Source organism: Cherax quadricarinatus, chromosome 5 (assembly GCF_038502225.1).
Source record: "Cherax quadricarinatus isolate ZL_2023a chromosome 5, ASM3850222v1, whole genome shotgun sequence".
NCBI classification, from domain to species: domain Eukaryota; kingdom Metazoa; phylum Arthropoda; class Malacostraca; order Decapoda; family Parastacidae; genus Cherax; species Cherax quadricarinatus.
Window position 1 is genome coordinate 30,688,529 of NC_091296.1, and position 63,079 is coordinate 30,751,607.

General features: G+C 39.5%; 1 protein-coding gene across 2 annotated transcripts; it reads left to right on the forward strand.

Moving 5' to 3' along the window:
* Positions 1 to 5,615: 5,615 nt before the first annotated feature.
* LOC138854990 (MATH and LRR domain-containing protein PFE0570w-like) lies at positions 5,616 to 60,601 on the forward strand. 2 transcript variants are annotated; one of them, XM_070101483.1, is made up of 2 exons: positions 5,616 to 5,748; positions 46,740 to 60,601. In XM_070101483.1, the coding sequence occupies exon 2, from the start codon at positions 46,902 to 46,904 to the stop codon at positions 51,558 to 51,560; it is 4,659 nt and encodes a 1,552-aa protein (XP_069957584.1). In that variant the 5' UTR covers positions 5,616 to 5,748; positions 46,740 to 46,901; the 3' UTR covers positions 51,561 to 60,601. The 2 variants fall into 2 exon arrangements, with proteins under 2 accessions (XP_069957584.1, XP_069957576.1); XM_070101475.1 differs by having other exon boundaries at positions 5,627 to 5,748; positions 46,737 to 60,601.
* Positions 60,602 to 63,079: the final 2,478 nt, after the last annotated feature.

The following is a 63,079-nucleotide window of genomic DNA, read 5'->3' on the forward strand; positions in this document are numbered from 1 at the left end:
GGTTTTGCCTGCATTTCCCACCAATCTAACATATCTATCTCCCTGTCCCTAGCCTCCCAAAAAGGCAACCACCAATCACTGAAAAAAGGCCCCTCCCCCTCCTCCTTAAGAAGCCTTACATTTAATTTCCAGTACCCAGAATAAATACGCACCACTCCATCCCACATCAAATCTGCTATTACCGCCCTGTGATCCGAAAACCCCACATCGAAGGTTTGCACCCTCACAACATCTATACCCTGCTTAATATAAATTCTGTCCAATCGCGCTTCATATCCCCTACGGACGAACGTATGCTCCACTAGGTATCCCCCCCTCCCCACCACATCAACAACCCCAATATCTCGCAATACATCCCTCAGCACACTCAGCACACAACCTGCCCCTCTCGGTTCGACATCACCACTCCTAATCACACAATTCCAATCACCTCCTATTACTGTTATAGCAGGCAAACCTCTCAAGTGATACAGCAATACCTCTCTGACAAAATCTACTTTTACCCTGGTATTGCTAGTTGCTGGCATGTAAACTCCTACGAAACTAGCTCGACTCTCACCCCAGACACCATCCACCCTCACGACCCTCCCACCCCCCCTCTTCCCAACCGATGACATGCAAGGGGCTGGTCTCCTTTACCGCCACTGCTACCCCACCTTTCAATTGCAAACCACTGGTAACATACATCCGATATCCTTTCACCCGCAACACACAACCAGCCCTGTGATTATGCTCTTGCAAAAAGCATATATCGACATCAAACCGCCTTAAAAACCACTCCAACCAAACTTTCTTGACCTCAGTCTTAAGTCCATTAACATTAAGCGTGACACATCTGAAAATTACAGAAGGGGCGGCTTTCCCCTATGCCTATGGGATTTACTCACTGCACTTTTCATATTACGTGTTCCTTTGCCACTCGAGTTTTCCTGTGCAGTCACCTCCCCCCTCCCTTTCCCACTTTGCAACTCAGGCACACCTCTACCACTATGTGGCATCGGCTCCACAACCGCTGCCCATGACTTCTTCCCCGGCCTCAGCCCCGGGGTAATGACCTCGTCTATCTCTGATGCCGCAGTTCGTTTCCTAGAACTCCCACTTACACACATATCACCCTCAGACGAATCCTCCTGGTGTACCTCCACGGCCACCACACGCTCCAGCCCTTTCTTACTCAAGTCTTCCTCCACAATTTGTTGTCCCTCCAACGCTCCAGCTTCACATAAACTGAGGACACCTTTTGCACAGGGTTCCTCCCCATCCAAAAAATCCTTGATCACATCTGCCAATAAACCATCCTGGGTTGAAGCTTCCTGGACGAAAGACTCCTCAGATGTCACCTTCGACTCCCCTGACGCCCCTGGGAGAGTGACACACGTCTCCGCCGCCACCACCTCCCAGTCGACCTCTTCGCTCCAGAGGTCAGGCCTCCGGCCTCCCGAGGCATCAGAGCCAGGCACCAAATCACACGACTGTTGAATCACAATTGGAGTTTCCAGAATTCGAGAAGCCCGCCTCCTAGGACACTGGGCTGCCATGTGCTCATAAGAGCTACACAGACGACATGTTTTCCATAGCCCAGCATAGTACACATAAACCTGTGTTCTACAACCGATCGTAACATAGGATGGTATAGGCCTTGTTGAAGACATTTTAAGGGTGTAAGAACCTTTCGGCATTCCTTTATACGGACCATCCCTCATCCCCATAGTTGCAGAATGCACTGTCCCATAACTGTGAAAAAAAATCTGTAGGCCATAAGCCGTAGCCTCGAAGGGTACATTCCGTACCTTCACCCATGTGAAGTACTTAGAGACGTCATGTAACACAACATCCATCGCTGAATTCACACTCATACGTTGTTCCTGGTAATGCTCGACAATTCTTGTGTAGAAGCCGGCTCGTAGAAATTTCACAAAGATTCTTGTTAAACCATTAAGAGCGACGCCATACAATTCCTCGTTGGGAATACCATATGTATCCCTGATGATGTTAGGGAGAAGGACGTTCATCGTATCTCCACTTAACGTACCTTGAACCAGCTCTATGCAGATAGTATTTACTCTCCGTACCGTATATTCCGCCATTTTGATATCCCAAAATGAGCAGCGCACGTCCTCACTACTCAATGGTTGTTGATGAACTGAGGTAGCTCGCCTGAAAACAGCAGAGGGGTGCAGAGCACAACCGCACTCCACCGTGGTCAGGCAGCGAATCAACTTAGTTTAATTCTTTATTTTAAAATATTACAAATTATGAGGTAAGTTGGTATTATGGCTAAGTGACTAAATACTAGTTTGTGAGTTTAGCAATGTGAATGCTTTTGTTTTGGCACAGTACATAGTTTCAGTATTGGAGTATCATAGGATTCATTATTTTAAGATTGAGATTAATATTTCTGTTTATGGTCAAATTAGTGAGTGAGTGTAAGTGTGAACCACCAGGTGGTATTCGTGTAGTTAGTTGACGGGGTTTATCAGGGAGATAAGATGTTTCCTAATGGTAGTTTTGAAGGTGTTGAATGTGTCTGCAGTTCTAGAGTTTTCAGCTAGGGTGTTCCAGATTTTAGGGCCTTTGACATACATTGAATTTTTGTAAAGGTTTAGTCGGACATGGGGAATGTCGTAGAGATGTTTGTGTCTGGTGTTATGCCTGTGGGTTCTGTCACAACTATCAAGAAAGCGTTTTAGGTCAAGGTTGATATTGGAGTTTAAGGTCCTGTAGATGTAGTAAGTGTGGATGTACTGAACAGGGAGTAAGTTTAGATCTATGAAGAGTGGGGGGGGTGTGTTGCCAGGGATGGGATTTAGTGATTATTCTTACTGCAGCTTTTTGTTGGGTTATTATTGGCTTTAGGTGTGTTGCTGCAGTTGATCCCCAAGCACAAATAGCATAGGTGAGGTATGGATAAATAAGTGAGTGGTATAGTGTGAGAAGGGCATTTTGCAGCACGTAGTATCGTACCTTGGAGAGGATCCCAACCGTTTTGGATACTTTTTTGGTTATGTGTTGGATATGGGTGCTGAAATTCAGGTTGTTGTCAAGGTATAGGCCTAGGAATTTGCCCTCATTATGTCTGGTAATTAGAGCATTGTCGATCTTAATGTTAATTTGTGCATCTCCTGCTCTGCTACCAAACATAATATAGTAGGTTTTGTCAGTGTTAAGCGTAAGTTTATTGGCTGTCATCCAAGTCGATATTTTGATCAGCTCCTCGTTAACAATGGTGTTGAGGGTGGCAAGATTAGGGTGAGAGATGACGTAAGTCGTGTCGTCAGCAAAGAGAATGGGTTTCAGGTGTTGGGATACGTTTGGAAGATCATTGATGTATATGAGGAAGAGCAGGGGACCAAGGACACTTCCCTGCGCAACTCCAGTATCATGTGGCCATGTTGTTGATGCTGTGTCTTTAATGGTAACATACTGATACCTCTTAGTAAGGTAAGATTTGAAATAAACAAGCGCATGGCCTCTTATACCCTAATGGTCAAGTTTGTGGAGTAGGATGTCGTGGTCTACCGTGTCAAAAGCTTTTCTTAGGTCAATAAAAATTCCTAGTGGATATTCCTTATTTTCCAATGCTGTGTAAAGCAGATCTAGCATTTTTATGATTGCATCATTAGTGATTTTATTTTTCCTAAATCCAAATTGGCAGGGGTTGAGTATGTTTTGTGCTGTTATAAATGAATATAGTCTCCTGTGCACGAGTTTCTCAAAAATTTTGGATAGCAATGGTAAGTTTGATATTGGCCTATAGTTGTTTAAGTCTGTAGGGTCACCACCTTTATGTATTGGTGTAACCCTTGCCATCTTGAGTAGTTTCGGGAAGGTGCTAGTTTCTAGTGACTTGTTAAAAAGTAATGAAATAGCATGCGAAAGGATATGGGCCGCTCGCTTGTACAGTAATGGTGGGACATTAGACAGATTCCCTGAGTTGTTTTTAAGTGACTTTATAATCTCGGTGACTTCTGAGGGCTCAGTTGGTGCAAGATAGAAGGAATTTGGGAAATTCCCATCTAGGTAGTCCCCGGCATGGGCATTAGTATGTGGGATTTTATTGGCGAGATTAGATCCTATGGTTGAGAAGAAGTCGTTTATCTTGTTAGCTGTGTCAGTGGGATGTAGTGGTGTTTCATTAGGTTTAGTTAGGACAATATTCTTGTTTTTTTTCAGTTTGTGGGTCCCTAGAATCTGAGAGAGTGTTTTCCAGGTCTTTTTTATATCTCCTCTAATGTCTGTGAATCTACTGGAGTAGTATAGTTGTTTGGCTTTCTTTATTACTTTGGTGAGAACTGATGAATAGTGTTTAAGAATATCTTTGTGTATTAAGCCCTGTCTATATTGCTTTTCATATTGGTGTTTCTTGTCAATGGATTTCAGAATGGTGCTGGTTAGCCATGGGCAACCAAGCCGTTTGTTTGTGATCTGTTTCGTTTTTATAGGACAATGTTTGTTGTATAGTCTAAGTAATTTGTTAAGAAAAATGTCTGTCCAATCATCAATACCATTGGCCTTGGAGAATTCTGTAGGCCAGTCAACAATCTCTAGGTCAGCTGTGAACTTCCTTATTGAGGCCTCGTCATGGAGTCTAAATGAGACTTTGTTGTATTCAAGTGGTGGTTTATTAATGTTTGTCAGGAGGAAGGTAGGGTAGTGGTCTGTAGTGCTATCTGTGATTATCCCTGATTTAAGGGGGGCTAGTATATTGGTCCATATGTGGTCTATTATGGTTGCACTTGTCTCAGTGAGCCTGGTTGGTTTAGTTATTGTTGGTATGAGAAGTGTGTTGTTCATATTGTTAAAGCGTGTTGCAATGATTGGTGATAGTACTTGTGACGCTTTTTTGTATTTAAAGAGTGGTAAGGTATTTAAATCTCCTGTCTTGTTTTTTAGTGTGTTGATAATAAGGGAGACTTCAGTTGGGTTAGTCGGAGCTAGGAACAGTGTGTTCGGGTAGTTCCCGGTGAGGTAGTCATTGGGTGGGGTATCTGAGCTTGGGATTTTATTGGCAAGGTTTTTTCCTATAGTGGAGAAGAAATTATTGAGTCTGTTTGCTGTTTCAGTTGGTGGGAGTTGGGGTTCATCTGGTTTTGTTAATTCAATTTCTCTATTTCGTGATATCTTTTTTGTTCCTAGAATTTCCGATGGGGTTTTCCAGGTCTTTTTTATATCACCTCGTAAGTTGGATAATCTGTTCTCATAATACAGTTTTTTAGCCCTTCTTGTCAGGCTGGTTAGGGTTGACGAGTAACGTTTTGTTTGGTCTCTGGTTATGTGACCCATTCTGTACTTTTTTCGTATAGGTGCTTTGTATTTATGGATTTGAGGATGCTGGGTGTTAGCCAGAGACTGTTCAGTCTCTTAGCTGTCAACTGTTTAGTTTTTTGGGGGCAGTGCTTGTTATAGAGGTATTGGGTCTTTTTTTAGAAAATTATTAATACATTCGTCAATATCTGTATAGATTTCTAGCTCAGAGGGCACTCTTGTTTCCTTTCCGATTCCAGCTCAGCTTTGGGCACTATATTCCCCCAAGAGATTTTTGAGAGAGATTTTGCCACTGAAGTGGCTAGTTTATTGTGCACCCCATATCCATCATGCGGACGGTAGCGCAAGAGCATATGGGTACACAAAAGGCCTAGGAACTAGGCCCCAGCTGGGCTTAATACGGTGCAAGATGTGCTGGCCCTATACACCCACAACAACAACTCTCAGGAGCTATGTTATGTTGATCTACTGATGCTTCCTCAGGTAACAAGAATTTAGCTATACAGCAAACCTAAAGCAACGCCACACTAAGTTGTAGTTTTTGGCTCATTTATAACTTCTGTATACTATGATGTAAATGTGGAAAAAGACATCTATGTGCAGTTGAGGACATTGATTCAAGGCAATGTTTCGCCACGAGTGGCTTTTTCAATCTTAATAGAGAGAGAGCTAAGAAACAAGTATTTATAGTGGCGGGAGTCAGATGGAAGGTCGTGCGGGTAGTAGTGGCAGTAGTTGTGAGAAATTACCTGTATGAACTTCATTATGTTCATACAAGCAATTTGGGTAGGATGCAACTAAGGTAAATATTACTTCCCAATTTCTGTTGCACCTCTGAGGTAGGTGGGAATGTTAGACACTCTAGGTCAAAAAGAGAGTGTCTTCCTCGACACCTATAACCTCAAGCTGCTCTCACATCAGCTGGAACCTAAAATTAACCATTACATATGAGAAACCAGTAGTTCTAGTAAAAATTGTTTTGTTGTGGACTGTATAAATTGGGTCTGACTTGCTGAAAGAGATGGGGGGGGGGGGTCCGACAGTTAATGTCAAGCATATAACCACTTAAACTTGAACATATGAAATTCCTGGTATTAATTTACCAAATTTTCTCTGGAGCTCAATTACTATATACAAACTACACTGGTCAGTTAGCTCTACATAAAAAGATGATTTACTTATCTGTGGGTGGTGACTGCCTCCCTTATTTTCCTCTGTACATACAAATTCTTGATGTCCTGCCATTTTTTGTCTCTATTTTTTCTCATCAGGACTATATTTACAATTTCAGCTCCAAATTCTTTTAGGCCTGCACCATTAAGCCTCGGAAAATGCCGAACTTCTGGCACAAATTACAAAGTGCCCTCACCAACTGAATTCAATATGGTGTCTTTCCTACCCCCTTGTGCAATCACAGAACGTTTCTTCTCCCCTCAAAGGTCAAATGAGCATCATTTTAATCCACAATTACAATTGTATAAATTTACACCTGCTGACTTCTGGAATATTCAAAATTTTCCACTCTGCAGCCAGGCAGAGTCCATTGATAAATTATTTAAATTGCTCCTTCCTCTAGGAAGTGATTCCAGCTAGCTCTAGCTTGAGTGGCTGTTCTCCTAGTAGGCCTTATTACAATTTCTTCCTCTTGAATTTCTTGGTGCTATCTTAAATTTCACTAGTGTCACTTTCCCTTAGATTTTCATTTGCTTTTGATTGAACCCCATATAATTCATGGGAATTAATTTATTAATGGTATGCAAACTTTCTGGATCACAGCACAACATTTTGACATTCCTGACAACACCTTGTGCATATGGGTATAATGTTAATACCTTGCCCAGAGGCCACAGTGTTCGATGTTGCTCAGTATCTATTAATAAAATGTCACCTGGTTGAATGTTCTGTTGATTTACTGCTTCTGACGCACCATGAAAGTGTTCACGTAGTGTAAGAAGACACTGTTTATGCCACACATTGGACCAGTGATTAATTACTTTATTTAACATTTTAAATTTATTACCTTGCACTTCTACGTTATTATCATCTTCATCAGTTTCCTCGGGATTAATCTACAGATAGGTGCAGCTTCCAATTTTCATCCATATATTAAGTGAGAAGGTGTTAATACGTCTACAATAGGAGTATCACTATTGTGCTTCCACTAACACAGTACGGAATTCCTTGCACCTTCCGTAGACATCTTTTTACTGTACCTATCATTCATAAAACCCACCTTGCCACAGCACTCTGGGAGTAATAAACTTCCAGACACACCCTCGCTGGGTTAACAGAGATTGTACAGCATTATTCTCCTTTAATTCCATCAAATATTGGGCACCCGCTACAAAATTAGAGGCATTATCTGAAATCATCAATCTTGGACAGGATCTCCTAGCTGCAAATTTCCAAAACAGCTGTATAAATTGTTCTGCAGACAAGTCCTGAGCCACTTCTAAATGAACTGCCCTAGTAGCAGTGTAAGTAAATAAACATATATACAAGCAAGGAGCTGAGTCTCAACCCTTGCAACCATAATTAGGTGAGTACACTTTCAAGGTAACACAAACAAACAAAATTTATTTTTTTGCAAGATTACATTGAGATTATGAAATTACAATAATGAGTTGCAGTGCAAGGAGAGCCATTATCATGCCTAGGCATTATGGGCAGACTTTATTTAATTCAATTCAATTCAAAGTTTATTCTCTATAAGGATTACAATGCTGAGTTTACAGAATTTGGTTTACAGAATTTGGTTTACATGTAGTAAAATAATAATTACAGAGTGTACCACTAGAACACCTAGCATGGCTAGGCATTTCAGGCAGACTTAAATTAATTCTTAAATTTAAAATATTACAAATTATGAGGTAAGTTGGTATTATGGCTAAGTGACTAAATACTAGTTTGTGAGTTTATCAATGTGAATGCTTTTGTTTTGGCACAATACATAGTTTCAGTATTGGAGTATCACAGGCCAACTTATGACTAGTTAGGATTCATTATTTTAAGATTGAGATTGATATTTCTGTTTATGGTCAAATGGGTGAGTGAGTGTAAGTGTGAACCACCAGGTGGTATTCGTGTAATTAGTTGACGGGGTATATCAGGGAGATAAGATGTTTTCTAATGGTAGTTTTGAAGGTGATGAATGTGTCTGCAGTTCTAGAGTTTTCAGCTAGGGTGTTCCAGATTTTAGGGCCTTTGACATACATTGAATTTTTGTAAAGGTTTAGTCAGACACGGGGAATGTCATAGAGATGTTTGTGTCTGGTGTTATGCCTGTGGGTTCTGTCACAGCTATCAAGAAAGCGTTTTAGGTCATGGTTTATATTGGAATTTAAGGTCCTGTAGATGTAGATTGCACAGTAGTAAGTGTGGATGTACTGAACAGGGAGTAAGTTTAGATCTATGAAGAGTGGGGGTGTGTGTTGCCAGGGATGGTATTTAGTGATTATTCTTACTGTGGCTTTTTGTTGGGTTATTATTGGCTTTAGGTGTGTTGCTGCAGTTGATCCCCAAGCACAAATAGCATAGGTGAGGTATGGATAAATCAGCGAGTGGTATAGTGTGAGAAGGGCATTTTGCGGCACGTAGTATCGTATCTTGGAGAGGATCTCCACCGTTTTGGATACTATTTTTGGTTATGTGTTGGATATGGATGCTGAAATTCAGGTTGTTGTCGAGGTATAGGCCAAGGAATTTGCCCTCATTATGTCTGGCAATTAGAGTGTTGTCGATCTTGATGTTAATTTGCGCAACTCCTGCTCTGCTACCAAACATAATATAGTAGGTTTTGTCAGTGTTAAGAGTAAGATTATTGGCTGTCATCCAAGTCGATATTTTGATCAGCTCCTCGTTAACAATGGTATTGAGGGTGGCAAGATTAGGGTGAGAGATGACATAAGTCGTTTCGTCAGCAAAGAGAATGGGGTTCAGGTGTTGGGATACGTTTGGAAGATCATTGATGTATATGAGGAAGAGCAGGGGACCAAGGACACTTCCCTGCAGAACTCCAGTATCAAGTGGCCATGTTGTTGATGCTGTGTCTTTAATGGTGACATACTGATACCTATTAGTAAGGTAAGATTTGAAATATGCAAGTGCATGGCCTCTTATACCATAATGGTCAAGTTTGTGGAGTAGGATGCTGTGGTCTACTGTGTCAAAAGCTTTTCTTAGGTCAATAAAAATTCCTAGTGGATATTCCTTATTTTCCAATGCTGTGTAGAGCAGAACTAGCATTTTTATGATTGCATTATTAGTGCTTTTATTTTTCCTGAAATTGATCATAGTTTGTTTAAGTTGTACATCTTTTTTTTTATTTATAGTTGACAGTAATTTTACTCTAATTACAATAGTTTCAATAATAAATATTGAAATTATATTATGGAAATATAACATTGTGAGTTGTTGAAAGTAATTTTTAGTATGAGAATGCTACAATTGGGTGTAAGGCAGTATTGTTTTGTTTAGATATTTATTCTATAATGTAGTATTAATAATGTATGAACTTTGGGTGTCTAGATTTGAAGTTTTAAGATTTAAGTAATTGGGAGATTTTTGGTTAAATATTGAATATTGAGTATGTAGTTTAGGGTGAGTAGGTGGCTTTTGAGAAGAACCTTAACCCGTAAACGGTCCAAACGTATGTATACGTTTTTTCAACATTTGAAAGTATGCAAAAAAAAGTAGATTTTTTTTTTTTTTTTTTTACATTTGAAAACGTGTAAAAAAAACTTTTATCTGCTTTTTTTTTTGTTATACTATTTGAAAATATGTAAAAAAAAACGTAGATCTACTTTTGGAGCACTACGCATATGAATGTAGATCTGCTTGGACCGTTTACAGGTTTAATTGGTGTTCAGACCTGGTTACTTTAGTATTTATGTACTGGTAATGAATTCCAAATTTTGGGGCCCTTTATGTGCATAGAGTTTTTACACAGTGAGATATGGACATGGAGTACATCAAAAAGAGATCTGTGTCTTGTGGTCGTGTGTTCTGTGAAGATTAGTGAGAAGTTTGAGTGGAGGTTTTATGTTTGAGTGAAGTGTTCTACCTATGTAGTAGGCACATTAATAACTATGGATGCAGTTTTAGACTTTTGAATATTGGTGGAGTATGCTGTCGGGAGTGGGAATTTGTTATCAATCTGACTGCAGCCTTTTGCTGGGTTATTAGTGGTCTTAGGTGATTTAACCCTTTGACTGTTTCAGGCCCCTCTCTGAAACTGTCATTCTATGTCGCTCAATTTTTGAAAAAAAAAATTATTTTTTCTTATGAAATGATAGAGAACCTTTTCCCGATGGTAATGACACCAAAAGTTCGAAATTTGGTCGAAAACTCATGGAATTATGCTCTCGCGAAGTTAGCGGTCTCGACGACATATGCGTATCGGCGATTTCGCCGACTTTGAGCCCTATTTTCAGCCAATTCCATTGTTCCAGTTGACCAAACTCATAGCTATTTCTTTAGAACTCCATTTTATCTATCAGCTGAGTACAAGAAACCTCCCATTTACTAATTTGGACTACCCAATATGGTGGTCAGAAATTGGCAATTTGGCCAATTTCACGCAAACTAAAAAAGATGCCAATTTCAAAATAGGGTCCAGAATAAACAAGGTAGACATTCGTGGCACTAAAATAACATATGCTCTGTTCATTAGTCACATCTCTAGGCCCCTCTTATATTATTATTGCTTTCTATTTTGATTTTTTATTCATACAAAAAAATACAAAATTTACTGTTATGCAGACTACTGCATTATTGTAAAAATGGTATAAATAATATCAGTGCACTAGTGAAAGAATATTAGACTCCCCAGTTGACGTGAATTGGACGTGTGGTGTGATTTATTTACTCCTGAACATTGGTAAAAATCAAACATTTCCGCTACTTTGAGCTCAGTTTCAAGGTCGTTTTCATCGTCAAAGTAATGAAAATCATCTCTATTTCTGTAATATGTTTTCCATTTTATCACCTAAGACCATGGAAACACGAATACAACAATAAATACTATACGAAAATACACCTCAAAGTCGGCGTTTTATTCCAAAAAAACGATGAGTTTTTTTTTCTCATTACGCAATGTGTGTTGCAGGATTTTTTTTATGTGGTGCACACTGACCACACAGACCCATTCTCTCACATGTGGGCCTACCAGCTTTCTTTCGCTTGATTTGAAGCCGCTAGAATTATTGAGTATATATACGTCAGAAACATTGGCTCGTAAGACATATTTATACGTCGAAAACAGTCAAAGGGTTAATGTTGTTGATCCCCATGCACAAATTCCATATGTGAGATAAGGGTAGATGAGTGAATGATACAGTGTAAGGAGAGCTGATTGTGGAACATATGTAGTATGATAATATGCCTACTGTCTTTGAGATTTTCTTAGAAATTTGTTGTGTGTGTGTGTGTGTCTGGAATTTGAGGCTACTGCCAAGGTGGATTCCTAGGAATTTTCCCTTTGTGAGTCTGGTGATGGGTGATCCGTTTAGCATTACGTTAAGTGGAATATTTGCAGCTCTGTTTCCAAACTGAACGAAATAGCTCTTGTCAGTATTGAGGGTAAGCTTATTTGTCATCATCCATGTAGTTATTTTCTTCAATTCGGCATTAACAGTGTTAGCTAGTATGACTAGGTTTGGGTGAGAGAAGACGTATGTTGTGTTATCTGCAAATAATATGGGTTTGAGTGGCTGTGATGCATTCGGTAGGTCAATGATGTTAATGAGAAAGAGTGGACCAAGGACACATCCTTGTGGGACACTGACTGGGATTGGTTGAGTGGAGGAGTTTATTCCATTTGTGTACACATATTGGCTTCTGTTACTAAGGTATGACTTTAGGTAGTTGAGGGAATGCTCTCTTATACCATGGTGTGTTAATTTAATGTGCAGCAAATCATGGTCAGTGTATCAAAAGCTTTTTGTAAATCAATGAAGATTCCCAGCGGGACATCTTTCTTGTTGAGAGCAGTGTTCTAGCATGTGTATAATAGCATCATTTGTGCTTTTATTAGTCCTGAATCCACACTGACAGGGATTTAGTATATTGCATGAGACTAGGTAGGAATAGATCTGTCTATAAATTAATTTTTCAAAGATTTTAGAGAGTAGAGGTAGGTTAGATATTGGTCTATAGTTATTCAAGTCGGTTTGATCACCTCCTTTGTGGATTGGAGTGACCCTCGCTATTTTGAGAATTGCTGGGAAGGTGGAGGATTCAATGGATTTGTTAAAGAGTGTTGCAATAATTGGTAACAGTACTTGTGATGCATTTTTGTACATGAAAGGTGGTAAGTTATTTATATCCCCTGCCTTGTTTTTAACCCTTTCAGGGTCCATGCCATAGATCTACAGCTTTACGTTGAGGGTCCAAACTGTAGATATATGCCAAAATTCTAGCGGCATCAAATTTAGCGCAAGAAGGCTGGTAGGCCTACATCTGAGAGAATGGATCTAGGTGGTCAGTGTGCGCTCTATAGAAAAAATATGGATGCCTGCATGGCATTGTGGGAACGCCGCCAAAGTAGCTTTGTTCATCATGCCTGGCGGCAAGGAAGTTCTCACTCCCCACTCACTCTCCGGGCGAATTCTGACTCTCCTCTTCACAACTTACAGTTCTAAGACTGATGGAAGTGGATCTGAAGAGGAATTCTATGGTTTTGAACCATATGGTACCATTGTAAAATATGGTACAATGGTGCCATGTCATACAATGGTATCATATGGTACAATGGTACCATATGGTACAATGTACTATATAGTACATTGTACCATATGGTTCATTATACCATATGGTACATTGTACCATATGGTACAGGGTACAAGGACCCTAATGGAAATAAGTCTGACTTTTTTGGGTTATCCTAGGTTCTCCAAACATATGCTGCTATGTATGATAATCTATGTAACTTTATTTGTGTATACCTAAATAAACTTACGATGCCACATGCGCTTGAGTAAGTCTATTCAGGTGTACACAACTACAGTTACATAGATTATCATACATAGCAGCATATGTATAAAATCCTAGGATAACCCAGGAAAGTCATGGTGACTTATTTCCATAGGGATGACTGTACCTGTACCATATGGTGTTCTGTACTGTACGGTGCCTTGTACTATATGGTACCCTGCACCGTATAATACAATGTACCATATGGTACCCTGTAACATATGATACCGTGTATCATATGGCCAGTAGGTGTTGGTGCCACGAGGCACCAGCCAAGACTGAGTGAGTAGAGACCTAAACCAGCTTGTAACTCGGCAGTTTCCAAGACAAAGCGCTTTGTCATCCACCTCAAGGAACATGTCGAATGGCTGTACATTTGTAAATATATAATAGAACATTACTAATATACAACATTTTTGCATATTTTTGTTGTAAACAATTATTGTAAACGAAATAATGATGAAAATATTAGTGTGTTTATTGTGATGAATACAACAGTACCATATGGATATACCAGGATATACCCAAGCATTTGAGGAGGAAAGGTGATCATTTCATAATACAACTTCCTGCAACTAAGAAGAAATTTGCTCAGAAGAGATGCATTGTCTGTGCACAAACAAAACGACGGCAACAAAGACACAAAGACACTCGGTTTATGTGCGAGGAATGTAAGGTACCTCTGTGCATGGTGCCTTGTTTCAAGGAGTTCCACAAGCTCCAGCAGTTCTAAAAACATGTCCAGTGATTGTAAATATGTAAATATGTGATAGAACATTAGTATTATACAAGATTTGTGCATGTTTATTGTAATAAACAAAAGTGGTACCTGGAGTTTACCTGGAGAGAGTTCCAGGGGTCAACGCCCCCACGGCCCGGTCTGTGACCAGGCCTCCTGGTGGATCAGAGCCTGATCAACCAGGCTGTTACTGCTGTCTGCACGCAAACCAACGTACGAGCCACAGCCCGGCTGGTCAGGAACCGACTTTAGGTGCTTGTCCAGTACCAGCTTGAAGACTGCCAGGGGTCTGTTGGTAATCCCCCTTATGTATACTGGGAGGCAGTTGAACAGTCTCGGGCCCCTGACACTTATTGTATGGTCTCTTAATGTGCTAGTGACATCTCTGCTTTTCATTGGGGGGATGTTGCATCGTCTGCCAAGTCTTTTGCTTTCGTACTGAGTGATTTTCGTGTGCAAGTTTGGTACTAGTCCCTCTAGGATTTTCCAGGTGTATATTTATTTATTTATTTATTTATTTATTATAAATTTGTGCACACATACAGAGGTACAAAAAAATACAGATAAGAGCAGTATGCCAAAGCCACTTATACTATGCATAGCATTACGGGCTGGCTTAAAATTAACTTAAGATTAATTAAGCAATGATGAAGTCAGTGATAAAACATTAATGTAAACAGATTACTATAAAGCACAAGTGAGTATTACAAAGACAGGTCATATGAAGGATTCTGTTAGGTAGTGTATTTAAAAAATAATAAAGTTAGATTGGGTTTTAGGTTTAACATTTATGTGATATAATTGTGAGAAACATTTAAGATATACAATTTATAAGGTTCAGTTATTCAGTATTTATTTGGTTTTGGGTGAGTAAGTGATCTTTGAGTAGAGACTTGAATTTATAAACAGGAAGTGTTTCTTTTATATTTACAGGTAATGAATTCCAGATTTTAGGGCCTTTTATGTGCATTGAGTTTTTGCATAGTGTGAGATGAACACGAGGAACATCAAAGAGTGATCTGTGCCTTGTGTTATGGTCATGTGTTCTGTTGAGGTTGGCAAGGAGATGTTTGAGGGGAGGGTTAATATCAGAGTTAAGTGTTCTATGTATGTAATAGGTGCAGTAATAAGTATGGATGTTTTGTATGGTGAGTAGGTTTAGTGTATTGAATATTGGTGGAGTGTGCTGCCTGTAGTGAGAATTTGTTATCATTCTAACTGCAGCCTTTTGTTGGGTAATTAGTGGTCTGAGATGGTTAACTGTTGTTGAGCCCCATGCACAAATTCCATAGGTGAGATAGGGGTAAATAAGAGAGTGATATAGGGCCAGGAGGGCTGACTGTGGAACATAGTACCGTATCTTCGATAGTATGCCTACAGTCTTGGAAATTTTCTTAGAAATTTGTTGTATATGTGTATGAAATTTGAGTCTATTATCAAGGTGGATTCCTAAGAATTTTCCCTCTGTTAGCTTTGTGATAGGTGATCCGTTTATCATTATGTTAAGAGGGACATCTGTAGCTCTGTTACCAAACTGAATGAAGTAGGTTTTGTCAATGTTTAGTGTAAGTTTGTTAGTCCTCATCCAGGTAGATATTTTCTGTAATTCGGTATTTACAGTATTGGCTAGTGTGACTGGGCTCGGGTGAGAGAAGACGTATGTAGTGTCATCTGCAAATAGTGTGGGTTTGAGTAATTGCGAAGCATTTGGAAGGTCATTTATGTATAGGAGAAAGAGAAGAGGGCCAAGGACACTTCCCTGTGGGACACCAACTGTAATTGGTTGCGCAGAAGAGTTTGCCCCATTTGCGTACACATATTGGCTTCTGTTGCTGAGGTATGACTTGAGGTAATTGAGGGAGTGCCCTCTTATACCATAGTGTGACAATTTTACGTGGAGCAAGTCATGGTCAACTGTATCAAAAGCTTTACGTAAGTCAATGAAGATCCCCAGTGGGACTTCTTTTTTCTCTATTGCAGTGTATATATGTTCTAGCATGTGTATAATAGCATCATTAGTATTTTTATTAGGCCTGAATCCAAATTGGCAGGGGTTGAGTATGTTCTGGGAGATAAGGTAGGAGTAGATTCGTTTATGAATTAGTTTTTCAAAGATTTTTGAGAGAGGGTGTAAGTTGGATATTGGCCTATAGTTAGTGGATCCTTGACCAATGATATTAATCCGTTCCTGAGAACTCATCGTTAGTCAAAATTATCGTTAGTCGAGTTAATTTTCCCCATAAGAAATAATGGAAATCAAATTAATCCGTTCCTGACACCCCAAAGTAATGAAAAAAAAATTTTTACCACATGAAATATTAATTTTAATACACACAAACTGAAGAAGACATGTACAGTTACACGACACTTACCTTTATTGAAGATCTGGTGATGATTGATGGGATGGGAGGAGGGGAGAGTGTGGATGGTGTTAGTGTTTAGAAGGGAAATCCCCTTCCATTAGGACTTGAGGTGTCAAGTCCTTTTCTGGGGTACTTCCCTTCTTTTAATGCCACTTGGACCAGCTTGAGAGTCACTGGACCTCTGTCGCACAACATATCTGTCCATAGAGCTCTGTACCTCCCGTTCCTTTATGGTCTGTCTAAAATTGGCCACAACATTGTCATTGTAATAGTCACCAGCACGGCTTGCAATAGCTTTGTTAGGGTGATTTTCATCCATAAAGGTTTGCAGTTCAACCCACTTTGCACACATTTCCTTAATCTTTGAAGTAGGCACAATGGATTCCACAACTGGCATAGGCATCTCAGGGTTAGCCCCAAACCCTTCAAAATCTTTCTTAATTTCCATACTAATTCTCATCCTTTTTATCACAGGGATGGCACTAGAAGCTTTCTTGGGGCCCATGATGACTTATTTTGCAGGTGCAATCACTAAAAACGCTTTGATAATATGAAATGTTCCGATTGTATGTTTGGATGCGACCGCGGTGGCTGGCTTGTAAACACTGAGCAGGCCACACGTGGATGCGTCTCGAACAGAACGAATGGCGTTGGTCGAGTTTTTTAGCGCTAGTCAAGGCAAAAATTTTGCATTAAAATGTATCACTAGTCGGATTTAACGTTATATGATGCCATCGTTGGTCGAGGGTCCACTGTACATTATATACAGCTTCCTGCAACTAAGAAGAAATTTGCTCAGAAGAGATGCATTGTCTGCGCACAAACAAAACGACGGCAACAAAGACGCAAAGACACTCGGTTTATGTGAGAGGAATGTAAGGTACCTCTGTGCATGGTGCCTTGTTTCAAGGAGTTCCACAAGCTCTTGCAGTTCTGAAAACATGTCCAGTGATTGTAAATATGTAAATATATCATAGAACATTAGTATTATACAAGATTTGTGCATGTTTATTGTAATAAACAATAGTGGTAAACAATAATATGATAATAACTTTAGTGTAGTTATTGTGTTCAATACAGTGAGTTTATATATATACATTATATACAGTATTGGTCTCTCAGGCCCCAAATGTTAGTAGGAAAAGAAAAAAATTAGAAAAGAAAAAAAACTATAAAAAATGTAAAATAAAGTAATGCGCATATGTGGAAATCGTCGATGTTGCCGTCACCCGGTCATTTTGGGTCAACTTCTCGGTACTGTATCTCGGTAAATACTGATCAGAAATTTGTTTTTTTTTGTTTTATTACCTTCACAAAAATATACTCTTTAATTCTGTAAGAAAAAATAATTTTTTTTTTTTTTTTTCAAAATTTCTTGGACACTGGGGCACCCTTTACAATTTTGGCCTTGGACCCTGAAAGGGTTAAGGATGCTAGGTGTTAGCCAGGGACTGTTCAGTCTCTTAGCTGTGATCTGTTTAGTTTTTTACGGCAATGCTTGTTATAGAGGTAGTGTTTTTTTTTTTTTTTAAGAAAATTATTAATACATTCATTCGTGTATATGTTTCAAGCTCATTATGCCAGTCAGTATTATTCATAGCTGTTATAAAGTTATTAACAGCTGTCTCGTTATGTAGTCTGGAGGTAACTTTTGTAGTGTCTTGGGGCAATTTACCTAGGTTGGTTATGAGAAAGGTAGGGTAGTAGTCTGTGGTGTTGTCTCTGATTATGCCTGATTTTAACCCTTTCAGGGTCCGTCCCGTAGATCTACGGCTTCACGTTGAGTGTCCAAACCATAGATCTACGCCAAAATTCTAAAGCCGTCAAATTTAGCGCGAAAGCGCTCATAGGCCTACATGTGAGAGAACGGGTCTGCGTGGTGGGTGTGTGTCATAAACAAAAAAATCTAGGTGCCCGCATAGCATTGTGGGAACTCCGGCTCAGTTACCCTTGTTCACCATGCCTCGTCGCAAGTCAGCTCTCACTCCCTGGAAAAATTGGGACTCTCCTCTTCCTATCTGATAGTTCTGACACTGATGGAAGTGGAAATGAAGACGAATTCTATGGCTTTGATCAGTTAGTGACCGAAAGGAATGACCAGGATATTGATAATAGTGCAGAAAACCCTGATGATCCTCAACCTTCTACCTCTGGTGTCGTCACTCGTGACTCACAGTCGGTTGTGCCTCAACGCAAGGGAAAATTAATATTTTCGCGTGGCCAGGCCTCGGACTTCGGTAATGATGATGATAGTGACATGGATTGTGATTTTATTACGCTTGACGATCATTCGAGTAGTGATAGTGAGGAATCATATTCACCAGTGAAGCGTCAGTATGTTCGCTGCCACATGCGCTAGGGTAGTGTACCCTATGCTGTGCCCAGGGGACGGAGTACATCCCGGAGTACATCCCGTGGCCCTACACCAGTTTTAGATAGTGATAGTGAGGATGATGTGGCTACACTTGGTGTGGATAGACCACAGGCATCAGTGGATGGTGGTAGTGGTGATGGTGGTGGCACCGCCATGCGTGACTCACCAGCTCAGGCTGGGACCCACGCTACTGACTCGTCAGTTCAAGGACAAAGCGGAGCGTCAGCCACCAGCCCACCACAACCACCCGCACAACCAGCCTGTGATGTCCAGTATCCACCAGCAAACCGTATGTGGGATTGGCAGCAAAATCCCAATTTTCTTCCCAAGCCTCACCACTTTAATGACTCTCAAAGTGGAATTCTACCTACTTGTCCCCTTGGAACCACGGCCAATGAACTGGAATTCTTTGAATTATTCTTTGACCAGCCATTGATGGAAACTATTGTCAGGGAAAGTAATAAATATTTTGAGTACACCATGGCAAATACGATCATATCACCACAGTCAAGACTACACAGGTGGAAAGAGACGACTGTTGCAGAAATGTATTTGCTTTTTGCAACAATAATGCTTATGCCTCATGTCTATAAGCATAATATAAAAGCATACTGGTCCACAGATCGGCTAATTTCTACCCCGGTCTTCAGTGAAATCATCCCAGTGAACAGGTTTATCTTACTCTTACGTATGTTGCACTTCTCTGACAAAACCAGGCCTGACAGAAGTGACAGGTTATACAAGATTAGAAATGTTTTCATGTATCTCAAACAAAAGTTCAGCATATACTTTTATCCATTCAAGAATGTTGTAATTGACGGGTCTTTGATTTTGTTCAAAGGTAGACTCATTCAAGCAGTATATACCGAGCAAGAGGAAACGCTTTGGTATAAAATTGTTTGTACTCTGTGGCTGTGACAGTGGCCTGGTGTTGGATATTGTTGTATACACGGGAAGTAAAACATTGAAAGATACCAAGATGTTATTGGGTATCTCAGGTGACGTAGTAATAAACATGATGGCACCTTATCTTGGTAAGGGGCATACATTATATACCGATAACTGGTACACAAGTCCATTACTCAGTGATTTCATGCGAGTGAACAAGACAGGTGTGTGTGGCACAGTGCGTTCTAATCGTAAACATATGCCCAGGCTCAACGCAGGTGCTCGTAGTGATGATGTGCAGGTGTTTACTGCCAATGACATCATGGCATTACAGTGGCATGACAAACGAGATGTCACATTGTTGACAACCATTCACCGTAATGAAATGCAAGACAGTGGCAAAGTTGATTGAGTGACTAATGAACGTATTCGAAAACCAGTGACAGTGATTGATTATATACAAAACATGCGCTTGGTTGACAAATGTGACATGCAGATTGGTTTTGTTGACTGTGTTAGTAAGAGTTACAAGTGGTACATGAAACTTTTCTTCCATCTCATGGACATTTCAATGCTCAATGCATATAATATGTACCAAATAAAGACTGGCAACAGACCACTGTATGGTGAATTTTGTTTGTCTGTTGTCAGACAACTCATAATGAAGTACCAGGTAAGAACACCTGCTATACAACAAGGTCCTCGAATTACTCAGGATATACCCAAGCTTTTGAGGAGGGAAGGTGATCATTTCATAATACAGCTTCCTTCAACTCAGAAGAAATTTGCTCAGAAGAGATGCATCGTCTGTGCACAAACAAAATGACGGCAACAAAGACGCAAAGACACTCGGTTTATGTGTGAGGAATGTAAGGTGCCTCTGTGCATGGTGCCTTGTTTCAAGGAGTTCCACAAGCTCCAGCAGTTCTAAAACCATGTCCAGTGATTGTAAATATGTAAATATATGATAGAACATTAGTATTATACAAGATTTGTGCATGTTTATTGTAATAAACAATAGTGGTAAACAATAATATGATAATAACTTTAGTGCGGTTATTGTGTTCAATACAGTGAGTTTATATATATACATTATATACAGTATTGGTCTCTCAGGCCCCAAATGTTAGTAGGAAAAGAAAAAAATTGGAAAAGAAAAGAAAAAACTATAAAAACTGCTAAATAATGTAATGCGCGTATGTGGAATTTGTCGATGTTGCTGCCACCACATCATTTTGGACAAACTTCTTGGCACTGTATGATCTGTGTCTCGGTAAGTACTGATCAGAAAAAAAAAAATTTTTGTCCTATTACCTTCACAAAAATATGCTCTTTAATACACCAACTCAGATCACACAGTTCTCAGCCACCCTAATGGACTGCATACATTGCAACCACTCTGAGAACATTAGTCAGTCAGGCATCATAACCACAGACCTTAGTGATCATTTCATCATTTACTGTACCAGGAAAGTCACTAGGGAATGGATAGGCCTACACAGGACAATAAAAATTAGATCAACTAGAACCTACAGTAAAGAAACACTGATAAATATGCAACTCAATTGTGACTGAGCAGTGATGACAAGTTGCACAGACGTAAGTGATGCCTGGGAAAATCTCAAAACAATGTTCACTGCCATCCTCAATAATATTGCACCAATTAAAGAAGTTAGAATTAGATGAAGAACCAAACCCTGGATGAATACTAAGATATTAGATAATACGAAATTCAGAGACCAGTTGCTAAAAAGATTTAAGGCAAACAGACAGGATATTGCAGCACTAAATGAATTCAAAAGGCAGAGGAACAGAGTGCAGAAGCTTATAAAAGGTGCAAAGGCAATGCACTATTGCTCTAAAATCAAAGAATTCAAGAATAACCCTAGAAAGCTCTGGCAATAACTAAAACAGTTGGAGTATATCCATAAACCCATAGATAGATCTAACATAGTACTAAATGTTGATAATGAGGTATGCCACGAAACAACTAAAGTGGCAAATTGTTTTAATTCATATTATGCAACTATTGCATCAACACTAGTAAGTAAACTTCTAGCAGCATCAAATAGCTTTAACACAGTTGCCAACTAGTAAGTGTATCTCATGACTTCGTGCAAAAAGAATTAAGCAGGTTAAACCCAACTAAGAAAAGCTTTTGACACAGTAGACCACGGCATCCTACTCCACAAACTTGACCATTACGGTATAAGAGGCCATGCGCTTGCATATTTCAAATCTTACCTTACTAATAGGTATCAGTATGTCACCATTAAAGACACAGCATCAACAACACAGCCACTTGATACTGGAGTTCCGCAGGGAAGTGTCCTTGGTCCCCTGCTCTTCCTCATATACATCAGTGATCTTCCAAATGTATCCCAACGCCTGAACCCCATTCTCTTTGCTGACGACATGACTTATGTTATCTCTCACCCTAATCTTGCCACCCTCAACACCATTGTTAACGAGGAGCTGATCAAAATATCGACTTGGATGACAGCCAATAAACTTATGCTTAACACTGACAAAACCTACTATATTATGTTTGGTAGCAGAGCAGGATTTGCGCAAATTAATATTAAGATCAACAACACTCTAATTACCAGACATAATGAGGGCAAATTCCTAGGCCTATACCTCGACAACAACCTGAATTTCAGCACCCATATCCAACACACAACCAAAAAAGTATCCAAAACGGTTGGGATCTTCTACAAGATACGATACTACGTGCCGCAAAATGCCCTTCTCACACTTTACCACTCACTTATTTATCCATACCTCACCTATGCTATTTGTGCTTGGGGATCAACTGCAGCAACACACCTCAAGCCAATAATAACCCAACAAAAAGCCGCAGTAAGAATAATCACTAAATCCCATCCCTGGCAACACCCCAACCCACCCCACTTTTCATAGATCTAAACTTACTCCCTGTTCAGTACATCCACACTTACTACTGTGCAATCTACATCTACAGGACCTTAAATTCTAATATTAACTTTGACCTAAAATGCTTTCTTGATAGTTGTGACAGAACCCACAGGCATAACACCAGACACAAACATCTCTATGACATTCCCCGTGTCCGACTAAACCTTTACAAAAATTCAATGTATGTCAAAGGCCCTAAAATCTGGAACACCCTAGCTGAAAACTCTAGAACTGCAGACACATTCATCACCTTCAAAACTACCATTAGAAAACATCTTATCTCCCTGATACATGCCATCAACTAACTACACGAATACCACCTGGTGGTTCACACTTACACTCACCCATTTGACCATAAACAGAAATATCAATCTCAATCTTAAAATAATGAATCCTAACTAGTCATAAGTTGGCCTGTGATACTCCAATACTGAAATTATGTACTGTGCCAAAACAAAAGCATTCACATTGCTAAACTCACAAACTAGTATTTAGTCACTTAGCCATAATACCAACTTACCTCATAATTTGTAATATTTTAAATTTAAGAATTAATCTAAGTCTGCTCGAAATGCCTAGCCATGCTAGGTGTTCTAGTGGTACACTCTGTAATTATTATTTTACTACATGTAAACCACACAATAACCAAATTCTTTAAACTCAGCATTGTAATCCTTATAGAGAATAAACTTTGAATTTGAATTTGAACTAAGAGCACCGGCCCAGATAACATCTCGCCTAAGTTCCTAAAAGATGGTGCCTCTGAATCGGCAATCCCCATTGCTTACATAATAAATTTGTCCATCACCACTAATACTGTACCAGAAGAGTTCAAGGAGGCCAGGATTACTCCTATCTTCAAGAAAAATAGTAGGTCTGATGTCAACAACTATAGGCCTGTTAGTATACTCAGTGTAATATCCAAAATTCTAGAGAGGGCGGTGTACAGTAAACCCTCGGATATTGGACGTTCCTGTTATCGGCCAACTCAGTCATCGGCCGGTTTTTCGGCTCCCAGTGATTGGCTGTTATTTCAGTGATCGGCCATTTCGAACACGCCCGTCCCCCAGCTGGTGTCGCTTGCGGATCAGTCTGACTGTGTCTCTCAGTGTGTGAGGAAGCCTCTGCTCATACATCCAAACATTTCGCTTGTTTTCCATTGTTTTGTTTTTTATTTTTTTTGCAGTGCAACTGTGAAATAAGTAACCATGGCTCCAAAGAAAGCTCCTAGTAAAGTTTCTGTGGTAAAGAAAGTGAGAAACACCATGGAATTTAAGCATGAAGTTGTTGATTAATATAAGACTGGTATGTGGGTGCTGGAACTTGCCAGGATCTACGGGAAAAACAAATCTACTACAGGTCGGCCATCACTAATCCGGCAATCATTTATCTGGTTCCATCAGTAATCTGGCACTAATTTTGGCTAGCATAATTTCAAATTTCATCATTATGCTGACTCAAATCATTATACTGGCTCAAATTTCATGATTATACTGACTCAGAATTGGTGCAGATGGTTGTAAATCCACAGTATCAAGCCAGCAGAGGAGAAAGTAGTGGTGCAGTTGAGGAAGATGTAGCAGAAAGTTTCTCTCTTGATAGGTTAATTAAGTGTATTCTTACCTAACCACTCTGTAATCCGGGAAACTCACTAATTCGGCATACTACAGCTCCCAGTGATGCCGGATTAGTGATGGCTGACCTGTATTACATACATCCTGGCATAGAAAGAACAAATCAAGGACGCTAAAGTTGCAAAAGGAGTAACTTTTATAACGAAACACCTCTTCAAGGGGGGCTCCTTGGCGTGGTGAAGAGGCTCTTGGTCTGAGGAATTAGACCTATCGGTCTTCTTCCTCAGACCGAACCTAATTACCCCCCAATCTCCCCTCCCCTATCCCATCCTCCCCATCCTCCCCTTTTTCCTTTCCTCCTCCTCCTCCTCCCCACCCCTCCCTTTTGCCCTTCCTCTTTTTGTCCTTTGGGATTTCTCCCACAGGCGCGCTAGTTCCTAGGTAGGGGAAAGGATACCGGGGTCCATCCCATTCCGTTGAGGTTCTTAGCGGTGGCGTAGTTTGCCGTGGAATCTGGATCGCCTGGGGATGTCCCGATCCCTCTCCAGTATACCGGAGTAGCTTTGGGTGTCTTTCGGGCGACGAGTGTATCTCTGGAAGCCACCTTTCGGATTCTGGGGGTGGTGGCCGAAGGAGGTATGCTTTGTGGCGGATATCCGGCCGCCCTCTCTTTTGTCCACCGAGGTAGCTCGGCAGGTGTGAGGTTGCTATCCCGGATTGTTAGTTTACTAGCATGATGGGTAGGGTATGGCACGGGTTCCATGCTGCATCTGCGCTACTTGCGGTGCTGAGGTCTTCTTGGGCGCGGAGGGAGATTTCTGGCCCTTTCATTCCTCCTAGGAACTATCCCTCCCCAGTCCCCCCTTTTTTTATTCTTTTTTTTATTTTTATTTTCTTTTCTTCTTTCTTTTTTTTCTTAAAAACAAAAAGAAAGAAGTAACCTAACCATGGCAGCCCTAGTCCATGAACCTGGTACCCCCGGGCCCCTTCTTGATACCGCACCCCGTTCTGACTCCGCCTCGTCTTTGGACCACTCTTCAGACATTCCTCATGCCTCTGTACCTATTGCCGGTGCTGTTTCCTCACCCGCTTCAGGTACTGAGGCCTCGACTGACTCCTTCGATTTATCGGACCTTCGCTCTCCTCTGACTATGCTTCCGGCCTCTCCCTCTATGGTGCGGCAATTTTCAAATCGCGTGGGACCAACTCTGGTCCCACGCCTAAACGCCAATGACAATTACCTGCTGATGATACTTCTCCACCTTCTCGTTCTTCTCAGAAATGATCGACACGTCCTTCACTACCTTTCCACGCTCAGTTTCAGACTGAACAATGGACTAAATTCTTCACTTTACGACCAACTTCCTCTACTGCCTATCTTTCTGACCATAGTATTGGCAAGGCACTCCTACGCCATATTGGTAAAGATATTTCTTTTCATGCTCTTAAGAGCGGTACGCGCATCATTACCATACAGAATGCTACCCAGGCTCATGAGCTCTCTCGTCTTTCCCATATCGATACTGTTCCTGTCACTCTTGAAAAACATCATTCCCTCAATTCTTGTAGTGGTACCGTCATTCTGCCCCATACCATAGTTCAACAAAATTTCCAGACATGTGGCACTGACATTCTTGAACAGCTGGAACTCCAAGATCTCCCAATCCTCAAGGTAGACACTTACGTTCTTCCTGCCCGTGGGCGGAGACGATACCCTAGCAATGTGGCTCGTTTAACTTTTGACAGCCGAGAACTCCCATCCTCAGTTTATATAGCAGGACATCGGTTACAAGTTCGAAAGGTGATCCCTACACCACAACAGTGTAGAAATTGCTAGCGATTTGGCCATCCAGCGAAATATTGCAGATCTATCGCCGAATGCCCAGTCTGTGGTGCCAATGACCATTCTAATACGTCTTGCAATCGATCTCCCTCTTGCCTTAACTGTCATGAGGGTCACCCTTCGTACTCTCGCCGTTGTCAAGTCTATTTAAACGAGCGGGAAATCCGTTACCTCAAAGAGACAGAAGGTCTCCCTTATGCCATGGCAGTTTCTCATCTCCGCCTCCAAGGGAGACTCCCACGTGTTTCTTATTCCCGTGTTTCAAAACGTCCCCCCACTTCTGGTATCCCATCTTTTACACCCACCTCTGTGGTTACCTCTCCCATAATCACTCCTGTATCTAATCCTTTTGCTGTCCTCGGCTCAGACGTCCCTACTTCAACCCCTCAGTCTAATCTCGCTTCTTCGAGTTCTCTCTCACAAGCCTCAGTATCGACGAGACCTCGTACGACACCTCCTCCCAATCATCCCTCTACTTCTCAAAAGTCAAAAAAAGGTCCGTTAACACCTCCTACCCATCTTCCACCTCCTCATTTTACCCTCCCTGTCTCTGTCCCTGGTTATTCCCCTCTCACTGGCTCAGTTACAAGTGTAGAGGTTCACCCTCCTCCTCGTACTGTACCTTCCTCCCCTGTTCCCTCCCAAGTTTCTTCCTCTTCTGCCACCTCCCAAGTTCCTGCCTCTTCTGTCCCCTGCCACGCTTCTCCAGTTCCCTCCACCCTTTTGCCCCCCCCTACCTTGGTACAGTCCAATACAGTTCCAATCTTTACTCATCCTCCCCCTACCATTCCCAATATTGTCTCCCATACGACATCTCTGAATTCCGAAACACTTGAAGCAATCTCTGAATATATTGCAGAGACCAAACCATCAATGGACACTGATCCACCTTCCGCTCTTTCTCTCTCCTCTGCTCCATCTGCGCAACTCCTTTCTTCACAGCTCACCGTTCCTTCGCTGCTTGAACGTTTTCTACTGCCTCCGCATGTGGACTTTTCTAACCCCTCTAGTCCATAGGAACCCTTACCTGCGGGTTTCAAGTATCTTTATCATTGCCAATCATGGCCTATTTACAGTGGAATATACGCGGCCTCAGGGGTAATCGGGGTGAGCTTCAGATGTTACTCTCCCAGTTTGCCCCTGTTGGTGTTTGCTTACAGGAACCAAAATTACACTCTGCTGTTATTTCTCACATCTCAGGCTATAATTTATTGTATTCTTCAGATCCTTTTCCTGATGGGACCTTTAATGAAAGTGCCCTTCTTCTACGCACTGATATTCCGTACCATCAGCTATTTGTTCATACTTCGCTGCATTACACAGCAGCCCGTATCCACTTACATAGGTGGTATACGCTCTGTTCTTTATATCTCTCTCCTTCTCGGGCATTATCTATTCCGGATTTTGCCTTCCTTGTTTCGTCATTACTGCCACCGATTCTGTTACTTGGTGATTTTAATGCCCACCATTTCCTCTGGGGGGGTCTCACTGTGATTCCCGTGGAATTCAGTTAGAGGCTTTTCTTGCCACCCACCCCCTCCATGTTTTAAATACAGGTACTCACACCCATTTTGATCCTCGGACTCATACTCTCTCTTGCATCAATCTCTCAGTCTGCTCTTCCTCCGCCGCATTAGACTTCACTTGGTCTGTTCTCCCGGACTTACATGACAGTGATCATTTCCCAATCATTCTTACTTCCCCTTCATATTCGCCACCTCTTCGCACCCCACGCTGGCAATTTAATCAGGCAAATTGGAACCTTTACTCACACCTAACTGTTTTTAAAGAGGTTCCTTCTTCGTCCTCCATCAATGAGCTTTTACACCTCTTCTCGTCCTCCGTTTTCACCGCAGCTTCTCATTCTATACCCCAAACTTCGGGCAGGCATTCTCGGAAATGCGTGCCTTGGTGGTCTCCTGCTTGTGCTCGTGCAGTACGTTTGAAACGCGCTGCATGGGGCAGGTACCGGTACAATAGAACCACAGAGCGACTCCTTGATTTTAAACAGAAGCGTGCGATCGCTCGCCGTGTCATCCGTGATGCTAAACGCACTTGCTGGCGAGATTATGTCTCCACCATCACCTCTGCTTCCTCTATGAGTGCAGTCTGGAAAAAAGTACGAAAACTGAGTGGTAAATATTCTCCTGATCCGGCTCCTGTTCTGCGGGTTGCCGGTGTTGATATAGCAAACCCACTAGATGTTGCCAATGAAATTGGCAATCATCTGGTCCGTATTTCTCAGGGACTCCATCTATGCCCCTCATTTCTTTCCTCAAAGTCTGCCAGAGAGTTAGCACCTTTGGGCTTTTCTTCTCTCAGAGAAGAACAGTATAATGTGCCTTTTACACTTCAAGAACTGGAGGCAACACTCTCAGCTTGTCGATCATCGGCAGCTGGGCCCGACGACATTCATATTCGTATGCTACAACATTTACATCAGTCAGCCCTTGCAGTTCTATTACGCATTTACAATCTTATTTGGTCACAAGGAGTTCTTCCACAGCTGTGGAAATCCGCCATTGTTCTCCCTTTCCGCAAACCAGGCACTACGGGACATGAAACCTCCCACTATCGTCCCATTGCTCTTACCAGTGCAGTTTGCAAAGTAATGGAACGCCTAGTAAATAGACGTTTAGTGTGGTATTTAGAGACACACAACAGTCTCTCCACTCGTCAATATGGCTTTCGTAAGGGACGTTCTACCATAGACCCCTTACTACGCTTGGATACGTATGTTCGTAATGCCTTTACAAATAACCACTCAGTTATTGCCATATTTTTTGACCTTGAGAAGGCATATGACACAACTTGGAGGTATAATATTTTAGCCCAAGCCCACTCCTTAGGCCTCCGAGGCAATCTACCATCCTTCCTTAAGAACTTTTTAACTGACAGGCATTTCCGTGTTCGGGTTAATAATGTGCTCTCCCCGGACTTTATCCAAGCTGAAGGTGTCCCCCAGGGATGTGTTCTGAGCACAACACTTTTTCTCCTTGCTATTAATGATTTGGCCTCTAGTCTTCCATCAAATATTTGGTCATCACTCTATGTTGATGACTTCGCTATTGCCTGTGCAGGCGCTGACTGTCACCTCATTACAGTTTCTCTCCAACATGCAGTCGACCGTGTTTCCAATTGGGCCACCACACGTGGGTTTAAAATTTCCAGCACTAAAACCCACCAAATCACTTTCACTAGACGCTCTGTCATCTCCGATCATCCTTTGTACCTCTATGGCTCCCGTATCCCTGAACGTGATACAGTCAAGTTTCTGGGCCTCCTCTTTGATCGTAGGTTATCCTGGAAACCTCACATTACCTCTCTGAAGGCAACTTGTCACAGCCGGCTGAACCTTCTTAAAACCCTTGCTCATCTTTCATGGGGAGCTGATCGTCGAACCCTCCTTCGCCTACATTCCACCCTTATTTTATCAAAACTTGATTATGGTGACCAGATCTATTCAGCGGCATCTCCTGCTACTCTCTCTAGCCTTAACCCCATTCATCACCAAGGATTACGTTTATGCCTTGGTGCTTTTCGCTCTTCCCCTGTCGAGAGCCTCTATGCAGAAGCGAACGTTCCATCCTTATCCGATCGCCGTGATGCCCATTGCCTGCGCTACTATGTACGCTCTCATGATCTCTGCAATCCTTCCATTTATAGAATGGTCACTGATATTAGTAGACATTCTTTATTTGTTCGCTGCCCCTGTTTACTCCGTCCCTTCTCTCTTCGCCTTCATTCACTCTTGTCTTCTCTTCAACTACCACCTTTCTATGTACATGTAGCATCTCACTTTTCCCTACCCCCCTGGGAAGTTCCAGCTGTTCGAGTCTGTTCTTTCTCCCTCCCTTGCTCGAAAGCCCAACTGTCTACGGTCGCTTCCCGCTCTCTTTTTCTTGACCACTTTCACTCTCATTCTCATGCCATTGCTGTGTACACAGATGGCTCTAAGTCTTCTGACGGCGTAGGATTCGCAGCAGTGTTTCCGGACAGCGTCGTACAAGGGCATTTACTATCTTCGGCTAGTATTTTTACTGCTGAATTATATGCCATCCTTACAGCACTTATCCGTATTGCATCTATGCCTGTGTCAACATTTATGGTTGTCTCAGACTCCCTTAGTGCTTTACAGGCTATACAAAAATTTGATACACCTCACCCCTTAGTCCTCCGTATCCAACTTTGGCTACGCCGCATCTTTACCAAGCATAAAGATATTGTTTTTTGTTGGGTCCCTGGTCATGTTGATGTACAGGGCAATGAACAGGCAGACACTGCTGCGCGGTCAGCAGTACATGACCTACCAGTTTCTTATAGAGGTATTCCATTTACAGACTATTTTGCTGCAATATCTTCCCACCTTCACACCCGTTGGCAACAACGTTGGTCTACTATGCTCGGCAACAAACTTCAATCTATTAAACCGAGTATAGGTTACTGGCCGTCTTCTTATCACCAGTGTCGAGGTTGGGAGACTACTCTCTCCCGTCTTCGCATTGGCCATACTCGTCTTACTCATGGATATCTCATGGAGAGGCGTCTTGCTCCTCTCTGTGAGAATTGCCAAGCTCCATTATCAGTCAGCCACATTCTGTTGGACTGCCCACTTTATCAACGAGCACGCAGAATTTACCTCTGTCGTCGTCTTCGCTCCGCTGCTCTCTCTTTACCTTCCTTTCTCGCTGATGGACCCACCTTTCATCCGGACTCTCTCATTGACTTTTTGACAACAACTGACTTACTTCACAAATTCTGATACCTTCAGCCCTTGCTACTTCAATCTCTTGCTACCCTCTACCCCCGTACTATCCCCTGCCCCGCTGTTTTCTGTAACCTGCTGATCATCCCCCCTCCCTTCTGCCATCCAATTCCCTTGCTTCTTTCCCTACCCTGCAGCGCTGTATAGCCCTTGTGGCTTAGCCCTTCTTTTTGATTATAATAATAATAATATAACGAAACACAGGTCGCCAATAATTGAAGAGATGGAAAAGTTGTTATTGTGGATTAAGGAATTAGTGGAAGTGTTGTGGAATCTTATTTGTGAGAAGGCAAGGCAGTTACATGAAGATCTTCTACAGAAAATTCCTGGAACAAGTTCTGCTGGTAGTGAATTTAGGGCCAGCAAAGGGTGGTTTGAGAGATTTAAGAAGAGTAGTGGCATACACAGTGTTGTAAGGCATGGAGAGGCTGCAAGTTCTGGCAAAAAAGCAACTGAAAAGTACGTACAGGAGTTTGAGGACTATGTAAAGGCTGAAGGATTCGAACCCCAACAAGTGTTCAATTGTGACGAAACAGGCCTGTTTTGGAAGAAAATGCCAAACAAGACCTACATCACGCAGGAGGAAAAGGCACTGCCAGGACACAAGCCTATGAAAGACAGGCTTACTCTTTTGTTGTGTGCTAATGCTAGTGGGGATTTTAAAGTGAAGTCTTTACTGGTGTATTACTCAGAAAATCCCAGAGTGTTCAAGAAAAGCAGTGTTGTCAAGAATAGTTTGCGTGTGATGTGGAAAGCTAATCACAAGGCATGTTCACAAGGCAAATTTTCAAAGAGTGGGTTAATGATGTGTTTGACCCAAGTGTGAAAAAATACCTCCTGGAAAAGAAATTGCCACTCAAGTGCCTCCTGTTACTGGACAGTGCTCCTTCACATCCTCCAGACTTGGTAGACCAAGTGTTTAGGGACTTCAGTTTCATCACAGTGAAGTTCTTGCCTCCTAACATCACTTCTCTCCTCCAGCCTATGGACCAGCAGGTCATTTCTAACTTCAAAAAACTCTACATAAAAGTAGTGTTTGAAAAGTGCTTTGAAGTGACCTCTTACACTCAGTTGACCTTAAGAAAGTTATGGAAAGATCATTTCACTATCCTCAATTGCATAAGCTTTACAAGTAAGGCTTGGGAGAGAGTGACTTCCAGGACTTTGAACTCTGCTTGGAGAAAATTGTGGCCAAGTTGTGTCCAACAGAGGGATTTTGAAGGGTTTGAAGCTGACCCTGACCCTGCCGACCCTGTGGACTCTATTGTGGCACTCAGGATGTCCCTGGGGTTGGAGGTGAGTGACGAGGATGTGGAAGAGTTGGTGGAGGACCACAGGGAAGAGCTAACCACTGAAGAGCTGCAAGAGCTTCAACTCGAACAGCAACAGACTGCAGTTGAGGAACTTGCTTCAGAGGAGGAGGAAGAGAGAGTGAAGGAGGTGCCTTCTTCAGAGATTAAAGAGGTGTGTGCAATGTGGACTAGGGTGCAAGCTTTTGTAGAGAAACACCACCCTGACCAAGCTGAAACAAGCCATATCTGCAACATATTCAGTGACAAAACCCTGTCCCACTTCAAGGAAATCTTAAAAGAGACACCAGAAACAGACTTCTATGGACAGATTTGTTGTGCGACAGGGGTCCTGTGACTAAAGCTGGTCCTAGTGGCATTAAAAGACAGAGAAGGGAAGTAACCCAGAGAAGGCTTTGCTACCTAAAGTCTTTATGGAGGGGGATTTCCCTTCCAAACACTAACTCCTCCCTCTTTCCTCCTCCCTATCTTCCAGAAGCCACCATTAGTCTTCAATAAAGGTATGTAGTACTTATATAATTGTTAAATTTTTTTTTTTTTTGTGAATATTTTTGTCTGGAACGGATTAATTGTATTTCCATTAATTCTTATGGGAAATATTTCGGTTTTCAGCCACTTCAGTCTTAGGCCGAACTTCTGGAATGGATTACGGCCGATAACTGAGGGTTCACTGTACTGTCAAGTAGTAAAGTATCTTAATGACAACAGCATTCTTCGTAGTTACCAATTAGGCTTTAGGAGCTCTTATTCAACCAACACCTCCCTAATTAATCTGATGGATTACATGAGAACTGAAATATCAATAGGGAACCTCATTCTGTTGGACTGCCCACTTTATCAACGAGCACGCAGAATTTACCTCTGTCGTCGTCTTCGCTCCGCTGCTCTCTCTTTACCTTCCTTTCTCGCTGATGGACCCACCTTTCATCCGGACTCTCTCATTGACTTTTTGACTTGCAGAAGGCCTTTGATACTGTCAACTACATTATGTTATGTAAGAAACTTCAAGCTATTGGCATAGGTTCCATAGACTGGTTTAAGTCCTACCTTAACAATAGGAAACAAATTGTCAAAATCAACAAAACAGAATAAAAACCCCTGCCGATAGCATGTGGAGTTCCCCAAGGTAGTATTTTGGGTCTCTCATTATTTTTGTGTTATGTAAATGATATGCCCATCAGTGTCAAGTGCAAACTCCTACTGTATGCAGATGACAGTGCTCTGTTAGTGTCAGGTGAAGACCCACAAGATATAGCTAATGTATTAACACTAGAACTGGAGTCCTGCAGCAAATGGTTAGTAGACAACAAACTATCGTTACACCATGGGAAAACGGAAGCCATTCTCTTTGGCACGAAACACAAACTGAGAAGGGTAAATAATTTTAATGTCCAGTGTAATGGGGAACCCATCACCTCAGTTTCCTCAGTAAAATACCTGGGAATCCCCTTTAACCCATTCATGTCAGGAGAACTGATAGGGAGGAGTGTAGTAAAGAAATCGAATGCCAGACTTAAGTTCCTCTACAGACAAGCACAATGTCTACCTACTGAGGCTTGCAAGACCCTAGGTCTATTCCTCATACAATGTCATATGGACTATGCTTGCTCTTCATGGTACTCTGCCTTGACAAAAAAAAAAAACTGAAAGATAAACTGTAAGTCACCCAGAACAACATCGTTAGATTCATCCTGGACCTGGGTCCAAGAGAACATGTAGGCCAGGATGAATTACAACAATTGGATATGCTGAATGTTGAAGACAGAGTAAAACAACTGAGGTTAAATCAAGTTTATAAAATTTCTTACAATGTCCAGAATATGTTGCTGCTAATTTTGTCAAGGCTGGGAACCGAAGCAATCATAATACTAGGGGGAGGGAGCACAACATTGTAGTACCCACAGTCCATGGCCAGGCTTCAAACACCTTTTATTATACAGCAATAAAGGATTGGAACAGATTGCCTGCACAGGTCAAAGTCATTCATAGCATGAGCCAGTTCAAGAAGAGAGCCAAAAGGTACCTAATGAATGTAGCAACAGAAAGGGAGGAGAATGATTGTTTTATTTTATTAGATAACAAACATGTAGATATAAATAACTCTATTTACCTTATTCCTAGTATACTATAGGGCCCCACTTTATGGCATTTCGCCTTATGGCGTTCCACTAATACGGCGATGTCAAATTATGTCCAAAATTTGCTATACAGCAAGCAGTCTTTCAAATACGGCACGCCCCACTCCACCCGGTTTGTTTACATTCTCTGTGCCCACATCTATTATGTCTGGAAACTTTCCAAAATTTCAAGTGTTTTAAAGTTATTGCATATTTTATATGTACTCTGATAATTATGTTTATGTCTACCTGTACCTAAATATACTTACACACTGTGCTGGTGTGCAGGTACACATTAAAATCGCTAAGAGTCTCTCTACTCATGACGCCAATACTACGTGTTAATAATCACTCTTGGGCACATTAAATGTCTTATTTTTCATTAATATAGACATTTTCATTAATCCATCTATGATATTTTCCTCAAAATTATATAAGAAACACGTTACATAGCATATAAACATGATACATAAACTCACGGAATAAAAATTGTCATAAATATGAGATTTGTTTACAAAGCGGCTATGTAGGTAGTGTGGGAAGAATTACGTTTTCTCTAGTCAAACACTGGGGGATAACTGTAGAAAAATATTTCTTTCATATCCCTTCACTCTGTATATAGCAAATCATGACCCTTATGGGTTTAGTACTTTTTTATTATGATAATAATAATAATAATATCATCATTCACTCTGAAAACGGTGTGTTGCATGAGAATGGGAGTGTTGCTGTTTGTTTATTCTGTACTAACTTGTACAACTTGTACACAATGTAAGAGTATTTGTATTGTGAGGTAATTATTATTATAATAAAAATATTGTGAGGTAAAAGTTTTACAAACTCTTACAAACATACATGAATGAACTAAAAGTAGACACATTAATAGGTACGCATTTATTTTGCCTGAACAAGTGATCGCCCACTACCTGTTCAGTTTGTATTTTTACATTGTCTGAATTCTGTATCTCCTTCTCTCTCTCGTTTACTCTTTCGTTAACTAGTTGGCTCTCATTGACAATGGCATCTAAGCTTAGCTGTGATGAAAAGTGGAGTCGTAAGCCTCTTGCTTTAAGTGCCAAATTAGAGGATGATGGTGTGCCATTCTGATTTTATTCAATAAACACCCTGCCACTCACCTCTCACACATTAATATTAATATTTTAAGGTAAGTAATAAGTGTACTCTGCATGTATCTTACCTATTATTGTGTTTTTAATGCCTGTTTCTATTGCTAACTTTATACATGTATTAGTTAGTGTGTGTACGAATGGTATATAATACCGACAAGTTGAGAGTAAGACACATGTGCAACATCTGGGTATCTTTATTGTAGACGTTTCGCCATCCAGTGGCTTTATCAAGACAAATTCTCCACGACTATGGTGCTGTTCGCACCTACTCCTAGGTTGAGGGACTGATTACCTCATCTTCTGTACATAGTTCTACTGTCTTCAAGTTATGTCCTAGAATTTGTATTGATAAAGCCACTGGATGGCGAAACGTCTACAATAAAGATACCCAGATGTTGCACATGTGTCTTACTCTCAATTAGTTAGTGTAAACTTGTTGTCTGGCATTCATTGCATATTTTACATGTGCTCTGATAATAATACTTGTGGACCTGTGTGGTAGCCAGGGGGAGGGACATTACATTTCATTTTCTTTGGTCAGGTACCAGAGAAAACGTGTGTGAATCTGTGTTTGGCCCAGCCACTCCCCCACTCCGCTTTTGTTTACAATTTTAGGCATGAATTATTTGTTACTTCTCCCTTCGTTTATGATGGCATCTAAAGGTAATTGTTAGAGATGATTAAATTCAGGGAACAAGGTATGTCGATGCTAATAATATGGCTCTTGGCCACAGTGTAGGTAGCCGGTAGGTGTAGCCCAGGTGGGATACACCTACTGGCTACCTACACTGACTTCCTACAAATAAATACTACTCACCTCCCTTCCTACATTAAGATTACACATATTTTAAGGTAATTAATGAGTGTTCTGTATGTGTATTTTAACTCTGGGCTGTTTTAAATATCGTATATTGAGTATAAGACAGGGAGCCAGGGCTACCTACACCTGACTTCCTACGAATAAGTACTACTCACCTCTCTCCCTACATTAAGATTATAAATACTTTAAGATAAGTAATGAATGTACTGTGTATGTATTTTACTTTTTATGTTTTTTAATGCCTAATTCTATTACTAACTTAATATAATTTAGTGCAAACTTTTTTGTCTGGCATTTACAGTATATGCCTTTATAAATGGAAAAAATGGCGTTCTGATTTCCGGCGATGTCTGCCTTCCAGCGATAGCCTGGAACCTAACCCGCCATATAAATGGGGCCCTACTGTATATCCTTTATAGTATAATAATGAGATATCTCCTACATTGTATAATAATAAGGTATTAAAAGGACCCCAATGGAAATAAGTCACTCAGACTTTTTTGGGGTTATCCTAGGTTCTCTACACATATGCTGCTATGTATGATTATCTATGTAACTGTATTTGTGTATACCTGAATAAACTTACTTACTAACAGTTGTAATGGTGGTAGTAGTAATAGTAACAGTAGTAGTAGTAGTATTAACAGTAGCAGTAGTGGTGGTGGTAGTAGTAGTAACAGTAGTAGTGGTAGTAGTAACAGTAGTAGTGGTGGTGGTAGTAGTAGTAGTAACAGTAATGGTAGTAGTAGTAACAGTAGTAATGGTAGTGGTAGTAGTTAGAGTAGTGATAGTAGTGGTAGTACAGGTCCGCCATCACAAATCCAGCAATCAGTTATTCGGCTCCTTCAGTTATTCGGCACTAATTTTGGCTAGCATAATTTCAAATTTCCAGGGTCGCCACACCAACCTGCTGGTACTGTTTGGTGGCGCTACTTGCTGCATAAGTCATTCCAATTTCTTTTTCTCCATTTATTGTTTTAACCTGCTTACTTTTAGCCCTAGCCACGGTTCCAATGAATAAAAGAAATGCTTCTCATTATGTAAAGCACCTACACAGTACATTATCCATTAAAGATAAGGTGGCTTTGAAGCCACTGTCGGTTGTCATGAACTCAGTCTCATGATGCAGGAGAATATGCTTTATTACACTAATATCAATACTTCAGCTTATTTGTCTATCACAATTGATCTAATATAAATACGGCGGAGGCGGCGGCAGCGGCAGCAATGGTATCCTACCAGCTCTTCTTTCTCAAAAAAACGTCGCTCATCAAAACTTGTGATGGCCTAAGTGAAAGTTCAACTACATGAACCCACGTAGACCACAACATGACCCAAGAATACTAAGAATGTAACCCAAATCTTGACAAAATTAGAAGATCTAAGGAAGACAGCCCTGCTAACCCAAACACTGCCTCCGCTGCCAGACAACCACTTAACCCAAGCTCCGAGAAAACAAGCCTTCTCCTCCATTGCTACACAGTATCTACTTCAGTGATACTATGAAAGGATATCGCAGAAGAAACAACACCAGTAATAAAAGAATAACAGCAAGGACCCTAGAACTCAACTTGTCTACCCAGCAGGACGCCGGTGTATCATCAACCCCCCTCACCACCGCCACCCAGGGAACAACAACAACAACAACAAACATGGCTGACTCCCCCTCCAACTCCACTCCCTTCAAAGGATTCATCCATGATAACTCAGGTATGATTATTCCTGACAATATCAAGGACTACATCGTTGCTCTAGAAAATGAAATCAAAGATATCAAAGCAACACTCGAGCGACGAGAATCCAAGATAACCAACCTCGAGAATAAGATCCAAAACCTTGAAGAGAAGATTACATCGGAAGTGTTGACACAGAAAATACTCTAAAAGCAGCTATAGCCAGTCACACTGAGCAAATAACAACAATAAATATGAAGGTTGAAGAAGCAATCAAGGACTGGAATCAGAACATGCACACTCGACTAAATGAATACCTTGATTTCCAAGACGACAAAACTGAACAAGATAAGTTGTCTGATGCAGTTATAATAAACAGTCCACACATTCCTAGTGACATAACACAAGCACAGTGCAAAGAAACTGCTATCAGGATAATACAGAACCACGTACAAGTCATCGTGCAAAACAATGAAATCAAAGAAACACGTTTGTTAGGAAAACCAGGAAGTAAACACAGTATAATGATCCGACTTCATTCATACGATAAAAGAAAGGACCTAATTAAATCAGCAATTACAATGAAAAATGGAGTGTACATAAATGAGTGTCTAACAAAAAAACGTCAAAACCTTCTGTTCAGGCTGAGAAAACTTAAACAGGAAAACAAAATACATCAGTGTTTCACGCGAGATGGGAAAATACTAGTAAGGAAAACATCAACAGGACAACAATATACCATCTCAAACGAACACGATTTCTCTACCTTCCTTAGAAAAGCTGACATTTCTGTAACAGATTAGATAAGTGCCCTTAATACATATATACGTGTGGTGCATATAGTGTATGTTACTATTATATTGTACATTATTATTTTTATTATTTTTCATCACTAGCTAATGCCAACTACCTCCAATACTCTATACTTCTTTCTTACTGCTATTAATTGCTCATAATTTTAAATAAGTCAAATCTTACTCCAAATTAATAATATTCATTATTCTTACCTGTCCATTTAATTTTGTTTATCACTACTTGTTTTTTAGTCACTTTTCATTGTGTATGCAATTAGTGTATATTCCAATTACTTTTTTGCAAGTACCAAAACTATCTTTTGCTAGCTAGTACCAACTACCTCATTTTTTTTACTTTTATTGTGCAATAAACTGCTCAATTTATTTAATATTACAAATCAGATCTTACTCCTAAACCAATATTATTTCATAGTGACCATCTGTCCATTTAACTTTGTTTACCATTACTTAATTTTAGTCCCTTATATATTTTCTCCTTTATTTTAGCTTTATATAACTACCCTAGTTTATATATTCACAATTGTTAAAATAATCAAGGTGCTATTCTCAGGTGCTAAAGTAGAATAAGTTCACAATTTTGCCATTATATTCCAAAGCTCATTTATTTGATTACCACTTTATTGTTCACCACAACTTATATTAGTCCCTTTTATACTATTATAATTTTATACTATAATTCTAACTTTAAAGAATTACCTTTATAGTACTACCTACTATCATATTCCCAAGCTCCATTATTTGATCATCACTTTATTTGTATTAGTCCCTTTTATATTGTCTCCTTTATTTTAGCTTAAAAAAAAAAAAAAAAAAAAACTACCTTAACTCATTATTTTACATTTGTTAAATAATTCAGGTGCTATTTTTTAGCTTAAGACTATTTACTTTGTTTTATACTTAATTCTAACTATAGATTCACTACAAATCTTATGATTACAAGCATTGATCCTGATACCAACCTCTTATTTAATGACTTAAATGAATCAAACAGTTACTGTAATTACTACACTGCAGAACAATCAAAGGCACTTCTCAGTGCCAACAACAACATAACTATCTTTAACTACAATATCAGATCTTTAAGCAAGCATTACGATGACCTCATAGCATTACTAAATTCCTTACATGCCAATATGTCCATCATTACACTAACTGAAACCTGGCTAAAGCCTGATAGTACAGATGTCTATGCCATTCCTGGTTACACAGCCATACACAACTGTAGGCCAGACCAACAAGGGGGTGGCACAGCCATATACTACTCAGACCAACTAGAATGTATCACTAATACTTGCACAAGGGATGAACATGGGGAATATATAATAGCCAAATTCAAATCCAAATACCTACAAAAACCTCTCACATTGATAAACATCTACAGAGTTCCACAGTCAAACATTAGCCAATTTAGTCAAAACCTAGGAAGTATGATAACTGATGCACGCATGAACAAAGATCACTTACTACTCTCAGGTGACTTCAATATAAATCTCCTGCAAGACCAGGACCCACACGTTACTGAATTCACAAACACAATGAGTAACTGTATGTTGCTACCAACAGTAACAAAACCTACAAGAGTTACAGAGACTAGTGTTTCCCTACTTGACCACATCTGGACCAACACCATATCCCTTTTAAAATCAGGCATAATTACAGATAATACCACAGACCACTACCCTACTTTCCTCATAACAACTCTTGGTAAATTACCCCAAGACACTACTAAAGTCACCTTCAGACTTAACCCTTTCAGGGTCCAAGGCCCAAATCTGGAGTCACGCACCAGTGTCCAAGAATTTAAAAAAAAAAAATTGTTATTTTTTCTTATGAAATCGTAGAGAATCTTTTTGTGAAGGTAATAAAACAAAAAGTACGAAATTTGGTGGAAAATTGACGAAATTATGCTCTTGCGATATTTACGAATCGGCGATTTTGCCGACTTTGACTCCCATTTTAGGCCAATTACATTATTTCAATCAACCAAATTCTTAGCTATTTCACTAGTATTACTTCTATTCTATCGATTGAGCACAAGAAATCGCCAAGTCAACTGTTTCAACTACAAAATAAAGTGATCGGAAATTGTTAATTTGGCCAATTTAACACAAAGTTCAAAATATTCCAATTTCAAAATAGGGTCCAGAATGAACAATGTAGGCATTCCTGGCACTAAACTAACATTTCCTCTGTTCATTAGTTATGTTTTGAGGCTTTACAAATAAATTCCATCTTGATTTTTTATTCACATAATGAATTTTTATTCACACCAAAAAATAGAAGATTTACTGTTATGCAATACTGTAATAATTGTATAAATATCATCACCATATTTGTGAATGTATATTAGACCCACCAGCTGACGTGTATTAGACGTGTGAGGTCGTTTGTTTACTCTTGAATATCGGCAAAAATTTAACATTTCTGCTACTTTGAGCTCAGTTTCAAGCCATTTCCAGTGCTAAAACCAATCAAAATCATCTCTATTTCTGTAATATGTCTTCCATTCTATCAAATGAGACCAAGAAATCGCAAATACAACTATAAAAAACATACGAAAAAACACTGCAAAGTTGCTGTTTTAATCGAAAAATCATGATTTCATTTTTTTTCTCTCATTATACACAGTGTGCTGCAGGATCTGTTTTATGTGGTGCACACATACAACATAGATGTATTCTCTCATATCTAGGCCCAAATGTACCACTCACAGTTTATCAGAGTGAGCTGAGCTCATGGCGTAGATCTACGGTTTGGACCCTGAACGTAAAGCCGTAGATCTACGGGACGGACCCTGAAAGGGTTAACAATGAGGCAGCCATTAATAACTTCACAACAGCAGTAGCAAACATTGACTGGCACACTGAGCTAGAAATCTATACAGATATTGACGAATGTATTAATAATTTTCTAAAAAAGACCCAATACCTCTATAACAAGCACTGCCCTAAAAAAACTAAACAGATGACAGCTAAGAGACTGAACAGTCCCTGGCTAACACCCAGCATTCTCAAATCCATAAATACAAAACACCAATATGAAAAACAGTACAGAATGGGTCACATAACCAGAGACCAAACAAAACGTTACTCGTCAATCCTAACCAGCCTGATAAGAAGGGCAAAAAAATTGTATTATGAGAACAGATTATCCAACTTACGAGGTGATATAAAAAAGACCTGGAAAACCCTATCAGAAATTCTGGGAACAAAAAAGATATCACGAAATAGCGAAATAAAATTAGCAAAATCAGATGAACCCCAACTCCCACCAACAGAAACAGCAAACAGACTCAATGATTTCTTCTCCACTATAGGACAAAACCTTGCCAATAAAATCCCAAGCTCAGATACCCCACCAAATGACTACCTCACCGGCAACTACCCGAACACACTGTTCCTAGCTCCGACTAACCCATACGAAGTCTCCCTTATTATCAACACACTAAAAAACAAGGCAGGAGATTTAAATACCTTACCACCCTTTATATTCAAAAAAGTGTCACAAGTGCTATCACCAATCATTGCAACACTCTTTAACAAATCCATTGAATCCTCCACCTTCCCTACAGTATTCAAAATAGCAAGGGTCACCCCGATCCACAAAGGAGGAGACCAAACAGAGTTGAATAACTATAGGCCAATATCCAACTTACACCCTCTCTCAAAAATCTTCGAAAAATTAATTCATAAACGAATCTACTCCTACCTTATCTCCCAAAACATACTCAACCCCTGCCAATTTGGATTCAGGCCTAATAAAAATACTAATGATGCTATTATACACATGCTAGAACATATATACACTGCAATAGAGAAAAAAGAAGTCCCACTGGGGATCTTCATTGACTTACGTAAAGCTTTTGATACAGTTGACCATGACTTGCTCCACGTAAAATTGTCACACTATGGTATAAGAGGGCACTCCCTCAACTACCTCAAGTCATACCTCAGCAACAGAAGCCAATATGTGTACGCAAATGGGGCAAACTCTTCTGCACAACCAATTACAGTTGGTGTCCCACAGGGAAGTGTCCTTGGCCCTCTTCTCTTTCTCCTATACATAAATGACCTACCAAATGCTTCGCAATTACTCAAACCCACACTATTTGCAGATGACACTACATACGTCTTCTCCCACCCGAGCCCAGTCACGCTAGCCAGTACTGTAAATACCGAATTACAGAAAATATCTACCTGGATGAGGACTAACAAACTTACACTAAACATTGACAAAACCTACTTCATTCAGTTTGGTAACAGAGCTATAGATGTCCCTCTTAACATAATGATAAACGGATCACCTATTACAAAGCTAACAGAGGGAAAATTCTTAGGAATCCACCTTGATAATAGACTCAAATTTCATACACATATACAACAAATTTCTAAGAAAATTTCCAAGACTGTAGGCATACTATCGAAGATACGGTACTATGCTCCACAGTCAGCCCTCCTGGCCCTATATCACTCTCTTATTTACCCCTATCTCACCTATAGAATTTGTGCATGGGGCTCAACAACAAGTAACCATCTCAGACCACTAATTACCCAACAAAAGGCTGCACATTCCACCAATATTCAATACACTAAACCTACTCACCATACAAAACATCCATACTTATTACTGCACCTATTACATACATAGAACACTTAACTCTGATATTAACCCTCCCCTCAAACATCTTGCCAACCTCAACAGAACACATGACCATAACACAAGGCACAGATCACTCTTTGATGTTCCTTGTGTCCATGTCACACTATGCAAAAACTCAATGCAAATAAAAGGCCCTAAAATCTGGAATTCATTACCTGTAAATATAAAAGAAACACTACCTGTTTATAAATTCAAGTATCTTCTCAAAGATCACTTACTCACCCAAAACCAAATAAATACTGAATAACTGAACCTTATAAATTGTATATCTTAAATGTTTCTCACAATTATGTCACATAAATGTTAAACCTAAAACCCAATCTAACTTTATTATTTTTTTAAATACACTACCTAACAGAATACTCCATTCTACTGAATATACAACAATGCATGCAACCATATGACCTGTCTTTGTAATACTCACTTGTGCTTTATAGTAATCTATTTACATTAATGTTTTATCACTGATTTCATCATTGCTTAGTTAATCTTAAGTTAATTTTAAGCCAGCCCGTAATGCTATGCATAGTATAAGTGGCTTTGGCATGCTGCTCTTATCTGTATTTTTTTGTACCTCTGTATGTGTGCTCAAATTGTTAATAAATAAATAAATAAATAAATATGACATAAGAAACAATATAAATAACATAAAACATGTTAAATACTCCAGAATGAATAATATTTGGCATAACACCAAGCATTTCGACAGAGTTATGAAGAGGATATGGTAAACAAATACCATTCTCCTATCCTTGTCTTGGGGACTTATATTAGAGAAAATGGAGTATAGCACAGGGCTAACTATGATATACACTCGTACTCCACCATAAACATGAAACAAAAAAGTTATTTTCTCTCTATAGATTATCACACATAGCAGCATATGTGTAGAGAACCTAGGATAACCCCAAAAAAGTCAACGTGGCTTATTTTTAGTACCTGGCTTGGGTTAGTCATATATGATTTTTGGTAAATATTCGATTCCCAGCCAAGGTAGAAACATTAGGCATGTTTCTTTACACCTGTTGTCTATGTTTACCCATCAGCAAATGGGTACCTGGGTGTTAGTCGACTAGTGTGGGTGTTATCCTGGGACACTGACCTAATTTTCTTGAAATACTCAGCATAACAAGTACCTTTCTATACAGTAGTATGTCACTGATGTCAGCTAGGCCTGTATACCTTGTACATGCACGTGTAGTAAATAAAGATACAGTGGACCCCCGATTAACGAACTTTTTTCATTTCAGTAGTATGTTCAGGTGCCAGTACTGACCGAATTTTTTCCCATAAGGAACATATGCTGCTATGTATGATAATTCTATGTAACTGTATTGTGTATACCTGAATAAATTTACTTACTTACTTACTTATTTCAGACCCCCAAACATACACCTACAAACGCACTTACATAAATACACTTACATAATTGGTCGCATTTGGAGGTGATCGTTAAGCGGGGGTCCACTGTATTATTATTATTATTATTATTATTATTATTATTATTATTATTATTATTATTATTATTATTATTATTATTTTCTCAGTTGTTTGTTGGGTTATCTTATTCAAACTTGGGCAATGTATGATGGAAAGATACTTCTTCACGTACACCAAAAATGAAAGAAATCAGACCATAAATAGCGGAGTTCACTTCTCAGCCATTAGCGGCCGCTTAGTGGTATATTTTTGTATGGTTGTTATGGTTATATTCTCATTTTTTCGGTCTCATTTGATAGAATGAAAGATATATTACAGAAATAGATATGATTTTGATTGCTTTCATGATGAAAAGTACCTTGAAATTGCGCTCACAGTAGCGAAAATGTTCTATTCTTTAGCGAAGCTCAAGAGTAAACAATACCTGTCCACCTGCCAGTCTAAATTCCAATACGGAGTCAAGAATGGATTGACGTTATTTATACAATTATTACAATAATGCAGTAGTCTGCATAATAGTAAATCTTCTATTTTTTGTGAATAAAAATTTCAAATGGTAAGCAAGAGTAATATAAGAGGGGCCTGTAGCCGTGACTAATGAACAGAGAAAATGTTATTTTAGTGCCAGGAATGTCTGCATTGTTTATTCTGGACCCTATTTTGAAATTGGCATCTGTTGAAATTGGCCAAATTGCCAATTTCTGACCACTTTATTGGGTAGTTGAAATAAGTGAATGGGCAGTTTCTTGTACTCATTTGACAGACTAGAAGTAAAGCTTATTCAGGTATACACAAATACAGTTACATAGATTAAAATACATAGCAGTGTATGTATAGAGAACCTAGGATAACCCAGAAAAGCCAGACAAAGTGACTTATTTCCAGTACCTGGCTTGGGCTTGCCATATATGATTTTTGGTAAATATTTTTTTTTCTCGGTTGTTTGTTGGGCTATCTCATTGAAACTTGGGCAATGTATGATGGAAAGATGCTTCTTAACGTACAACAAAAATAAAAAAGACGGACGATAAATAAGGGAGTTCACTTCTCAGCCATTACCCGCCTCTTTGCAGTATATTTTCGTATGGTTTTTATGGTTGTATTCTCATTTTTTGGACTCATTTGATAGAATGGAAGATATATTACAGAAATAGACATGATTTTGATTGTTTTCATGATGAAAAGTACCTTGAAATTGAGCTCAAAGTAGCGGAAATGTTCGATTTTTGCCGATGTTCAATGAACTGTGTAAGTCAAGTTGGTTAATTTTATTAAGTGTATTCTAACCTAACCACTCCGTAATTCGGCAAACTCAGTAATCCGGCACACTACAGGTCCCAATGATGCCGGATTTGTGATGGAGGACCTGTAGTAGTAACAGTAGTAGTGGTAGCAGAAGTAGTAACAGTAGTAGTGGTAGCAGTAGTAGTAACGTTAATAATGGTCATAGCATTAGTAACAGTAGTAGTAGTAGTAGTAGTAATAGTAGCAGTAGTGGTGGTGGTAGTAGTAGTAACAGTAGTAGTGGAGGCAGTAATAGTGGTGGCAGTAGTAGTAACAGTAGTAGTGGTGGTGGTGGTGGTGGTAGTAGTAGTAACAGTAGCAGTGGTAGTAGTAGTAGTAGTAACAGTAGTACTGGTGGCAGTAGTAACAGTAGTAGTGGTGGTGGTGGTAGTAGTAGTAGTAGTAACAGTAGTAGTGGTAGTAGTACAGTAGCACAGAAGAGCATTGCTATGCTAGGTTGGTCGTAAGTAGACTGAGCCAATTTACGCTTATTCGTTCTGACAAAAATAAATTACTAAATGTAAAAAGAAGAAAAGCTTTCATTTCTCCTTTATTGGGTTACATTGCTTCATTTGGATTGGTGAGTCGATGATATTAACCGAATAAAGTAAATAATATTTCTATACGTATTTGGTTAATGTAAATGTAATATTTTCCATAATGTTCATTAAATATTGTGTCTGGTATTGTAATTATAGAATCTATAATAATAACTATGTAGGCATTTATGTGTATAAATGGCATGAGCATATAATAGTTTTTCTTTTAGCAGATGCAAGAAGCAAGTTTATAAGAAGAGAGAAGAGGCAGCATCTTATGGAAGGCTCCACCAGAGCAGATGAAGTATCACATATACACCAAAGGTTTACAAATGGATATACATAGAGAAATGACGTATGTGAAGAAAAATTTATTATTATAAATAAAAGGAAGAATGAAAAAGACAATGGAGGCTCACCACAAGAAAGTGAAGAACACAAGAAACAAAGTCGATGATAATGAAAAAAAAACAGGCATCAACACCTTGAACAAAAGCATAGATACTATACATAATCAAACAAAAACAGAACTTTCAAAAGGCAGACAAAGTACCATTGATGATTGGTTGTTAAAAAGTAGACCAGGATGTGTAAGACGAGTGATGGTCAGTAATAATGAAGAAGCACTTCCTAGAAACAACAGTGAGGCAGTGTCTGAGTGTAGTGATTCTAAGAAGTTTTCAAACAGTCATGCTGATCAGAAAAAGAGTTTAAATAAGATGCGCCGTGTTTCCTTTAGCCTCAGTGCATGTAACATCTCAGAACAAAAGGTATATCATAAAATAACACCAAGAAATAAAAATGATGAAGTGTATGAAAAAGATGGAGACATACAGACTCCATCTAACATAAGTAATATAATCAGTATCACATATAAAAAATCACGAACAGCCAACGATAATATTTCGACACATAAAACAAGCCTTCAGGGTTTTCATAGAACAAAAATAAATAAGACACTTCAAAATGAACACCAACAGATTCATTCTTTAGGCAACTTGGCCATGAATCCTTTACCTTTGTCATCAGCAAACCATGAACAGATCAAGCTTGTTGGAGGAAATAGTTATTCTAGTTCAGATAATGATGACTTTGTCACAAGCCCTCAAGGACATAATAGTTTTAGTGACAGTGATGAAATGACTGTAACTAGTAATAACATGGCAATAGAAAATACCAACATTAAGCTAAAGAGAAAAACAAAGACAAAAATTTCTTCTTCACCTGACAGTGTGAGCAAAAGTGTGAGTGGAGAGAGAGAATCAAAAGTCAAAAAGAAAACTGATGTGCAAATTACTCATGGTGATGAAATTAATGTAGAGGAGGTGTCTAATTGTGGTAACAGGGACATTTCTCTGAGTCATAGTTTGAAAACTCCATTAGATGACAACACTTCACAGGTCACTGACTCTTTTATTAACACTAAATACACATTTAAATCCATGAACTGTGAAGCTTCAAAACTGAAGCTACATAATCCAGCAGTTTCACCAAGAAATAAGATTTTAAAATTATGTGAATCAGAAGATGATTTTGAAGAGGAGCCACACAACATAACCAACAGAAAATTAACAAAGAAAATAAGGACTAAAATACTAAAGTGCCATAACAGAGAAAATAAAAGCAAGAATATTGTTCCACAGGCTACAGGATGTCAGCATATTCAAAAGGGATTTCCTAATAGATCAGAGGAAAAGCTTACTAATTGTTCTTTGCAGGATCTCCAATACCTCTCAACAGGTTTTCAGTCTTCTTCACATAAAGGAAAATGGCTCACATACAATAAAGAGAGTACCAATACTAATTCATATAATCATAACTTGGGTAAAAGATCCCTATTGAGCACAGATTTGAATGATAGTAAAATAATTATTGCTGGTAATAATAAAAAGAGGAAATATTCAGAGAGAAGCAGTAAAAATACATCAAAAAGGGCTTTTCATATAAGGGAAGATGAGAAGAGAATGCCCATAATAGAAAAGCCTGCTGACATATGTATGGAAACCTATGTTGAAAAAGCCCCCTCTCCAATATCATATGTATCTGACATAGATATTCCCCAGAATCTTAGTTCAGAAAATCATTTGTTACCTTTAACAAAAGGCACCAGTGGTTTTATTGATAAGAATAAATCTGACTCCAAAAAAAGTGAAGCCTCAGGCATTACATCCAGTGGAAAAGTAAGAAAGAAGAGTAGATTGCAACTGTATTGTGAGGTAGAAAGTGAAGAACCTAAAGTGACTGTTTCTCAAACTTCTGCAAGTCATTTATGTAATACATCAGACAACTTGCCAAATAAAAATATAGTTTTACCATCACTGAAACATAAGCAGCAGAAACATGTTGAAGGACTTCACCATAGTTCAAATAAGTATGATGTTCTCACACATCCTGGAGAAAACACTTGCTGCATTAAAAACAATAAATTGACTTTATCCAGTAGTGATAGTAATATATTTAAAAATAAGAAAAAGAAAAAGAGAGGCAATGAAATAAATAATACATCAACTAGAATTACTAAAACAAAGGATAATATGAACAAAATTGTGAATGGAGATGGGGCCTCAAAAACTGTGAAAAATGTAGAAGTACATGGGAAAACCTGTGTGGTTAAACCTTATGCAAAAGAGGCACATACTTTTACATCAAGTGTTCCTGACACTGAAGTTCTTTCAAACCAGAACGTAACAAGAAATAAAGCTGGTGAAGCACACAAGGCAAATATAAATGAGTTTGCAGAGGAGCCACATACTTCATCAAACACTAGGAAAATAATAAAGAAAAAGAAGGATATATTGAAAGAGTCACATCAAATAGAAAGTAAAGAATGTGAAGATATTGTGTTTCCACAGTCATTAATATCTACACATGATAAAGTGATGATGGAATCAGATGGAGAGCTTACTAATATGTCTTCACAGTGTCTTGGCTTCACACCTTCAAACAAAGTTCAGCATTGTCATACTAATAGTTATTTACTAAAGGAAGCTCCATTGTTGTTGACACCAGGTGATAAACCTAAAACGGATGAAGGAAATGGTCTTAGTAGTTTAGATAAGGAGTTTGTCAGATATCCTGTAGGGACTCTTGATTTGACTGAAAATGATGAATTGGCCAAAATGGTTAATGATGGCCTGAAACAAACTCGTGAAATATGTGATGAAATTAGTAATGTTAAAAAATCTGTTGGAGACAGTTTTGTAGCCAGTGTTTTAAAAAATGATTATTTAATTCCAGACTCTAATGTTAAAGGAAATGCAGAAGCAAGTATGGAAAGGTCTGATGATGAAGTTGTTATAGAAAATGTTCCTTCTCCTATATCCAGTTGTCCCAATATTGAGATTCCTTTAAGTTGGGGAACCATTAACTCTTTTTTCTCTGTTGACATGAATAGTAATGAAGATGATGTTAATATAGAAAATAATGTAAACATGAACAAGAGATCAGACATCTTAGCAAGCCAGTCAGGAAGACAGACTGAGGGTTTTATAGACAAAGATAAAGGTGGGTGTTGTGAAGTATATAGAAAGAGTTCCCAGGAGCAAAGTTCTCAAGACAGACACACAAATAACAAAACATTGACTCTAGCCAGTAGTGATAGTAATATATTTAAAAATAATAAGGAAAAGAGAGGCAATCAAATAAATAATACATCAACTAGAATTGCTAAAACAAAAGATAATATGAACAAAACTGTGAATGAAAATGGAACCTCTAAAACTGTGAAAAATGTAGAAGTACATGGGAAAACCTGTGTGGTTAAACCTTATGCAAAAGAGGCACATACTTTTACATCAAGTGTTCCTGACATTGAAGTTTTTTCGAACCAGAATGTAACAAGAAATAAAGCTGGTGAAGTACACAAAGCAAATATAAACGAGTTTGCAGAGGAGCCACATACTTCATCAAACACTAGGAAAATAATAAAGAAAAAGAAGGATATATTGAAAGAGTCACATCAAATAGAAAGTAAAGAATGTGAAGATATTGTGTTTCCACAGTCATTAATATCTACACATGATAAAGTGATGATGAAATCAGATGGAGAACTTACTAATATGTCTTCACAGTGTCTTGGCTTCACACCTTCAAACAAAGTTCAGCATTGTCATACTAATAGTTATTTACTAAAGGAAGCTCCATTGTTGTTGACACCAGGTGATAAACCTAAAAGGGATGAAGGAAATGGTCTTACTAGTTTAGATAAGGAGTTTGTCAGATATCCTGTAGGGACTCTTGATTTGACTGAAAATGATGAATTGGCCAAAATGGTTAATGATGGCCTGAAACAAACTCGCGAAATATGTGATGAAATTAGTAATGTTAAAAAGTCTGTTGGAGACAGTTTTGTAGCCAGTGTTTTAAAAAATGATTATTTAATTCCAGACTCTAATGTTAAAGGAAATGCAGAAGCAAGTATGGAAAGGTCTGATGATGAAGTTGTTATAGAAAATGTTCCTTCTCCTATATCCAGTTGTCCCAATATTGAGATTCCTTTAAGTTGGAAATCCATTAATTCTTTTTTCTCTGTTGACATGAACAGTAATGAAGATGATGTTAATATAGAAAATAATGCAAACATGAACATGAGATCAGACATCTTAGCAAGCCAGTCAGGAAGACAGACTGAGGGTTTTATTGACAAAGATGAAGGTGGGTGTTGTGAAGTATATAGAAAGAGTTCCCAGGAGCAAAGCTTTCAAGACAGACACACAAATAACAAAACATGTGTCAGTGAAAACAGTTTTGAAACATTCCTAAATAAAGGATGTGAAGATTGGTCAAATATAAGCAATATTTCACAGTGCAAAGTAGCTGCTGCTTGTCACAAGCAGACCCAAGCCCATATGCATAATGTAGATGGGTGGGTGTGTAGGCAGTTTTCAGGTACCACTAGATTTATTTGCCTCAGTCGTAGTGCTGACAGGTTGAATGTAGAAACTGGTTCTTTATTTACAGACATATATATAGTTATAAAGAATGAAAATGGTAGTACTATTAGTGAAAAATTTACACTGAATGTGCCATTTGTAGATTCAGATGTTGATGATTAATTTGTAATATTTTTCTACTAGATGAATTATTACAGTATTACCATCCCATCTTCCCTCTCTTCTCTCATACTCCACTGCCATCCCATCTTCCCTCTCTTCTCTCATACTCCACTGCCATCCCATCTTCCCTCTCTTCTCTCATACTCCACTGCCATCCCATCTTCCCTCTCTTCTCTCATACTCCACTACCATCCCATCTTCCCTCTCTTCTCTCATACTCCACTACCATCCCATCTTCCCTCTCTTCTCTCATACTCCACTGCCATCCCATCTTCCCTCTCTTCTCTCATACTCCACTGCCATCCCATCTTCCCTCTCTTCTCTCATACTCCACTACCATCCCATCTTCCCTCTCTTCTCTCATACTCCACTACCATCCCATCTTCCCTCTCTTCTCTCATACTCCACTGCCATCTCATCTTCCCCTCCCTTCTCTCATGTTCATCTACCATTCCATCTTCCCTCTCTTCTCTCATACTCCACTGCCATCTCATCTTCCCCTCCCTTCTCTCATGTTCATCTACCATTCCATCTTCCCTCCCTTCTCTCAAACACCACTACCATTTCATCTCCCCCTCCCTTCTTTCATGTTCATCTACCATCCCATCTTCCCCTCCCTTCTCTCAAACACCACTACCATCCCATCTCCCCCTCCCTTCTCTCATGTTCATCTACCATTCCATCTTCCCCTCCCTTCTCTCAAACACCACTACCATCCTATCTCCCCCTCCCTTCTTTCATGTTCATCTACCATCCCATCTCCCCCTCCCTTCTTTCATGTTCATCTACCATCCCATTTTCCCATCCCTTCTTTCATGTTCATCTACCATTCTGTCTCCCCCTCCCTTTTTTCATACACCACTACCAGCCCATCTTCCCCTCCCTTCTCTCATGTTCATCTACCATCCCATCTCCCCCTCCCTTCTCTCATGTTCATCTACCATTCCATCTTCCCTTCTTTTCTCTCAAACACCACTACCATCCCATCTTCCCCTCCCTTCTCTCATGTTCTTCTGTGGAAAGGGTTCATAGAGATGTGATGGTTGGAGTTAAACACAGTCGTTGGGTGTTAACACCTATATTAGTAGAGTGTGAGAGGGGAGAGCCCAAACTGCCTGTCCTGTTTCTAGGCCTATGCGTGGAGAACTGAGAATGAGGACGAGCATGCAGCGCTCACAAGAGCATCACGTGACGTCACACATCCTAGTCACTGAGCCTACTGAAAGGGAGCCTAAATGTATGCATGGATGATACGACCTACAATATACTACATAAGTATAAGTATGGGGAATTCAGTAGCTATACTGACACATCTACCATCCCATCTCCCCCTCCCTTCTCTCATGTTCATCTATCATCCCATCTCTCCCTCCCTTCTCTCATTTTCATCCACCATCCCATCTCCCCCTCCCTTCTTTCATGTTCATCTACCATCCCATTTTCCCCTCCCTTCTTTCATGTTCATCTACCATCCCATCTCCATCTCCCTTCTCTCATACTCCACTACCATCCTATCTTCCCCTCCCTTCTCTCATGTTCATCTACCATCCCATTTCCCCCTCCCTTCTCTCATACTCCACTACCATCCCATCTTACCCTCCCTTCTCTCATGTTCATCTACCATCCCCTCTCCCCCTCCCTTCTTTCATGTTCATCTACCATCCCATCTCCCCCTCCCTTCTCTCATACTTCACTACCATCCCATCTCCCCCTCCCTTCTTTCATGTTCATCTACCATCCCATCTCCCCCTCCCTTCTCTCATACTTCACTACCATCCCATCTCCCCCTCCCTTCTTTCATGTTCATCTACCATCCCATCTCCCCCTCCCTTCTCTCATACTTCACTACCATCCCATCTCCCCCTCCCTTCTTTCATGTTCATCTACCATCCCATCTCCCCCTCCCTTCTTTCATGTTCATCTACCATCCCATCTCCCCCTCCCTTCTCTCATGTTCATCTACCATCCCATCTCCCCCTCCCTTCTCTCATACTTCACTACCATCCCATCTCCCCCTCCCTTCTTTCATGTTCATCTACCATTCCATCTCCCCCTCCCTTCTTTCATACACCACTAACAGCCCATCTTCCCCTCCCTTCTCTCATGTTCATCTACCATCCCATCTCCCCCTCCCTTCTCTCGTGTTCATCTACCATCCTATCTTCCCCTCCCTTCTTTCATGTTCATCTACCATCCCATCTCCCCCTCCCTTCTCTCATATTCCGCTACCATCCCATCTTCCCCTCCCTTCTCTCATACTCCACTACCATCCCATCTTCCCCTCCCTTCTCTCATGTTCATCTACCATCCCATCTTCCCCTCCCTTCTCTCATACTCCACTACCATCCCATCTTCCCCTCCCTTCTCTCATGTTCATCTACCATCCCATCTTCCCCTCCCTTCTCTCATACTCCACTACCATCCCATCTTCCCCTCCCTTCTCTCATGTTCATCTACCATCCCATCTCCCCCTCCCTTCTCTCATGCACCACTACCATCCCATCTCCCCCTCTCCTCTCTCCCATCCCATCTTGAGGTAATAAAACCAATGTGTCTTTATTTACTTTATCTGTACTTGTGAAACTACAAGCTCACAAAGAAATGAATTTAAGTGCTCTGATAATAATTATGAATGTTAAGAGTCTCATTGTACTACAGAGTATTGTAATACAATGAGATGAATTTGCTGTGTGTACTGTGATAATGATTACTAAAGTTAAGAATCTCACTGTATTGAAAACATATACAGTGGACCCCCGCATAGCGATTACCTCCGAATGCGACCAATTATGTAAGTGTATTTATGTAAGTGCGTTTGTACGTGTATGTTTGGGGGTCTGAAATGGACTAATCTACTTCACAATATTTCTTATGGGAACAAATTCGGTCAGTACTGGCACCTGAACATACTTCTGGAGTGAAAAAATATCGTTAACCGGGGGTCCACTGTATATTCTTTCAACAAACCGGCCATATCCCACAGAAGCAGGTGGCCCAAAAAGATAAGCCATGGGGGATGGAAATCTTCAGTACAAGCACTTTCACACATCTTCGTGCATCATCAAGAGATATGCAATGTTACAAGAGTAGCAGCAGGAGAGATGAGGGGAAGTTTTCTCAGAGTAGGGTAGTGTGGTGACACTAGCTGTATCTTGTGTCATTACTCTGCCGTACTCTGAGAAAACTTTCCCTGAAGATTTCCACCCCTGTGGCTTGTCTCACATTGCTAAGATGGCCTGTCTGGTATTGTCTTGCAATACTGATGATTACTAACGTTGTATAATTATGTAATGTAGCCACTAATCAAAAGTTCTGTTAAGCATGAAAATATTTTATTTAAAAAGAGTCTAGATGAATACTTTGTTTTTAATGACGTTTTTGTTCAGGTTTTTCATGAGCTAAATATATATTTTTTTTTAAGTTATTTCAACATTTTATGAAGATGAAAAGTTACTTTTGGTACAAATGTATAAGCAGTGATAATTTTTTTTAAATTCTCTCCTTTAAGGCCTAAATAAAAAATTGTACTTTAAGATGCGGTATGTATGCGAGTTTATATGAGTGGTGGTGAGTGAGGAAGTGTGTAAAATGAAATGGGGTAAAGCAGTTAGGATAGATGGTATCAAGACAGAAATGTTAGAATCAGGTGGGGATATAGTTTTGATGTGGTTGGTGCTTTTGTTCAATATAAATGTATGAAAGAGGGAAATGTACCTAGGGGTTAGCAGAGACCATGCATAGTTCCTTTGTATGAAGGAAACAAAAGAGAGTGTAAAAGTTAGAGTGGAATAAGCCTGTTGAGTATATCAGGTAAAGTGTATGGTAGAGTTGTTATTGAAAGAATTAAGAGTAACACAGAGAGCAGGATCACAGATGAACAAGGTTTTAGAAATGGGTAGGGGATGTGTAAACCAAGTGTTTATATTGAAGCTTGAAAATAAACAATATTTAGGTGAAAGTAAGGATGTTTTTGTTGCTTTCATGATAGGGTGGACAGGGAAGTATTGTGGCAGATGTTGCAAGTGTATGGAATAGGTGGTAGGTTACTGAATGCTGTTAAGAGTTTTTATGAGGATGTAGGAGAGAGGAAGATTATTTTCAGTAAATGCACGCCTTAAACAGGGATGCGTGATGTCATCATGGTTGTTTAACATACCAATAGATGAGGTTGTAAAAGAAGTAATTGGTACGGTGTCAGGGGGAGGGGGTGTTATTAAAATATGCAAAATCTAATACAAAATAGGAGTTATCACTTGCTTTTTGCTGATGACACTGTGTTTTTAGGAGATTGTAAAGAGAAGTTGTGAAGGTTGGTGGACAGATTTGTGAAAGTGTGTAAAAGAAGGAAATTAAAAGTGAACATTAGAACAAGGCGATGAGGGTAACACATGAATTATGTAATGAAAAAAAAATTATGTAATGGATAAAATTATAAAAATGTAGTAATAAGTCTCTGTAATATTCAACATTTAAAATGAGGTTTGAAGTGTTAGGTATAGTACTGCTGGATGAAGTATCTTACGACTAGCAGTGTTATAGTACTGCTGGATGAAGTATCTTACGACTAGCAGTGTTATAGTACTACTGGGTGAAGTATCTGATACCTAGCAGTGTTATAGTACTACTGGGTGAAGTATCTGACACCTAGCAGTGTTATAGTACTGCTGGGTGAAGTATCGTACGACTAGCAGTGTTATAGTACTGCTGGGTGAAGTATCTTATGACTAGCAGTGTTATAGTATTTCTGGGTGAAGTATCTTACACCTAGCAGTGTTATAGTACTGCTGGGTGAAGTATCTGACACATAGCAGTGTTATAGTACTACTGGGTGAAGTATCTGATACCTAGCAGTGTTATAGTACTACTGGGTGAAGTATCTGACACCTAGCAGTGTTATAGTACTGCTGGGTGAAGTATCTTACGACTAGCAGTGTTATAGTATTTCTGGGTGAAGTATCTTACACCTAGCAGTGTTATAGTACTACTGGGTGAAGTATCTGACACATAGCAGTGTTATAGTACTACTGGGTGAAGTATCTTACACCTAGCAGTGTTATAGTACTACTGGGTGAAGTATCTGATACCTAGCAGTGTTATAGTACTACTGGGTTAAGTATCTTTCACCTAGCAATGTTATAGTACTGCTGGGTGAAGTATCTTATGACTAGCAGTGTTATAGTATTTCTGGGTGAAGTATCTTACACCTAGCAGTGTTATAGTACTGTTGGGTGAAGTATCTTACACCTAGCAGTGTTATAGTACTGTTGGGTGAAATATCTTACACCTAGCAGTGTTATAGTACTGCTGGGTGAAGTATCTGACTCTTAGCAGTGTTATAGTACTGCTGGGTGATGTATCTAACGACTAGCAGTGTTATAGTACTGCTGAGTGAAGCATCTTACACCTAACGGTGTTATAGTACTGTTGGGTGAAGTATCTTACACCTAGCGGTGTTATAGTACTGTTGGGTGATTTATCTGACACCTTGAAGTGTTATAGCACTGCTGCATGATGTATCTGACACCTAGCAGTGTTATAGTACAGCTAGGTGAAGTATTTGACACTTAGCAGTGTTATAGTACTGCTGGGTGATGTATCTAACGACTAGCAGTGTTATAGTACTGCTGAGTGAAGCACCTTACACCTAGTGGTGTTATAGTACTGTTGGGTGATTTATCTGACACCTAGCAGTGTTATAGTACTGCTGGGTGAAGAATCTGACACCTAGCAGTGTTATAGTACTCTTGGGCGAAGTATCTTACACCTAGCTGTGTTATAGTACTGCTGTGTGATGTATCTGACACCTAGCAGTGTTATAGTACTGCTGTGTGAAGTATCTGACACCTAGCAGTGTTATAGTACTGCTGTGTGAAGTATCTGACACCTAGCAGTGTTATAGTACTCTTGGGCGAAGTATCTTACACCTAGCTGTGTTATAGTACTGCTGTGTGATGTATCTGACACCTAGCAGTGTCATATATAGTGCTTCATCTTGGCCTGCTGTATATCAGTTTTATATAATTGCTCCTTGTGTTGTGCCTGAGTGCAGTATGACAAGCTGATTGTAATTATTCTTACATGTTTGATAACACTTACAATAATAATGTACAAGCAGTGGTGCAACATACAAGTTAATCTACATCTTGCTGCTGTATTCCATGTTAGTACAACTCAAATTAGAAATATATTTTTGAATTAAGTATGTAATGGTAAAGTTGTGGAAGAGCTTGAGGTAATAAAACCAATATGTCTTTGTTTACTTTATCTGTACTTGTGGAACTACAGGCTCTCAAAGAAGTGAATTTGCTTTATATACTGTGATAATACACATAGTTACCAATGTTAAGAACCTCATTGTACTACAAGATACTGTAATGCAATGAAGTGAATTTGCTATATATACAGTGGACCCCCGCATAACGATTACCTCCGAATGCGACCAATTATGTAAGTGTATTTATGTAAGTGCATTTGTACGTGTATGTTTGGGGGTCTGAAATGGACTAATCTACTTCACAATATTTCTTATGGGAAAAAATTCGGTCAGTACTGGCACCTGAACATACTTCTGGAGTGAAAAAATATCGTTAACCGGGGGTCCACTGTACTGTGATGATTACTAAGATTGAGTCTCATTGTGTTAATTTGTAGTCACTAATCTATAGTTCTATTTACCATGAAAATATTTCATTTAAAAACAATCTAGATGAATACTTTGTTTTTAATTATAGTACTTTTTTGTTCAGGTTTTTCATTAGCTAAATTTGTTATTTTAACATTTTATCAAGATGAAAAGTTATTTTGGTACACATGTATAAACAGTGATAATTTTTGAAAATTCTCTCCTTTAAGACCTAAATAAAAAATTGTACCTTAAGATGCAGTATATATGCAAGTTTATATGAGTGGTGGTGAGTGAGGAAGTGTGTACAATGAAATTGGGTAAAGCAGTTAGGATAGATGGTATCAAGACAGAAATGTTAGAATCAGGTGGGGATATAGTTTTGATGTGGTTGGTGCTTTTGTTCAGTATAAATGTATGAAAGAGGGAAATGTACCTAGGGGTTAGCAGAGACCATGCATAGTTCCTTTGTATGAAGAAAACAAAAGAGAGTGTAAAAGTTAGAGTGGAATAAGCCTGTTGAGTATATCAGGTAAAGTGTATGGTAGAGTTGTTATTGAAAGAATTAAGAGTAACACAGAGAGCAGGATCACAGATGAACAAGGTTTTAGAAATGGGTAGGGGATGTGTAAACCAAGTGTTTATATTGAAGCTTGAAAATAAACAATATTTAGGTAAAGGTAAGGATGTTTTTGTTGCTTTCATGATAGGGTTGACAGGGAAGTATTGTGGCAGATGTTGCAAGTGTATGGAATAGGTGGTAGGTTACTGAATGCTGTTAAGAGTTTTTATGAGGATGTAGGAGAGAGGAAGATTATTTTCAGTAAATGCACGCCTTAAACAGGGATGCGTGATGTCATCATGGTTGTTTAACATACCAATAGATGAGGTTGTAAAAGAAGTAATTGGTACGGTGTCAGGGGGAGGGGGTGTTATTAAAATATGCAAAATCTAATACAAAATAGGAGTTGTCACTTGCTTTTTGCTGATGACACTGTGTTTTTAGGAGATTGTAAAGAGAAGTTGTGAAGGTTGGTGGACAGATTTGTGAAAGTGTGTAAAAGAAGGAAATTAAAAGTGAACATTAGAACAAGGCGATGAGGGTAACACATGAATTATGTAATGAAAAAAAAATTATGTAATGGATAAAATTATAAAAATGTAGTAATAAGTCTCTGTAATATTCAACATTTAAAATGAGGTTTGAAGTGTTAGGTATAGTACTGCTGGATGAAGTATCTTACGACTAGCAGTGTTATAGTACTGCTGGGTGAAGTATCTTACAACTAGCAGTGTTATAGTACTGCTGGATGAAGTATCTTACAACTAGCAGTGTTATAGTACTGCTGGGTGAAGTATCTTACGACTAGCAGTGTTATAGTACTGCTGGGTGAAGTATCTTATGACTAGCAGTATTATAGTACTGCTGGATGAAGTATCTTACACCTAGCAGTGTTATAGTACTGTTGGGTGAAATATCTTACACCTAGCAGTGTTATAGTACTGCTGGGTGATGTATCTAACGCCTAGCAGTGTTATAGTACTGCTGAGTGAAGCATCTTACACCTAACGGTGTTGTAGTACTGTTGGGTGAAGTATCTTACACCTAGCGGTGTTATAGTACTGATAGGTGATTTATCTGACACCTTGAAGTGTTATAGCACTGCTGCATGATGTATCTGACACCTAGCAGTGTTATAGTACAGCTAGGTGAAGTATCTGACACTTAGCAGTGTTATAGTACTGCTGGGTGAAGTATCTGACACCTAGCAGTGATATAGTACTGCTGTTTGAAGTATCTGACACCTAGCAGTGTTATAGTACTGCTGAGTGAAGCACCTTACACCTAGTGGTGTTATAGTACTGTTGGGTGAAGTATCTTACACACAGCGGTGTTATAGTACTGCTGGGTGAAGTATCTGACACCTAGCAGTGTTATAGTACTGTTGTTTGATGTATCTGACACCTAGCAGTGTTATAGTACTCTTGGGCGAAGTATCTTACACCTAGCAGTGATATAGTACTGCTGTTTGATGTATCTGACACCTAGCAGTGTTATAGTACTCTTGGGTGAAGTATCTTACACCTAGCAGTGTTATAGTACTGCTGTGTGAAGTATCTGACACCTAGCAGTGTTATAGTACTCTTGGGCGAAGTATCTTACACCTAGCTGTGTTATAGTACTGCTGGGTGATGTATCTGACACCTAGCAGTGTTATAGTACTCTTGGGCGAAGTATCTTACACCTAGCTGTGTTATAGTACTGCTGGGTGATGTATCTGACACCTAGCAGTGTTATAGTACTCTTGGGCGAAGTATCTTACACCTAGCAGTGTTATAGTACTGCTGTGTGAAGTATCTGACACCTAGCAGTGTTATAGTACTGCTGTGTGAAGTATCTGACACCTAGCAGTGTTATAGTACTGCTGTGTGAAGTATCTGACACCTAGCAGTGTTATAGTACTGCTGTGTGAAGTATCTGACACCTAGCAGTGTTATAGTACTGCTGTGTGAAGTATCTGACACCTAGCAGTGTTATAGTACTGCTGTGTGAAGTATCTTACACCTAGCAGTGTTATAGTACTGCTGTGTGAAGTATCTGACACCTAGCAGTGTTATAGTACTGCTGTGTGAAGTATCTTACACCTAGCAGTGTTATAGTACTGCTGTGTGAAGTATCTTACACCTAGCAGTGTTATAGTACTGCTGTGTGAAGTATCTTACACCTAGCAGTGTTATAGTACTGCTGTGTGAAGTATCTGACACATAGCAGTGTTATAGTACTGCTGGGTGATGTATCTGACACCTAGCAGTGTTATAGTACTGCTGTGTGAAGTATCTGACACCTAGCAGTGTTATAGTACTACTGTGTGAAGTATCTTACACCTAGCAGTGTTATAGTACTGCTGTGTGAAGTATCTGACACCTAGCTGTGTTATAGTACTGCTGTGTGAAGTATCTGACACCTAGCAGTGTTATAGTACTGCTGTGTGAAGTATCTGACACCTAGCAGTGTTATAGTACTGCTGTGTGAAGTATCTTACACCTAGCAGTGTTATAGTACTGCTGTGTGAAGTATCTGACACCTAGCTGTGTTATAGTACTGCTGTGTGAAGTATCTGACACCTAGCAGTGTTATAGTACTGCTGTGTGAAGTATCTTACACCTAGCAGTGTTATAGTACTGCTGTGTGAAGTATCTTACACCTAGCAGTGTTATAGTACTGCTGTGTGAAGTATCTTACACCTAGCAGTGTTATAGTACTGCTGTGTGAAGTATCTTACACCTAGCAGTGTTATAGTACTGCTGTGTGAAGTATCTTACACCTAGCAGTGTTATAGTACTGCTGTGTGAAGTATCTGACACCTAGCTGTGTTATAGTACTGCTGTGTGAAGTATCTGACACCTAGCAGTGTTATAGTACTGCTGTGTGAAGTATCTGACACTTAGCTGTGTTATAGTACTGCTGTGTGAAGTATCTGACACCTAGCAGTGTTATAGTACTGCTGTGTGAAGTATCTTACACCTAGCAGTGTTATAGTACTGCTGTGTGAAGTATCTGACACCTAGCAGTGTTATAGTACTGCTGTGTGAAGTATCTGACACCTAGCAGTGTCATAGTACTGCTGGGTGAAGTATCTGACACCTAGCAGTGTCATATATAGTGCTTCATCTTGGCCTGCTGTATATCAGTTTTATATAATTGCTCCTTGTGTTGTGCCTGAGTGCAGTATGACAAGCTGATTGTAATTATTCTTACATGTTTGATAACACTTACAATAATAATGTACAAGCAGTGGTGCAACATACAAGTTAATCTACATCTTGCTGCTGTATTCCATGTTAGTACAACTCAAATTAGAAATATATTTTTGAATTAAGTATGTATTGGTAAAGTTGTGGAAGAGCTTGAGGTAATAAAACCAGTATGTCTTTGTTTACTTTATCTGTACTTGTGGAACTACAGGCTCTCAAAGAAGTGAATTTGCTTTATATACTGTGATAATACACATAGTTACCAATGTTAAGAACCTCATTGTACTACAAGATACTGTAATGCAATGAAGTGAATTTGCTATATATACAGTGGACCCCCGCATAACGATTACCTCCGAATGCGACCAATTATGTAAGTGTATTTATGTAAGTGCATTTGTACGTGTATGTTTGGGGGTCTGAAATGGACTAATCTACTTCACAATATTTCTTATGGGAAAAAATTCGGTCAGTACTGGCACCTGAACATACTTCTGGAGTGAAAAAATATCGTTAACCGGGGGTCCACTGTACTGTGATGATTACTAAGATTGAGTCTCATTGTGTTAATTTGTAGTCACTAATCTATAGTTCTATTTAGCATGAAAATATTTCATTTAAAAACAATCTAGATGAATACTTTGTTTTTAATTATAGTACTTTTTTGTTCAGGTTTTTCATTAGCTAAATTTGTTATTTTAACATTTTATCAAGATGAAAAGTTATTTTTGGTACACATGTATAAACAGTGATAATTTTTGAAAATTCTCTCCTTTAAGACCTAAATAAAAAATTGTACTTTAAGATGCGGTATGTATGCGAGTTTATATGAGTGGTGGTGAGTGAGGAAGTGTGTAAAATGAAATGGGGTAAAGCAGTTAGGATAGATGGTATCAAGACAGAAATGTTAGAATCAGGTGGGGATATAGTTTTGATGTGGTTGGTGCTTTTGTTCAATATAAATGTATGAAAGAGGGAAATGTACCTAGGGGTTAGCAGAGACCATGCATAGTTCCTTTGTATGAAGGAAACAAAAGAGAGTGTAAAAGTTAGAGTGGAATAAGCCTGTTGAGTATATCAGGTAAAGTGTATGGTAGAGTTGTTATTGAAAGAATTAAGAGTAACACAGAGAGCAGGATCA

What these genes read in the sequence shown, in the direction of transcription:
- LOC138854990 (XM_070101483.1), top strand. Translation starts at nt 46,902, where the DNA reads ATGAAAAAGACAATGGAGGCTCACCACAAGAAAGTGAAGAACACAAGA.